This window comes from Onychomys torridus, chromosome 2 (assembly GCF_903995425.1).
Source record: "Onychomys torridus chromosome 2, mOncTor1.1, whole genome shotgun sequence".
NCBI classification, from domain to species: Eukaryota; Metazoa; Chordata; class Mammalia; order Rodentia; family Cricetidae; genus Onychomys; species Onychomys torridus.
The window spans coordinates 158,667,193-158,738,021 of record NC_050444.1 but is presented as its reverse complement, the minus strand read 5'-3'; the positions used below and the strand labels follow the sequence as shown (position 1 = coordinate 158,738,021).

General features: G+C 50.1%; 1 protein-coding gene across 4 annotated transcripts; it reads right to left on the bottom strand.

Annotated features, from left to right (window-relative positions):
- Positions 1 to 27,463: 27,463 nt before the first annotated feature.
- Positions 27,464 to 62,631, bottom strand: Dhrs3 (dehydrogenase/reductase 3). 4 transcript variants are annotated; one of them, XM_036179612.1, is made up of 7 exons: positions 62,191 to 62,631; positions 61,533 to 61,797; positions 35,262 to 35,405; positions 34,559 to 34,678; positions 33,988 to 34,226; positions 30,784 to 30,909; positions 27,464 to 27,976 (listed from the first exon to the last, which is right to left on the bottom strand). In XM_036179612.1, the coding sequence occupies exons 2-7, from the start codon at positions 61,725 to 61,727 to the stop codon at positions 27,892 to 27,894; spliced, it is 909 nt and encodes a 302-aa protein (XP_036035505.1). In that variant the 5' UTR covers positions 61,728 to 61,797; positions 62,191 to 62,631; the 3' UTR covers positions 27,464 to 27,891. The 4 variants fall into 4 exon arrangements, with proteins under 4 accessions (XP_036035505.1, XP_036035506.1, XP_036035504.1 ...); XM_036179613.1 differs by having other exon boundaries at positions 62,359 to 62,631; XM_036179611.1 differs by lacking the exon at positions 62,191 to 62,631 and adding an exon at positions 61,888 to 62,172.
- Positions 62,632 to 70,829: the final 8,198 nt, after the last annotated feature.

Genomic DNA, 70,829 nt, shown 5'->3' with positions numbered 1-70,829 from the left:
TATGTTTTATTTTTCTTGGATCATTGTAGGATTTCCATTGCATGTGGAGTATTTTACTTTACCAGTGCCCTACTGGTGATCACTCAGATTCTTTCCAGCCTTCTTCTTATTGCAAACAAAGCTGCAATGAATCACCTTGTACAGGTCTGATTTTGTAACATGCCCAGAGTCCTAAAAGGGGATTTGCTCTCTACCTGTTTGCAGTTTTCATAAATGCTGATAAATCGCTTTCCATCAAGTTTAACAAGTATAAGGCCACCAGAAAGAAGGGCAGTGTGTTTCCTCACACCTTTACCAAGGTCATATGTTAATCTTCCTTTAATCTGTGCTAACTGGGGAGAAATGAGAATCTAAGTGGTTTGCTATGGCTCCAATGTGGTTTGTTTCCCAAGTGTTTGTGTGTTGGAGGCTTGGTCTTCAAGGTGATGCTAGTGAGTGGTGGGACCTTTAAGAAGTAGGGCCTACTGAGAGGTTGTTGGGTTGAGGTATGGCCCCAGAAGGGATTAACGTATTCTAGTTGCCACCACTGACTTAGGCATTGCAAGTGCAAGTTGTAGCTGTGGCTAGGTGTGGTGCTACATACCTGCAATCCCAGCACTAGGAGAGTTGAGGCAGGAGGATCACAGATTTGAAGGCAGCCTGGGTGTTACATGACTTTTTGTGGGGAGACAGGAACAAATGTCTGTTTACCCCAGATAGAACACACCAAAGAAACAGTTCCACCCAAGTCCAGCTTAGTGCACAAGTGAGTTTTCTGGAATGATTTACAGTTGCATGCATGAGAGTTACTTACAGAAGATGACTCAAGCAGCTGCATCACCAAAAGCCCACCCCAGTGTGAATGACAACCCTTAAAGGCTGCATCACTGGACAGCTTGAGGGTAGCTCACCTAGCTGAAGATTCTCCTCACCAGAGCAATTGTTATTGCTTACATAACCTTGGGTAGGGAGTGTTGTGAGTCTTGTAAGTTTCAGGAGATTCATAGAGCTTGTGAGTTGTATTTACTTTCTGAACCTTAATGAGTCTCCCCTCCAATGAGAGACTGTTTCAATTAGGTGGAAATAACCACACAACATTCCACTTCTTCCTCTCTCACATTTTTATTATCCTTTCTGCCATGCTCTTTGAGCCTCATAGAGGCTTGATTCTTTCCCAGTGGGTCACTATGCCACAGCAGCAGTCACGCAGTCTCTTGACCACTGTGGTTTGAATGAGAGATGTCCTCCATAGGCTCATGTATATGAATACTCGGTCCCGCTTGGCAGCACTATTTGGGGAGGTGAAGGAACCTTGAGGTGGTGGAGCCTTGATGGAGGAAGTATGTCATTGGGGTTGGTGTTTGAGAGTTTATAGCCTCACTCTGCTTCCTCTGCTTCCTGTGTGTAGATGAGATGTGATCTCAGCTTCCTGCTCCAGCCCCCAGCCTCCATGCTGCCCTAGCCATCACAGACAGACATTATGGACTCTCCCTCTGAAACCACAAGCCAGAATAAACTATTTCCTTTGTCGGTTGCTTTTGGTCATGGTATATTATCACAGCAAACAGAAAAGTGATGAATACAGGCAGTTTTAAGTCTCTGCAGCACACCTCTCATTGTAAAAAGACATTCAACCCTGGGCTACTCGGTGAGATGCTATCTCAGATAAAATGGCATAAGGTAAAACAAAATACAAATGCAAGTTGTTCCATGAGGCACAGCCTGAGCCCTGAATCACCCTGCGGCTTCCTGTCTGATGTGGTTCTTCCCTTTCACCTGTTCCTGCCATGATCTTATCCTCTACTCATCAAAGGCCAAAACAATTGGCCACTAATTTTGGACTATTGGCTTCCAAAACATGAGCTCAATAAGCCATCTTTCTGTATAGTACTCAGCTTTGGTCAGTTTCCCTGGGCCTGGTATGTAGCTTAGGTCTAGGTGTCTTTCTCGGCAACAAGTCACCTTAGGTTTGGAATCAAAGTCTCTTGCCGAACCTGGAGCTTGTCTAGACCATCTGGCTGCAAGCCCCAGGGGTCTCCTGTCTCCACTTGCAGCACTGGAATTGTAGTAGCTCTGCCATGCCCGGCTGTTTGACAGAGTACTGAGAATTAGAACGCAGGCCTCCAGGCTTGTCTGCTGAATTTTAAGAATGTCTACTCTGTCTCTGACTTTTAGCAGTTTGCCTGTAATGGCTTAGGTGTGGTTTCTTGTACTCAGCCTACTTGGGATGTGGGTTGGTACCTTCCATCCATTTGGGAAAAGGACCAGTATCTCTTTCAATGTTTCCTTTGTCCTATTTTCTTTCCTCTATAACTCCAAATGAAGTATCCTCGAAGGCAGTAAGATGACCCACAGAGGCACTTGCCACTGAGAGGACCGAGTGGCCAAACCAGGGCCCTAACAGGCTCCCCTGACAGCCCTGATGCAGGCCAGGACTTAGTTTCAGTTCACTAAAACTGGCCAGAGCTGAGCAAGCAATTCTCAAGAAAACCACAGCTTAGGGGCAACCAATCAGCAGGTGCCCCTCCCCAGCCTTCTGCTGACTCAGCAGGTGCCCCAAAGCTCCTTGTGCTGGCTCAGCGGATGTCCCCCAGACTTCTGTTTGCTAAAGATAGCTTTCCCCACCCTCTCTTCAACAAGCCCCTAGACACTCACCCCCCACCACCACCAATGGGTCCCTAACCACTAAAGCCTCCCACCAATCAGTCCCCAGACTACTCTTTCCTCCACCAATCAGCACCAGATTAATCCCTCCTCCCTGAATTCTCTTAACTGTGCTTTAAAAGGAGCTTGCAACCTCCCTTCAGGGTCCCTATTTGCCACCCCAACATGCTGGAAATAAATGCTCTTGTTAAATTGCATATGCAACTGTTGGTCTTTTGGGGGGCTTCTCTCAGACCCTAATAGCCACCAAGCCTGAAGACCCACATGGTGAAAGCAGAGAATTGACTCCCACAAATTGTTCTCTGACCTCCACACATGTGTGGGGTATATCCATGACATTTTGGAAATTAGAAAAAATATTCTTATTTAACATTTTATTTACTATTTCGTGGGTTTTTAAATGTTGTTATTTATTTTGTTCTTGTTCAGACACTGTTTTGCTGTGTAGCTTTGGCTGGTCTTGAACTCAGAGACATCTACAAGTGCTGGGACTAAAGGCATGTGTCAGCACACTTGGGTTTTTTTTGTTTGTTTGTTTGTTTTGGGTTTTTTTTTTTTTTTTTTTTTTTTTTTTTTTTTTGGTTTTTTAGACAGGGTTTATTTGTGTAGCTTTGTGCCTGTCCTGGAACTCGCTCTAGAGACCAGGCTGGCCTCGAACTCACAGAGATCCGCTGGGATTAAAGGCATGAGCGACCACTGCCTGGCTCCCCACTGCCCCCAGGGGATTTTTTAATAGGATACTTTTATTCTATTAAATTCTTTGATAACTATCTAACTATGTAAATGATGCATTTGATGCTGTATACTCCAACTCCTCCGTTTCACTCCACTGGGACCCCTAACATGCCCCCTCTTCCTTTTATACCCTGGTTTCCCTCTTCTTAACTTACTGGAGTCCGTTGACACTGCCTGTTAGAATGTTGCCTGATTGTATGGATTTGGTCTTGTGTAGGTGACCACAGCTCCAGTGAGGCCATGAGTGCAAGGACCATGGCATGTCCTGAAGACAGCATTCCGCAACACTCCTCCGCACCCTCCAGTTCCGACATTCTTTCATCCCCCTTTGTCATGGTACTCCCTAATAATACAGATATTAGGGCTGAACACTCACTAGACATTTGTGCTCAGCACTTTGACCAGTTCTGAGTCTCTGCATTAACTGCTGCCCACTGCAGAGAGAAGCTTCTCTGGCCAAGGCTGAAGGCAACACTAACCTATGAGCATGGGCATAACTATGTAATGGGCAGTTTGACAACGTGTCCATTTAGCAAAACAACAGTAGTGGCTTCTCCCGCCCCTTCCAGAGCCTGTGACCTCCTAAGCCATGGGCTTTTGACCAGATCGACAGTACAGAGACATGAATTCCATCCTGTGGAACAGGCCTCAGTTGAATCTAAAGACTCATTGAAAAGAAAAGTATTGATTCAGGACCCCCAAAGCCAAGTTCTCAGCACAAAGGAGATTTATTTGCCCCAGAGAGAGGGCAGAGAGTAAGAGACAAACACAGGAGGTAGAGGACTAGGGAGAAGGGGAAGGGAGCAGGGAAGGGGTACAGAGGGACAGAGGACTGCCTCTGGGTGGAGAGGAGAGAGACATGGCACATAGGAAACTGGTGGTTTATAAAGGCAAGATGGGAAACCTCATGTTGGGATGAGGTGTTTAATTTTAAATGGGCATGGTAATTAGGAGCCGAAGGGAGCTTTTGATGGCTGGATTTTGGTAGTACAGCCAGGAGGAAGTGGCCAAATAAGGAATAGACCTTGGGGCTAGCTTCAAGAATGTCATCTAATGGTTTTTAGCGAGATAAAGGGAATTGGGAAGAAGGGCAAGGCCTGCCAGAGACACGTGCTCCAGTGGTCTAATGTTCCCTTACCCATAACCTTCATGCCATTATTGCATATGTGGGCACATCACCTCTTGTAGGTCGGTACTGTAGTATGAAGGATTGGCTGCTGGGGACACCATTGATGTCTTTTCTCTCCCAGCAGCCTCAAGAGTTAGCCAGCAGGGAAACACTTTTAAAGTCAATTCCATTTGATTTCTCTATGACCTGCAAAGAATGCGGTGCTTCAGCAGTAGGGTTCTACCATCTAGTTGTGGACAACCAGGAACAGTGATAGTAGCCTGTGTTGTTGTGGGTGTTCTGGGGCCTCTCTGAGCAACAACTGCTCGGGAGATATCCATCCTATACCTGGTATTGATATTTTCATTTAAGAACCTGTGTCTTTTGGGGCTCATTGTTCCTCTGTGCAGGAACTCTATAGTGAAACTCCAACTATTTTTAAATTACATTTTAATTCGTTTACAAAGAATGGATTTCTATAGAGGTTTTTCATATATCCTTAGTTTTGATTAACCTATCCTGACCCTCTCCTCTCCCTCGCACACCTGCTTAAACCATTAACTCCTAGTATTCCATCCCACAGCCCTGCTGTCTTCATAGCATATGTGTTCTACTATCTTCTCTCCCCTCTCCCCCTCCCTCTCATGGGCCCTTTCTTGCCTTCTGGACTCACAGTCACTCCAAATTAACACGAAAATCTGAAAGGTCAAGCTAGGATCTACATATAAGGAAGAACATGCCACGCTTGCCTTTCTGGCCCCGGGCTGCTTCACCTAGTATGGTAGTTTCCAGTTCAATCTATTTCCCTACAGTTTTTGTTTTTCTTTATAGAGGACTGAAAGTCCACATGTTTGTTTCCGTTATCCACTCATTGGTTGGCAGACATCTCGGTTAACTCAGTTTCCTAGCTATGGAGAGTAGAGCAGTAATGAACACAGATGAGTAAGTCTCTCCCTAGAAGACTGAAGTCTTTTGGATACCTGCCCTGGGTCATGGCTGGGTCCTCTGGAGAAACCTCCAGGCTGGTTTCCACAATGGCTACATCAGTGTGGTTGTCTTTTGTCTTCTTGATGGCAGGCATTCTGTCTGGGGTGAGGTGGAATCTCAAAGTAGTTTTAATTTGATTTCTCTGATGGGCAATGATGTTGAACACGTTTTAAAATGACATCTATATTTTTTTTGTTCAATTCCATGGCCTAGTTTAACTGTTTTCCCCCTTGATATTTATTTTCTTGTGTTCTTTGTATGTTTTAGAGACTAATGCTTCGTCAGATTCATAGTTGGCAAATATTTTCTCCCATTCTGCAGTGTTTCCTCATTGACTGATGGATTGTGTGTGTGTGTGTGTGTGTGTGTGTGTGTGTGTGTGTGTGTTCAGCTTACTTTCTTCATGTTTACACAGTTCAGGGCCCAAACCCAGGGAATTAATTGTGCCACCCACAGTAGGCTGGGTCTTCTGATATCAATTAATGTAATCAAGCCAATTCCCCACAGTCCAACCAGTTCTAGACAGTCCTTCACTGAGACTTCTCCCAGGTGACTCTAGGTTGACACTTAGAGCTAGCCATCTTGAGAAGCAAACATTCTTTTCTCTCCCGATGCCCTCTGACCTTCGCCACCATCTCCCATTGGCTGAGACTAACAAGAATCGAGGCCTGGGTGCCCACTGATACCATGTGTGGAGGCCAGTCACATCCATAGCTGGGATAAATCATGGAGCTCAGCTGTGGCCATAGCAGAGAGCAGGCTGGAAGAGAAGGCAAAGGGGCCACGCCCCAAACCTATTGTTCCCCAGCACAGTCCATTCTCCATAGAGCAGCCTGGGAGGCCTGTGTGCTGCCATGGCTTTCAGACAGTTTGCTTCCGACAATGCTTGAAACATCACACACTCCCAAGCAATGGCAGTAATTATCATTATTGCTTAGTATTTAAAAGGAATTAAAACTCTTGCCATTTTTTTCTCATGTGTATGTGTGGCTTGCATGCGTGGGGGGGGGGGCTGGGTGTGGGTGTTCATGTCGGGGGTGCATGTGTGTGCACCTACAGGGGGAGGTCTGAGGTTGACACTGGGAATCTTCCTAGGTTGCTTTATACCATATTCTTTGAGGCAGGGTCTCTCTATCAAACCCAGAGCTTGCAGATATGGCTACTCTCCCTAAACAGCTCCCCAGGATCCCCCTGTGCCTTTCTTCTGAGGCTGGAATTACAGGCAGACCCTCCATGCCCACCTGGCATTTAAGTGGGTTCTGAGGATCTGAACTTTGGTCATCTTGTTTGTACGGCAGGCGCCTTAGCTGCTGAGTCATTACCCTAGCCCACCATCTCCTCCTTTCCTTCCTTCCTTCCTTCCTTCCTTCCTTCCTTCCTTCCTTCCTTCCTTTTTTGCTTTTTCCCCCCTTCAATACATAGCTTATTATGGGCTTTAGCTGGAGAACAGGTGGACTGTGAGGGATAGATACAGAAGTAATACAGCACCCCCACCTCCAGCCTCCATCCCAGAAGCTTCTGCCTGTGTGACCTCTAGGCATCAAGCTGTGCCAACCCCTCCTGCTTACCCCCCCCCACACACACACACACATACACAAGGTTTTGCAGTGTTCAGGGACACTGCATCTGGGCTGCCACTAAACTCTCTGTGGGCCAGAATAGAGGTAATGCTGTCTTCATTAGGTTCAGTGCCTTCCACTTCTATGTTTTGGAAGCTGAAGATACTGGCTCTTGTCAGGTTACCCTGAGGACAGGACTCAAGACTGAGAGAGGAGAGAGGACAGACAGGACAATGTGGAGAGGAGAGATAGGCTCAGCCTCTCCAGGATCCAGCCTTCCCAGTGTGGCCACAAAAGCACCAAGTATGTGCTTGAGCCCCGTGGCCACTCCACCCCCTTGTGGCTCCCTACCCACAAGGCCATGGCCTCTCCAGCAGCTAGCAAAAGGGGCAGGAGGTGCCTTGAGATTCAGAAGCATTAATCAGATGGTCTATGTTGCCAGTATGGCTATCAAGTAGCAGCAGATATCCAGTCGTGAGCCTCAGACCAAGCCCGGGCAGGGTGTTGCCTGCTTTGAAGGACTGGCGCCCACCCCCACCCCCATGCAGAACAGACCAGCCTCCGCTCTGCAATGTTGCAACCAGATGCATGATGCTGGCCTGCCTGGCCTGGTGGAACGCACTGCTGGCTCTCTCTCAGGGAGCCCGGATCCTGCCCCCTGGGAAGAGGCTGAGCTCACCAGCTTTCTCCATTCCTCTTTTTGATTGGCACTTTAATGAGGGCAGAAGGGGCTGACCCCCTGCCAAGGGGCCAGTTCATGCCCCGTTTATCTCACAGCCCGAGTCAGACTAAAACAACACTGCAGGCCTAGCCGCCAGGAGCCTGGGGGCCTGCTGCCCCCACCCTGGGTGATGGATTGAGTGACCGCAGTGAGCTGGCAGCTGAAGTGTGTGGTGGCTGCACCTCCTGTCAGTGTGCAACAAAGGAGCCTGGCCCCACCGGCCCGCTGGCCAAACTGCTCCCCTCCTTGGGGCAACTCCAGGGTCTTGGCCTTCCTCCCTGCCTCCTGAACACCAGCGCCAAGCTTCTAGAGACAGGTCTGGGGACTGGAGCCTGATACACTCTGGAGCCCTCCTGGGCTCCTGGGGGCAATGCCTGGACCGGGGGTGGGGGGGTGGGGAGGGGGGGGGGGGGGGAGAGGGACCCTCCTGAGGTTGCAAGCTTGGCTGACCATTAAATACTTCTTCGTTCTGGATTCCAAGCTTCGGGGTCTAAGACAGAGCATTTTTTTCAGCCAGTGCCCCCTCTCATATGCATCTGACCAGCTCTGAGCACTCATGGGGGAGTCCAGCCAGGCCTTCCATTTGCTGTGCAGCTGTGAGTGAGTTTGTCAACCTTGCTGAACCTTTGTGTCTTTCCCCCGCCAAAAGGCTTGTATTTGATATCTCTCTCATTGGGTTCTCATGAGAATGGAAATGATGACCGCCAGCAAATCCTGTACTGTCAGAACACAGGCTCCTAAAGCCAGGCCTCAGTTTACCTGATTGGCAATAACCATCTCCCCAGCACCCACAGCTCTGTTGTCTTTATTTTTTTATTAGATTTATTTATCGTGGGGGGGGATGCGTGCTCACATGTACACACACACACACACACACACACACACACACACACACACACACTATGGCATGCACATGGTGCTCAGAGGACAGCTTGCAGAAGGTAGTTCTTTCCTTCTACTATATGGGTTCCAGGGGATCAAACTTGGGTCAGGCTTGGCAGCCGATACTGTCACCTACTGAGCCACCTGGCTGGCCCCTTTGACTTTCTCAGGAGGTATCAGGGGCAAACTCGACATCTCAATTAGAGTTGTGATGTGCCCTCCATGGGTGCTTCATCCTACAGCTTAGGGGTGATGCTATCTTTACAAGTGGAGAAACCGAGGCTCAGAGATGTCCATCTGCCCAGTGTAGTGCAGAATAGAGGCAGAGGGATTTTCAACCACATGTGACTCTGAAGTCCACGAAGCTATTCCCAAGGCCCTGAGTGAGCAGCTGGAGTTTCCCTCTGGGGCATGGGGGACAGCTGCAGGTGCCCGCAGAGGCAAGGAGCCAGAGCATGGTTTCTAGCATTTTCTGGGCCATCTGGGGTAGTCAAGATGCTGATATTCCTCATGGCTCTGTTGGTGTCATCAAGTAAGCTTGAACTTAGCTATCCCCCAGACCTCACAGGAGGCAGGGGCCACAGGGGAAAACAAACCCCTTTTCAGCTTGGAGACATACAGCCTGGCATGTCCTTTGCCTCAGGGTTCCCTAGGGCCCTATGCTGAGAACAGTTTGGTCACGGGAGTCCCAGCTCTTTGGTGCCTTGGAGCCTCATCTATACACCCAGGCCTCCCTGGAGTGGGAAGGAACCAATCTCCACTTGGAGGAGACATCACCTCCCTGTGAACTCCTAAAGGGCAGGAGGCCAAGTCCCAGCCGAGGTCAGATGAAGTAGCATGGCCATGATGGGACTCCACGGGGTCATTCTGGTCCTTGGCACAGGCCTTCCAGCTCCAGTGATTTCAACAGTGATGCCCTCCCCACTGGCCAAAAGAAGACTTACCGGACAAAAGCAGAGCAGATGGGCCGGGGGTGGCGGGGGGGGGGGGGGGGGGAGGGACACACAGGCTGGGTGGCTTAAGTTTTAAACTCTGAGCCAACAGAGAAGGAAAGCAGTCTTTGGACCTTTCGTTAAGCTCCAGAGGCGGTAACAAGCTGTTCAGACTGAGCTGTCTCTACCTGCCTGAGGTCCCAGCAGCCAGCCAGGCAGAGATGTCTGACATTTGCCGATGCACACCTGACAAACTCCACCAGGGACTGTCCCGGGACCAATGTGTCTTATTCACCATTGTAGTCCCAAAATCTCATAGGTTTTTCGTGTGTGTGTGTGTGTGTGTGTGTGTGTGTGTGTGTGTGTGTGTAATAGGACATCTCTGGGGTGTGGAGGTATGGAACAAACTTTAAAAGACAAGCTTTCCAGTATTGTATACAGATGTTACACAAGAGCATTCAAGAGAAGAATGGCTACAATTTATGAGGAACTATGGGGAAGAGGAGGGAGAAGATTCCAAGAGCCAGAAAGGATCATGACCAACTAGGAAATAGTGTTTTTCAGATACAGGAGGACGAATGTGCATAGGAGCTTGTGATGGCATGTGCAAGGCTGCACAGGTCCAAGCTAGACAAGGTCCAGCACCCAGAGAGGGATGTGCACAGGAGCTCCATCAATAACCAAGAAGTTATCTCCAACTTACAACCTCTGACAAAGGGAAAAATCAACTTTCTCCAATGGAGTCTCACTGGTTATACAAACTACACTTATGGGTAGGTCCTATGCCCAGCAATAGACAGCCAACAGAAAAGAAAGTCAAGAATATTTTTGTAGATTTTTTAAAATTGCATATTGTTTTCTTTAGGCATTTTTTTTGTCTTATTGGTCTTTTGTTTGGATAGTATGGTTTTCAATTTTGTGTTTTTATAGGTTTCATTTTTGTATACGTGTATGTGTGTTTCTTGTGGGTTTTGTTTCTTCTCTATGTTTGTTTGCCTGTTTTTTTTTCTAAAGAAAGAGATAAAGAGAGGGCATGAAGTTGGGTGGGTGGGGAGGTGGAGTATTTGGGAGGAGCTGGGAGAGGGAAACCTGTGATCAGAATATATTGTGTGAAAAAAAAATCAATATATACGTGTGTGTGTGAATTTTCTGTCCAGTATGGCATTATTATATTGCCAGCTGCAAAACAAAATCCATTCATGATGGACTGACTGGGCATGTGGCTCAGTTGGTAGATCACTTGCCTTGCAAGAGGACCTGAGTTTAAGCCCTATGTTTAAGGTCCATGTAAAAAGCCAGTGGTGGTACATGCACTCAGGAGGCAGAGGCATGCAGATCTCTGCATTCTGAGTTCGAGGCCAGCCTGGTCTACAGAGTAAGTTCCAGGACAGCCAGGGCTGCACAGAGAAAACTTGTCTTGAAACACCCTCCCCTCAAAAAAGCCAGGCTAGGGGATACACAGTTCTAATCCCAGCACTGGGTCTTGGGTTTACTAGACAGCTACTCAAGCTGAATCGATGAGCTCCAGGCCAGTGAGAGATTCTGCCCCAAAGGCAGTGAACAGCATTCCTGAGGATAACACCAGAAGACTGCCTCTGGCCTACACACACACACACACACTCACATATGTGTGTATTAAAATAAATTAAAAAAAAAGAAAAGACTTATAGGGCCAGCAAGACGGCTCACTAGGTAAGGGCACTTGCTGTGCAAGCCTGATGACCTGAGTTTAATCTCCAGAACCCTCCAGATACACACTTGTGCCCATACATCACCCCCCCACACACGCACAGCAGCAGCATGATAATAATCAACAGAAAATATAAAAAGAAGACTGTAGCCATGCCCATCCAGATTTGCCTGCTCTCAGCAGGGTGAGGGTGGAATGCAGACAGGGAAATGGCACAAGTTCTCTGAGAATTAATAAGTACCTCATATCTGCTTTCATTTTCCCCTTCTTTCCGGTCACAAAATCATCTTTTTAATAATACTGGACAAATATTTTAAAACAATGAGCCCATGGATAGATCATCTACTCTGGGAAGCCCCTGGCCCAGCAATTATGGGAAACACAGGAAGCAGAAAGGTCACAGTCTATGGGGAAAATCCCACTGTTTGATGATGGGTCCAGCTTCAGAGAACACGACCCATTAAAAAAAATCTGTGTGTGCATATGTGTGTTCATGTATGTGAGCACAGCGTGTGTGGGTCAGGGGAGAAGCTCGGGCGTTGGTGCTTGACTTCCACCATGTTTGAGACAGATGTCATCTCCAGTTTCTTTTCTGTTGTGTGTGACAGGCTAGCTGGCCCCTGAGCTTCAAAAGGTCACCTGTCACTGCTCCCATCTCATCCTACGAGCACTGGGATTACAGATGCTGGCTGCTGCATCCAGGGTTGGGATGGGTCCTGGGGATTTGAACTTAGGTTGCCCGGAAAATGCTTTACCCAATGAGCCACCTCCCCAGCCCACAGGGCCCGTTTTTTTAAAGTAGCACTCCAAAGGGTCACACAAGTTCAATATAGACTACTTCTTCCTCTTTTCCTCCCTTCCTTTGTTCACCTGACATCTGAACAGAGGAGGTTCTGAGACATATCTCTAATGGGATGAGCCAGGAAGACCCTCTTGGAAGCTATGAGAGGTTAATCAGAATTCAAATAATTCCATTTTGTTGTTGTTCTCAAGACAGGTTCTCAGGCAGTTGAGGATGACCTTGAACTTCTGATCCTCCTGCCTCCACTTCCTGAGTGCTGGGATGACAGGCACACACCACACCACCCAGTTTATGCAGTGCTGGGGATTGAACCCAGGGCTTCAGGCATGCTGGTAAGTACTCTTCCTACTGAGCTACATGCTTAGCCTTTGACACTCATTTGTTAAAGCTAGTGAGTATTCTGTTGGGGTGGAGTTCAGGGGTAGGCCACACCCACCTGCCTAGTGTATGAAAAGCCTTGGGCTGATCAACAGCTCCATGATTATCGTCAGAAATGCGGAGCTCAGCTCATGTGAGGAATTTAATGGTACTTTATAAATCCCAAGAAGAAATCCAGAAACCAGTGCTCTCTGTCCAAAAGCCACTTGCAACCCCAGTTCCCTGGCAATGACCTCTCAGCAGGCCCTGTCCCCAGGCCTACAAGATTCTGAACCCCAAGGAACAGAGAGATAAGAGGCATAGCCTGTGCTATACTGCCTGACTCAGGAACACAACTGGAGTGGCCATGCTCTTTAACATTATTTCACCCCTGACTAGAGAGGTGGGAGAGATGGCTCTGGGTCCCACAGAGGCACAGGTGGCCTCTTAGAGTCTTTCATCAAAGACATAAGGACATCAGCTGGGAGGAGGAGAGAGGGATGAGGGATGTGGGATGGACAGGACCTCCCTCCCTATGAAGATCTCAGGCCTGCCAGCACCAAGGAGCATCCCTAGGGATGGAGGAAAGTTCCAGGCCATGGCTGAGGCCATAGATTTCAGGCTTTCATGAACTCCAGGTGTGCTGGCTGCATTTGAACGTCTGTCACCGTGAAGATGGAGCCAGACACTTCTTTCTTCCCAGCCTCAAACTGGTCTTCAGCCCTCCTCTTCCACCTATTCTGGGGACCGGGACTTCCCAGGCAGCTGTATGCTGCCTTTCTTCCCTGGGCTGAGTGCCCATTCCACAGAAGACTGAACTGAGCTCAGGGTTGGGAGTGTCGTCACAAGATCCAGTGGCAGAGCTGGGTGATTCATCCTGACACTCACCCACTCAAGGTCTTCCCTGTGGTTGGAAGATGAGATAGAGTCCTATCAGAGAGATGTGAGGTGGATAGCAGGACATTATACTGAGAAGCCCAAGGGTAAAGCCAAGTCCATGACTCTGGCCTCAGGCCCTGCCCCTTACCCCCGGATAAGCAGACCTGGCCAGCTCTTCACTTAGCCCAGGCCACTCTCTTCACAAAGCCTTGTCATTTTAACTGTCATCACCCAGCCACGGTCCCCTTAACCTGACTCTGACGAACCAATCCATCATGGCCTTTGAACTCTGTGGCATGTGTCCTGCTGTGGACTACATCCACTGCCATTCACTCAACTCTGCCCCATGCTTCTTCTTCCCTCAGTGAGTGTGCAGTCCACATCTGACTGGTTCTTGCTCTCTGGGCAAGATACTCACTATGCCACAGGGCAGAATGAATGAATAGTAGGCTATTTCTGGTGCCTGGGTGTGCATACCCTTCGCCACAGCCCAGCTCACTTTGAGTCTTGGATTCATGTGTATCCTTCAAGTACTATTGTGAATCTAGGCTGGGCAGCCACCAGTGATGAGACAGTGTGTGTATGTGTGTTGGGGGGACAGTAGAGACCTGGTGGCTGGGCCTAAGGCCTCCTTTGGCTCTTTTGCAGACCTTTTGTTACTGTGACCAAAACCCCTGAAGTGACTTCAGAAAGGAAGAGTTTATTTCAGCTCACAGTTCCAGGGCACAGTCTGTCAAGGTAGGGAAGGCACGGTGCCAGGCATGTGAGGCGGCTGGTCACATCGCATCGGAAGTTAGGAAGCAGAGAGTGATGTATGCTGGTGTTCAGCTTGCTTTCTCTTTTTTATTCCGTCCTGGGATTATCACATTCAGGGTGGGTCTTCCTCACTCAGTGAAACCTTTCTAGACACATCCTCAGAGACACACCCAAAGGTGTGTTTCCATGGTGATTCTAAATCTAGTCAAATTGACAATGCAGGTTAATTAGCATGCCTCCCTCCTTCCTTCCCAGGAAGACCCTATAATGCCAGGGTTGCCCTGACACATATGTCCTCCTTTGGCAGAGGCCTGAGAGGCCATTTCTACCCAAAGGACTTGGTGCAGGGAGACTTACCATCTGAGGACAAGACTATCTGAGTCAGGATCCCAGATCTAGGAGGATTGTATTTTGCCTTAGGGCGGGCCCTGCCGTTGCTCAGGAAGAAAGTGGGTGGCCTCAGGGAGTGTGCAGCTGGAAGTAGAGAAGGGCTGGGTTTTGAGCTTGGAAGATGCCACATGTCAAATGAGACAGCCCACCTGTCTCATTTGACCCTACCCTGGCGAGAGCAGAAGCCAAGGCCATCCTGCCCACCATGAACTTGGGGTAGGGAAGGAAGCCTTCTGATTAGTGAAATGAGGCAGCTGCTCCCTCCTGGGGCCTTCATTCTCAGGCTCTCACCTGGGCCTGTGGGGGTGGGGACTCGGGAAAGAGGCAGGTGACAATCCCCCCAGGAGAGTTGACAGCCCCGAGGTGGGAGCCGCCACCGCCACCTGAGAGTGGGTGAGGAGCAGGTTAGCTGGGTGAAAAGTTCGCTGTGAGGGGAGCTGTCTGTTTCCTTTTCTTAATTTATCCACTATTTGGCTAACCTCACTCTGAACCCAGGCCCGAGACCCCTCGACTCTCTCCCCCGCCTCCCCACTGGGCTCCTGGGCCACCACTAACCCTCAGCCTGCCTGTGGCCAGGCAGGGACATGCTGGCCTTGAAGCAGCCTGGGGCCAACAGGCTGCCTGGGGGAGAGGCCTGCTGCCTGGCCAGCAGTTATTTATGACTGAGGTCTTCTCCCTATCCTTAGTAACCAAGTCCAGTTGCCATGAGGTCTGGGGCCCCAAAGGCCAGACATCCACCAAGCCATACAAGATGTCCCACCCGTGGCCTTCACTAAATACACAATAGCACCCGAGACAGTGACCTTTCATTCAGGGCCATCTGTCATCCTGGCCTCGGGCTGCAGCTGGACACATGGACCTGGTGTCAGACAGAAGACCAGCCTCCTTCCCAAGCCCTGGGAAAGCTTCTGTGACGTCCATCTCTCCTTGTTGCTCAGAGTAAACTCATCTTTATCCTAGTACCTCTTGTTCTCTCTTCCTCTCCACCCCCCTTGTTTTTATTATATTCTATTTTTTTTACAGTGTGTTGTTAGTATGTGCATTCCACAGCACATGTGTGGAGGTCAGAGGACAACTTGTGGGAATTGATTTTCTTTCCATCATGTGGGATCTGGGGATTGAACTCAGGTAGCCAGGTTTGATAGTAAGCGCTTCACCCTAGATCATCCTGCTGGCCCAGCCCTTGTTCTCTTACACACATGAAAGGAGGAACGTGCAGTCCTGGCAGTAGTGACCCTTCTTCATCCAGACTGTGACAAGGAGACAGACTGGGGAGCTGAGACAGAACCTCAGGTCTCTTCATTATTGGCAGAACAACCCAGATCACTCTGCCCCTGCAGCCTGTGAGGTCAGCCCCGGTACTCACTTTCCATGACAGATAATCTTGGTTGCCAGCTTGACACACCCAGGAAGAGAAAACTTACGTTGAAGACTTGCCTCCATTAGCTCGGCCTCTGGCCATGTCTGTGCAGCATTTTCTTGACTGCTAATTGGTGTGAGAGGGTCCAGACCACTGTGGGCAGTGCCATCCCCTGGGCAGCTGGGCCTGGGCTGTATAAGGAAGGTAAACAAGAGCCAGGGAGTGGTGTTCCTCTTTGGTCACTGCTTCCCTTCCCGCTTGAGCTCCTGCCTTGATTCCCTCAGTGATGGACTGTGACCTGGAAATGTAAGCTTTTGGTCATGGTGTTTCTCATAGTAACAAGCAAACTAGGACAGCTTCCCGCCTCATTTCATACTCCCATTGTGATCTGTCTGGCAGCTCTGACAGTCACATTCCCAGCAAGCAGGAGAATAAAGATACATAAAGAACAAATTGTCCCCTCCTCATTACCTTTGGGCCTCAGAGGCCTTTCCTGGATGCTCTGCTTGGACTTGTGGGTGCACAGGTGCATGTGGTCAGAGCATAGCTTGTTATGATAGTAATTAGGACCTCACAGGCATAGGGTACATGCCCCCTTGGTAGCCAAAAAGTGGTACAAAGAATGCATTGTCTGTGTATGTGTAATGGTATATGTGTTTGTATGACTATATGTGTATGCATGTGTGTGGAAGCCAGAAGTCAACATTGGGTGTTGTCTTAGGGTTTCTATTGCTATGAAGAGATACCATAACCATGGCAACTCTTATAAGGAAGACATTTCATTGGGACTGGCTTACAGCTCAAAGTTTCAGTCCATTCTCATCATGGCAGGAAGCATGGTGGCACACAGGCAGACATGGTGCTGGAGAGGTAGCTGAGAGTTCTACATCTGGATTGGTAGGCAGTGGGAAAAGCTAGAGACACTGGGTGGGCTTCTGGAAACCTCAAAGCCCACCCCCAGTGACACACTTACTTCAACAAGGCCACACCCACTCCAACAAGGCCACACCTCCTAATCACACACCCCCTGTGGGCCTATGGGGGCCGTTTTCATTCAGACCACCACAGGTGTCATCCTAGGTCATTCTCTACCTTAGTTTTTGAGACGGTCTCTCACCTAACCTGGAGTTTATTGAGTTGGCCAGGCTGGCCGGCCAGGGAACCCCAGTGAACCTCACTGCTGCTGGCTGGGGTCCTCACGCTTGTACGGCAAGCCCTTTACCACCTGGGTCACCTCCTCCATCTCCCAAAATGGTTTTTGAGACAAGGCTGGCTTTGAACTCACAATGCTTCTGTGGCAATTAAAGGCATGTACCCCCACACCTAGCCAGTCTTTATTTTTTTAAATAGCTACATGCTATTCCAAATCTGGGTGAATTGGGATTTCTTCTTGTTTACTTCGCAGTGAGGTAGGAGATACAGCAAGTCCTAAGCACAGGACTCAGTCCACGTCACAAGGGTGATTGCCATTCAGATCATCATGGTAAATATCCCCAGTCCTTAAAGACTTTACCTTCCCTTCCTGCCTTTAGTCATACCAGTCCCAAAGATGATTAATCACTAGACTATGTTTCAAACTTCCTACAAATTGAATCATGCCAAGAGAAGTCTTTGATCTGTGGTTTCTCATTTCTTTTCAGCACTGTGTAATATTCCACCACAGGAATGTTAACTAGAGCCTGTCTATGCTACAACAGATGGAAATGTGCATAGATTTCAGTGCCTCCCCAAACACAACGCAGCAATAACTACCTTTCTGCAAACCTCACTGTGTGCCAGAACTTTTGTGTCTAGAGACTCCATATGTCCATTTGGTGACAAGAATAAAGGTTTCTTTTGTACGCTTGCCCTAGAGATTTGTTTTTTCCAGTCTGGAAGATCATTCAGCAGAATTGATGGAGCTTCGTTGCCTGGGCTGACTCAGAAGGGCCTATCCTACGGGCAATGGGGAGCCATTGAGGGTTCTATGCAGAGTCATGTGTTCAAATTTGTATTCTGGAAAGAATTTCTGAGATGCATGGTGGAGGTGCCCAGGTGAGTCAGAGGACTCAGCTGTGGGGAGGGCTGGATGATGTGGAGAAGAGCTGAGGGGACTGAGTGAGAGACACAGCTCTGGGGACAAGTTCTCACCTCAGCAGGGTCTTTAGTCACAGCAGGGTGGTCCCATCTCAGTAGCCATCAAAGGGAAGGCAGCTTCATAGGGCTCAGCTCTACAGGGACAAACACTACTTCCTTTTCCTGTGTGTGTGTGTGTGTGTGTGTGTGTGTGTGTGTGTGTGTGTGTGTGTGTGCCTGCCTTATGGCCACTCCCTGAATCCTGAGCTCTCTGTCAGACAGGGTTTCCAGGCCCACAAGGACAGGTAGGAAAGGGACTTTGTGGGAAGGGGTGCATGCAGCACACAGAGGCACCTGGGAATTGCTCCATTCTTCCTCTGAGGGGCTCTATTCTCCACAAGAGCCATGAACCAGACAGCCCTGATCATCTTACCCACCCTTGGCTTCTGCTTCCCTCTAGCTACCCGGCTGTGGGGTCCTTTTCCTCCCTCAGCCTTATTCTCAGCCTGGCTCTTGTGCAGACAAGCCGGGCCACATCCATGGTGCTGGTGTACAGTAGCCTGATGTAATCCCCTCTGGTTTTAGCCCAGTCCTGCCCCAGGTCACTCCCTCTACTAAAGTTTCCTCACAGTCAGGTTTGGAATCTAGAAGACCTTCTCCAGGGAACAGTCCCTATCTCTCTCTAAGACATGGCAGATGACCCCATATCCCTCTCAGGGTCCACTGTGTCCTCTCAGTTGGTCTCCACCTCTCCAGCTGTTCTGACCTTTCCCTTCTTCCATGAATCTTCTCTGCCTCAGCACCTCTGTCTCTCTGCCTGCCTGTTGCCCCTACCCTCATATTTTGGAGGTCTTCTCCATCCCACATCCTAACAGAGGGTCATTTTCAAGGCTGGCCTCTGCTCCAGGACCAAAAATCTCAGAAAAGATGAACAAGCCCAAGTCACCTATACCAAATGAGGAAGATAAATCAGGGCTCTTCCCAGCATTTCCTGATTCCTTCTACTCAGGGCCTGTGGTGGCCCATGGCTCTCAGAAGACACTGCAGGCCCCACAGAGCCTCTTGCCCTGCTAGGCTGGGGCACTCGCTACCAAATAAGGGCAAAACACTTCAGAGCCTGCATAGTCTCTACTGTTAGGGCAGTAGGGAAAGCTGTTCCCAGTGCCACCGGTGGCCTTGAAGCCACATGGCAGTTTGGGGTGGGCAGTGAGGGAGTCCCTCTCTTCCTCAGGGCAGTGATGATGGGCTGACAGGCAGGCTGGGGCTGCTGCCAAGCACCACACTGCCAACTGCCCACCAGGATGCTAACTGACTGCCCGTCTTTAGGAGCCTGCCAACTGCCTGTCACTCGGCTGGCCAACTGCCAGTCACACCAAGACCTGGGAACTCCAGACTGCATGTCAGGACCTCAGCCAACTGTCACTCCCAAGGCCCAGGGGCAAGTCAGGGGTCCCACCACTGGTCATCCTGATGACAGCTAATGATTAGGCTACCTAGCTTCCTCTCACCCTTCCCCTGGCAAGGAACTCACCATCTCCAACTCTCAGTCTGTGGGCTCCAGGACTGATTTGCTTCTTGGTTGCAAGGGACAGAACACAGGGCTCAGGCTTTGTCTACTGGAGTGTCCTCTGACTGCTATCATTGGCTTAAATGTGGACAAGGGACTCAAACCAAGCTCGATGCAACCCATGAGCATTAAGCCTGGGTAACTAACATCTTGCTTTTCCTAAGGTCCTTGAACCTGGGAGAGAGTATGAGGCTGGAGCTGAAGCCGCCTTCTTGCCCTCAGGAGAGTAAGAGCTGAGAGGAGGCCAGTCCAAACACACGGAAATGAAGAAGACAGAGAGGCTGGTGTGTGTAGCTTCCTGGAGTCCGCCATTCCTGAAACAAGTTACCATTGGGCTTTCTCCTGTGAACCAATAAACCTTGCCTTTTGCCAAGCATGAATGGCTGTGAATGGTGCCAGCAATCAGGGATTTTTTCCGCTGGCCGTAGAGGGGGCACTATCTGCGGGCCAGGGCCCAGCTCTTGAATCTCTGTCTGAAAGGGTTAGGCAAGCCTCACTGGCTGTGGCAGCTGATGTGGGGGCACAAGCCAGATGCTGCCTTGCTTTGGCTCAGAGGCTGAGAATTGGAATTTGTGCCTTGGTGGCACCTGGCAGTGTTGGGACTCGGGGTGATAGCAGCTGCGGTGTCTGCCAAGTTCTCCAGTCTGGTTTTGAACTCCTCACATTCCTTGCTAAGTGTGTGATTCTGTGTCTGTCCCACCAGACACACAGTGACTCATTGCTGTTATTGCAAGGTAAATAAGATACACGTTTATTAATGGATGTTTACTAGTGCAGAGAATGATAGTTCATTATTTGTATTTCTCTTTTGATTTTCCCCTCAGTAACTGTGGTGGACAGGACCACTGGCTCCATCCTTCAGATGGGGAAACTAAGTTGTAGGAAGGTGAATTCAGGTTAACGTGAAACTCAAGGTCCCACTCAACCAAGAGTCTCTGCCAGAGAAGAATGGCTTCAAACTCCAGACTCGCCCCTGCCCTGGCTTCCTCCCAGGCTCTCAGCTGAGCTGGAGGGACAGCCAAGCCGGGTTCTCTTCATTCAGCATCCCACCCAGAGCAGACAGCAGGCTAGTAAGGTCTAACATAGTCAAGAAGGGTGAGCTGGGCTAGACCCTCGCCTGCTCACCCCCAGCAAAAAGCCACTTGGACGCCAGCGTGGCACTTGGGATTCACAACCTCATCTCACGCTTACTCCAGGGTGGAGCGAGCGGCTCACAAGCCCAGAGCCAGGTCCTCCCACCTCTCCCACTCTGGGGTTTTGCCCAGACCCGAGTCACCTTCCCAGGCAGGATCCAATTACATCCCAGCAGCAGCCTGGGATTGAGCACAGCGTGTGTCTTCTTCAACTTCTTCTCTCCTTTGTCTTGTGAGCCTTGAAAAATGAAAGGAATGAGAAGGATTTGGGGGGGTTGCTAGAAAATTCTACAGACACTGGGTAAACTCACCAGGAAAGAGACATGGAGACTCGGGAGTAGAGACCTTTTGGAGGATTAGGGATCCCAGCCTGGAACCCCATGCTCCTGGATCTGCTAGCCTCCTGGGAGGCAGGCCACTAAAGCTTCTTGGATCTCAGTTTCCACAGCTGTATGCAGCAATTGAGGCGGACTCCCTGTTCTTTTTAAATTTTGAGACAGGGAGTCTCGGTATAGCTCTGGCTGTCCTGGAACTCACTATATATAGGTCAGGCTGGCCCCAAATTTACAGAGATCTGCCTGCTTCTGCCTCCTGAGTGCTGGGATGAAGGGTGTGTGCCACCATCCCCAGCAGGTGCGGGTTTTTGGAACCTCAAAGGCTACTCTCACTGTCAACCCCTCCCCCATCTCCAGCAAGGACACCCCTCTTAAGCCTTCTCTAACTGTTCCTCTAACTGGGGACCAGGCATCCAAACACGTGATCCTATGAGGCCTTTCTCATTCAAGCCTCCACACTCCTACAGCCCTGAGTTGTTGCAAAGGAGAAACAAGTGACCTGAAGATCAAATGCTCCCAACAGGGTGACTCAGCTCCTCAGAAGACATTCTATAAAGTCCAGTGGCTGTTCTTTATTGTCACAACTGGGAGAGTCAGCTAGTGGGTGAAGACAGGGTGCTGTCAGGTGCCCTACAGAGCCCAGGTGACCCTGTCCAGTGACCCTGTCCACAATGTCAGGAATACCGGGATGAAGTCTTGAACATTTAGCAACACACTGTGGCTTTTCTTGTTCAGGGACTCCACCTGGATGCAGAAGGGACAGTGATTAGGAGAATAGGGTATACTAGGAAGAAGGTTAGGCTTCCATATTGGCAACCATCAACGAAGAGCCAGTTTGTGCCAGATGCTCTGTCCTCACAGTGTCTGGTCTTGAGGAAGCAAGTACAGCAAGCAGATAATGTCCTTAAATGTCCACAGCTGTGGTGGACAGATAAGCTGTGGTCTAGTCATATAATGGAAGAGTATTTGGCCATCAAATACTCCCATTTGTTCTGCATGTACATATGTGTATTCAGAAGCGGAAAGAGGATGTCTTGTCTTGCTCCTAATTTTGGGTGAATGCTCTAAGTTCTTCTCCACTTAGTATAACATAGAGGTTTGTTGTATACAGACTTTATACTGGAAGATTCTCAAGCTATCTCTAGTCTCTTTTGACTTTTATTGTGAAGGGATATTGAATTTTATCAGACCTTTTCAGCATCTATTAAGAAGGCCATGCGATTTTTCATCTTGATTCTGTCTACATACGGTTTTCTTTTTGAAAAAAAAAATATTTTTTAAAGTTATATAAATATGTGTATGTATGTTTTGTAGGTTTGTGTATGTGAGTCCAGGTATCCACGGAGACCTGTTCTGAAAACTATATTACACGTTATTAGGTCACACAGCTTAACGAGTCTGACTCTTATCTCAATAAAGCTAAATGGTGTGCACTGACTATTCTGGCAGAAGCTCCATCTGAGCCCCTGGCGTCCATATACTCAGAGTCTGGGATGATTAGGTGGAAGTCCCACCTCTCTCTCTTTCCAGCCCTAGCCCCATTCCAGAAAGCCTGCCATCTGTGGAGATGCCCGGACCACAACCACCGGCTATTTAAGACCTCCCATAGATCTTTCGCGTGTGCTCTCCTGTTCTGTCTCCTGCCTTCCTGAGGGCCACCAGGAGTGCTCTGCTCTGCATCGCCCTGTTTATTAATTCGGTTTATTATTCCATTGCCGGCAGAGGAACCCAGCAACCAAGATTCAAAACTTATCACTGACCAGACAGCCTCCTGGGTCAGGACAAGCCACCAGTGCCAGTGTGACGGCTCTTCTTGGATGTCAACTTGACTCCATCTGGAATTAACTACAACCCAAGTGGCTGGGCACACCTGTGAGGGATTTTTCTTAATTAAATCATTTGAAGTGGAAAGACTCACTTTTAATCTGGATCTTTTGGGGGTAAGATCCACCTTTCATCTGTTGGCAGCTTATATAAGGGACATGGAAGAAGGAAGCCCTCTCCCTCCCTCTCTCCCTCCCCCTTCCTCCCTCTCTCCCTCCCTCCCCTCTCTGCCTGCTTGCCCTCATCCTTGCTGGCAAGTCCATTCCTTGATTGACATTAGAGCCTACTTCTTCAGGATTCTGGTGTATACTGAAAACCAGCTGAGGCATCCAGCCTCATGGACAACCATTGTTGGACTAGCTGGGACACAGACTGTAACTCATTCTAATAAATCACACACACACACACACACACACACACACACACACACACACACACACACACGCACTGTGGGTCTTTTGAGTATCAGTTTATCACACCATAGTCAGAGCCAGCCATGCCTCAAAGGATGTCTCCACCACAGGCCAGGCCAAGGCAAGTGACACCTTTCATCCTGCTGGGGACTCCATAACTGCCCTCCCCTGAGGCCCCTCTTCAGCCCTGTACCATTACCCATGATGGGGTCTTCTGAGCCTCAGCTTATCAGACCACAGTCAGAGCCAGCCGTGATGTGAAGGATGTCACCACCACAGGCCAGGCCAAGGCAGTGAGTGATCCAGGTATCCTGAGGGGCCGTCTGGTCACAAATGTCATGTCACTGCTTTAACTTTTCTGTGCCTTCTTAAGCTCAGTCCACACTGGATAGTTACTCAGCCCCAGGAGACAGAAGGAAGGGCAGGAGAGATGCTATGACAGAGGAGATGGCTGAGCCCAGACTGGACCCCAAGGGTATGGATCTCTTCCTGTAATACTGAATGGTAATGCTACCAAGAGAGAACCTAGACTCACCAGGGAGGAAGGCCCTGAGCATGCCTGTGGGAAACTGTCTGATGTGGAAAGAGCCATCTTAACTGTGGGCAGTAGCACTCCCTAGGCAGGAGATCCTGGCCTGTTTGAGATTGAGAGTGATCCCAGCCCCAGCATGCTTGAATTCACAGCTCTGACTGCAGACATAAGGTGACCAGCTGCTTCAAGCTCTGGCTTCCTCAACCTCCCCAGCATGATGGCTGTCCCTTGAGCTGTGAACCCAAGCAAACCCTTCCTTCTGTAAGCTGCTTCTGTCAGAGTATTTTATTAGAGCAACAGGACAAGGCTGGGAGAGTTGGGGTGGGCTTCTGAGCCCCGGCTCTGCTTGGAGGGGTGGGGCTGAAGGCCTCAGGGACTGAGAGAACTGCAGAGCTGGGGCTTTGAACAGATGAGGCCTAGTGGCCCTTGAGAATGTGAAGAACTAACTTAGCTACACTCTGTACAGCCCTCCCGTGTAGACACAGGCGGAGTCAGGTATGTCCGTTGTAAAAACGTTTTACTCTGTTCCATTTATTGTGTGTGTGCATGGGGTACATGTGGAGGTCAGAGAATAATCTGAAGGAACTGGTCCTCTCCTTCTACTATGTGAATCTCAGGGATCTAACTCAGGTCATCAGGCTTCGTAGTAAGTGTCCTTCTCTCTGGCCCCTAACCAATGTTTTTTGATTGTGGTTTTGATACAGGGTTTCCTGTGTCCCAGGCTGGCTTCAAGCTCTTTATGTAGCTGAGGATAGCCTTGAACTTTTGATTCTCTTGTTTCCATCTCTTAAGTGATAGAAACAAAAGCATGTACCAAGCCGGTTTTTTGCGGTACTGGGGCTCAAGCCCAGGGCTAGACAAGCCTCCAGCACCTGAACCGCACTCCAAGACCCGAGGAATGTTTGGGAACTTAGTAAGATGTGTCTGGGAGCAGTTCCAGCCTTTCTTCTGCGTCAGCAGATATTTGTCGCCTTTGGCTTTGCCTGAAGTAAGGGGTGTGTGTAGAGAAGACCTCTGGGCTCTTAAGTGTGTCCCAAACCCTGAGAATCAGAAAGATGCTCTTTAGGGGAGTGGTCCCACATGGGCCATGGTCTCCTCTCTCCTTTCCCAGCCCCCCCAGCTGTTCTTTTGAGGACCTCAGCTCCTGTGCCTTGTGGCCTGGGTTCTTTTTGTCTTCCATAGGATAGGAACATCTCAAAGGTGAAGGCTGTCTCTCTTGGGATGGGCCTCTAAGGTAGGACGGATAGGGCCTAGTTGTGGCTCCTGGAGTCAGCTCTGGAGCTTTCTGTTACCTAGTCCCTTTAGACATCAGCTTGTTTCTGGAAGAGTCAGTTTCTCAAGTATTCAGTCCCTGGGAACTACTGGTGCCCACAGGATTGAATTCCTGACCACTGGTCCAGCCAGCCAGCCTGCTCCCCTGGACCAGGGCCAGTCAGGGCTGAGGTCTGAGGCCTCCCCGGACTTGGCACCTACCCCTGATCTGCTTCTCTCTGGGGCTGGGGAGGAACCTTCAGCCTGGCAACTGGGTCATTTCCCAGGACCTAAAGCTTCTTTGCAAGGTTGGCACAGCCTGTTATGCCCCTTGGGGGGCTGGCGCTTGTCACGCTCCTTCACTTGGACAAGCAAAGGGACAGAATTAGCTCTCCACTCTCACTCTCGAAGCTCTCCAGGCAGTCAAACCATTCCAGTGAGGGACCAGAGAAGTTTCCTGGGAATATGCCCAAGGCCTTTTCCCTGGTTCCTCTGGGAAGCAATCCAAAAAAGAAAAAAGCGGGGTGCTGGTTGTGTATGTGTTGTGGGAGGATCAGGCTCTATCCACCAAGAGAAACCATTTGCATTCTGGGAAACCCAGAGATCACCCTGTAACCAAGGCAGTGATCATGCTTGGTGGGTCTTGGGAAGGGTTGACTGGGCATTGCTGATCCCAGCATTCTATCATATTCCCCTGGGATCCTCACTGCATTTCTAGTTTAAAGGACAATGGAGACCCCAATGATCAAAGCCTTTTCCAAAGGTTGGCCTGCAGGCAGGCCATGAGCACAGAAACACACCACCTGCTCAGAGATGGTCTGGAAAACTGAGTCTCAGCAGGCAAGACCCCACCTCGCCCCACTCACTTCTCTGTTCCCCAAGATGGACCCACCCCCAGCCTCTCTCCTGGAAGAGCCAGCCACAGGCACCTGCCTTGGGAGATTATGCAGACACCACAGGGGGCTGAAGCAGGTAGTAACATCCCACACATTGGAGACACCTGTCCTCAGGGACCAAAAGATGATGGATGAGCCGACCTTGACTCCTTGTTGCTTGCTACTGTCTGGTGTCATGAAAAACCAGGAGTCAGAGCTGTGCTCAAATTCTGATCCAGACCAAGCCCACATGCTGCTCTGAATGCATCTTCTCATCTGTGGAACAAGCTTCTAAATGCTCCCTTTGGAAGGGTGCTCGGGAAGAGAGCCAGGCATCTGCCTCCACAGGGATTGCTCAGCACCAACATGGGCTCCTGGGCTACTACATCCTTGAGTTGGCCTTTCTCCATCCCTGGCTTCAGTTCTAACTTTTCCTTGTGAAGTCTTCCACGGCTTGGCAGACCATGTGATCATTGTATTCAGCTTCCCAGGATCTTTGGCCAGCATGATCACATGACCGGATCTGGCCAGTAAAATGGGAACGGAAGTGGCACACTATTTCCAGGAAGAATTGAAGAGGGCATGATGATGGTGGACCAACTTATATTTACTCCCCGGGACACTTCCATCTTGGGTAGTGGCTGCCCAGAGGGAAGATGTTTTCATGAATACGTTGAGGTAGCAGGGCAGACACCTTCCCTGTTGGAAGCCATGGTGATCTGGGGGTCATATCTGGCTGACACTCAGCGCCAAGTGGTTAGACTGTTCAAAGTGGTCACTCTGAGCTGTGTTTGGTTTGGTTTGGGTTTTGTCTTCAGTAGCTGCAGGTAGAGCTGGTGACTGACACAGTGCCAACATCGTGTCTTAGGCTGGCAACGCCCTAAGCATGCTAAGTCGGTACTCCACGAGCACCAGACACCTCGTGCTTCCCTTGCAGACCAGTCCATTTTCACTGGAGTCCTTCTCCTTGTTGTGAGTGCAAGTTGGGTCCAGCCTGAGGTGCTCAGGACTGTGTGACCTTGGTGATGCTTTCAAGGAAGATCCCCACTATGTCAGAGGCTTGGGCCCTTCTCCTTCTATCTGGGGAACCCCTGCCTGCTCCCTGCTGCTCACCTGCAAAAGCTGTACAGATGGATGCTTTTCCTAGCAGGTCACATGGCTCCTTGCTCCACACTGACCAGTGTCGTTGACTGAATTTTCTCAGCATGAGAGTCACATTAGAGAACCATGGGTACCTCTACCCTTGCCTGAGACCATGCCAGCTCTTTCCATTCTCTGGGCTTTCCTATCCCCACAATTAGATGTGCTGTGGGGTCTGTAGCACCCCACAGTGCTGGCCTAAGTGACGAATGGTATGGTCTGCTGGTATCATCTTGACTTCTTCATGTGGGGTGGACAGCAGGTACTCAGTAAAGGCTGACTTTAAGTTGGTGGCCCAGTGGGGTCAAGGAAGGACAGACAGTGTTCTAGCTGTGGTGAGTTCTTACGTGGACTAGCTCTCAGGGATCCTACCAGGGAAGCCATGTGTCTGGAGGGGCCTCCCCGACCCTCTCTCCTTGGGCTGGGCTGCAATCCCTCTCCTGCTTTCTGTAGATCCTGAGATGACCTTTTTTTCTCTTTGTGGTTGGGGTAGACTCCTTCCCAGCAACCCCTCCCAAGGACATGAACAAAGGAAGCTGCCCAAGCCACCTCTTTATTTGCGTTACTGCTGGTTAGCCAGTTTGCAGGAGCTGAGGGTGAAGGGGTTTCAGAGGGGAAGGCAGAGTGTCTGTGGGCAGACTCTCCTGGAAATCCTAGATGCACACTGCTCAGGTGGGTCAGACTGGAGAAGCAATTGAACAAGAAACCCTACAGAATGAGAAATGTACACAATTGTCAGGTGGCTGCTGAATGGCGTCTTGGCTCCCCATGGGGGTCAGAGTTAAACACATCAGTCCTGCACAAAGGTCCTGGAGTTGACCTGGGAGCTGCAGATTCTTCCCTGGGGACAGGAACGGTCCTGCTCACCCAGCCGACATGCCAATGCACAGGCACATCAGTGTGTGCCCGGGTATTGTGGCTCCCCTCAGGCTCCGTGGCTCCTCAGGTGTGTCTTCCTCCTGCCTCTATGTCCTCCCCTTAAAGGTGTTCATACAGGTGTAAGTCCCTGAGAACCTGTGGATCTCCTCCAGGGCAGCCTGTGGGAGTATGCTGAGGACGGAAGGGCACATGGTTAGTCAGGTGGGCAGCAGTGGTGGGGTTTGTGGGGACAATGCCAAACAGGGTAGTAGACAATGGTTTTAGGAGCTCTCCTGTCTCCCCTGCAACCCTCACACTGGCTCCCCTTCCACAAACAGCACCTGAACTCCAAGAATTAGCACTTTCATTAGGTAAAGGGCCAGGCATAGAAGCGGACTTCGCTCTCCGCATCTGGTGTGCCTTCAATGTGTTCCAGCCCTTCCAAGATGCAAGCTGGAACTTGACTGTCTTTGTGGTGAGACAGAGGTGGCTGGGGCATGAGGGGATACACCCAGTCATGGATTAGTGGACAGTCTGAGTGATTCTACTATTGAAGCAAGCTCCCTGGGCATACTTGCTCTGTCCTGTATGGGGGGAACTCTCCATCCTGTCACGAGGCAGCAGGAAGGCTCTTGCCAGATGCTATGCCATGCTCTTAGGAGTCTCAGCCTCCAGAACCCCAAGATATATGCATGTCTGTGGGTTTTTATTTTATTTTTAATTTTTTTTAGTCTTGTTTTATTTTTAATTATGTGGATGTATGGATGCCAGTTTGTGCACTTGAGTGCAGTTGCTTACTGAGACCAGAAGAGGGTATTAGATCCCCTGAAACCATAGTTAACAGGAGGTTGTAAGCTGCCTGATGTGGGTGCTGGGAACTCAACTCTGGTCTTCTGCAAGAACAGCAAGTGTTTTTAAACTGCTGGCCATCTCTCTGGCCCTCTTTTAAAGAAATCAATCTTTGTCTGTCTGTCCGTCTGTCTCTGTGTGTGTGTATGTTCACCTGCTGCAGTGCACACATGAAGGTCAGATATAGGTGTTGGGGATCACATTCAGACTCTCATGCTTGTACAGAAAGCACTTTACCATCTGAGCCATCCCCCCAGCAGGGTGCCTGCTCTTTTAAAGGATCCCTTAGGCAGTCAGAGAGCATCGTGGATCAAAGGTTAGGGTATGCTTGGGTTTGTGAATGCTCCAAATGCCCTCTCTCGTGCTCTCCACTCTCCACCCTCTGCTTGCACAGAGGTTATCAGAATGGAAGACAAAGGGCCGGTTGCCATTGTTCCCTGAGTCACACAAGGGTGTGGCTTTCCTGGGAGTCAATGTTTGATGATAACCACAGGGTGAGCATGGAACAAGGGGCTGTACTTCCTGACAAGCAGGAGCCACAATCATGGCTGCAGGGACACAGCTCTCCCTATATGGAGAGACCACTGAACCACATGTACTAACTAGCTCCTTCAGCATGGGACCCAGATGTAACGAGTCTAGACAGTTCTAGGTGAATTCAGTACTGGGAAAGTTCTAGAGGAAAAAATATCTCCATTATGAAAAGCCCACCTCCTAAGGTGATCTTCCCTGGTAAACCCCACCTCACTAGAGCTATGCACTTCTCCAGATTCTGGACCTTTGGCATGAAAATTCCTGTTGTCATTAGACTGAGCTACCTGGGAGCTGGGCTATGCATGGCTGTCTGCAGAGCAGTGGCTCTTAAAAATGTGGTCCAGGCACTCTTGGGGGTGCCCGAGATCTCTCTAGGATATTTATAATAACACTGCAGTATAGCCTGATTTTCTCCTTCTTCCTTTCTGTCTTTCCTTCCTGTTTTCTGTCTTCCCTTCCTGTTTTCTTTCTTTCTATTCCTTCCTTCCTTCCTTCCTTCCTTCCTTCCTTCCTTCCTTCCTTCCTTCCTTCCTTCCTTCTCTCTCTCTCTCTCTCTCTCTCTCTCTCTCTCTCTCTCTCAGCAGGGTTTTAAAAAAACTATCACCCGGGTTAGCCTCAAACTGACTATGTAGCTGGGGCTAACCTCACACTTCTGATCCTCCTGCCTCTACCTCCCACACACAGGGATTACCGGCAGGAGCCACCACACCTGGTTCATGCATCACTGAGGACCGATCCCAGGGCTTCATACATGCCAGGCAGGCTCTCCACTGACCGAGCCACATCCCAGGCCCATCATTTGTCTTTTCTCCTTTATTTCTCTGCACATGCAGTGGAGTTTCCTTGAGGTTTGTTACAGGGGACTATCCCAACTGACTGAAATAAGAAGCAAATGTAGGAATCTATTTGTTTCAGATTAAACCAGACGATGGAGAGATTTGCAAGAACAAAAGCCACTGCTTCCCCTGGCTACCTGTCTGTGTTGTTTTGGAAAGTAGAATTGCTTGTTACAAAATACGTATTTAGGAGTTGAGGCTAGATTGGGGTACCTAGAGAGAGGCTGTCTAAAAAAACTGAAAAAGGCAAGCAAGCAAACAAACAAAACAGTTATGATAATTTAATAGTTGTTACTGCTTTTAATAAATGAAAAAAATGTAAATAGAAACTAATGTGTAAATCTAACTCCCCCCCCCCCCCAGTTTTAATTTCTAATGAAGTGACAGATAGAACCTACATGAGCAAGTGCTGTTTGGATCCCTTAAAAATTCTGAAACCAGGCACAGTAGTGCATGCTTATAATCCCAGTACTAGAGAGACAGGAGAATTACAAGTTCAAGGCCAGCTTAGGCTTCATAGTATGTTCCAGATAAGCCTGAGCTACGGTGGGCTCTGCCTCAAAAATAAATAAAAAAATAAAAATAAACCTCACAGAGATCCTTAGACCAACAAGGCTGCCTTACTGGTCAGTACAGTCAACCTCCTGCCCTCAGCAGAAATGACTAATCAATTTCACATTCACTTTCTCCTGCCTGTTGCTTTTTCCCTACTAGGGCCCACTGGAGTAAAGGAAAAAGTTGCACCTGAACTTGGTGAAGAACTTTCTCCCCATCCCATACCTTTTCAAAATAATGAGGATATTCATGGTCCACGGGAGCAAGAGAAGGGCCTGGTTTTGTTGAATGGCTTCCACCGTCCTCCGGGCTACTGTCTCTGGCTTCAACGGCGGGAAGAGGTTGGGAAACCTGAAGGCAGGAAAATACTGGTTTCTCAAGGAGAAGTTGGCTTTGCTGCCGGCCACCTTGGTGAGTGGCTAACGTTTCTGAGGGCATCACTTTGGCTCTTCTGTGTGAGGGACTTGAGGCGGTGGGATTCTCTCCCAGTCCATCCTGCCCCACTATGTGAGTGGAGTCTGCCCACTAGCAGGGGTATCTCTGACAAATCAAGGAATTAAGAGTCCACTCTGCCGGGCTCATTCTCCAAAATCTGCCAGGGCTCCTGGCACTCACATTGGACTTCCTCCACACTCTACAGCATGGGCCAGCCCTCAGTCTTTCTTACTGTACCATCTTTCCTCATCAGCCATTCCCACAGCCAGGTCACTCCTCCTAGGTCTTCCCCTGAGAAATTATTCAGCCTCCCACAGTACAGAGTGGCCTCAAATCTTACCTCCTGTCTAGCTGCCTAACAACAACCACATCTAGAATGACCTTGCTTGTTAGGTTGTTCTTTGCCAATGGCCTGTCTCCTCCATCAGGTTATGAGTTCTCTGAGGGAGGAGGCCCAATGAATCTCACTCCCTGTTGTATCCTCAGCATTTAGTAGGACCTGGTACACAGTAGGTGCTCAATAAATACTTGTCATTTTGCCCCGCTCCTCTACTGGGTCTTTCTGCCTGGGGAGATCCTCAGCCTGCTGGTTCACTAGCCTGTCAGTCAAACACAAAGTGGTTTTCCATGGGACTTTCAGATGAACAAGCCATCAAATACTCACACAACAGGGGCTTCCCATGCCCATTCAGAGGCATCTAACCCCAGACCTGTGTACCCATTGTGTTCCCTAAGTATCGAGCCCATGCACAAATATTCTCTCCAATTTACGGATAAGGAAAGTGGGGGCAGACGGGGGAGCTCCAAGCACTGCTTCAATGACTCTGTTCCTGGCTCTTCCTGACTTCCTCAGTCTGAAGGCACAGGGCATGAGCTGCTGGCCCCCAAAGGGCTATGATTCACTGTGGTACCAGTAAGATTAGTGGTCATCAGTCATCATGCCACCTCCCCCCGCCCACCCGTACCTCCTCAGTTATGTGACAAGTGCAGCTTTGGTTTGTCTATGCACGAGTGTCTCTGTGTGTGCAGGTACATGTGATGTACATGTGTAGAGGGCAGAGGTCAACTTTCGGTATCATTCCTCAGGAGTCATCCACTTTGGTTTTTGTTAAGATTGGGTATCCCATTGGCCTGGAGCTCACCAATTTGGCTAGCCTGATGGGCCAACAAGCCCCCGGGGTTTGCCTGTCTGCCTCTGCAGTGCTGGGATGATGAGAGCATGCTACCTTTGCCTGGATTTTTATAAATGTGGGTTCTGGAGACCAAACTTTGCTGACTTAGTGCTCACCCACAAAGCAGGCATAGCCAGTAAATTCTCACACAGGCTTTCCCCAACATGTGAAGCAGGAGGTGCTATCAGCAACCACTTTTAAATATATAAACAGGGAAACTGAGGCACAGAAAAGTCAAGTCAGCTGATGGAGTCAACACAGAACTGGGATGTGATCCCAGGACATCGGTATAGTTATGAGTACAACCCCCTTGAAACTGAGAATGTATGATAATTTGTTAGCAAGCCAGGTGAAAATATAGACTCTAAAAAGACTGTCTTCTACGAAAACTAGTAAAACTCATCTAAGACCATGTTTACTCTTGGTAAAAATAACAACTGGGAGTTAGGACCCCGAGCGCTCCGGGACTGAGGCAAGAGATCACCATGAATTGAAGGCCATCCTGGCTACAGATGAGATCCTGTCTCAAAAAATAAAATAATAGGGAAAGCATCTCTTTCATGAGTAACTTGTGTGTCCTGGGGTTTGTGCTGGGTATGCTACCATCATTATTAGTTCTCATTTTAGCAGCAATCTACCAGGTAGATACCACTCTTGCCATTTTACGGAGGAGCAAAGCACAGCTCTGAGAGGCAACAAATCTTCCCTTAAACTGGGTGTGTGCTGTGTAGTGATATGATGTTCTCTATCAATGACACGAAGCCCAGCATCACGTGGCACATCATAGCTAGAGCATGATGCCACCCCAGGTCCTGACATTCAAGCATGAACACTAAGCCTGAGGTCTGCAAGAGGCTTGAGTAGTAGGCTTTGGGGTTTCTTCACATGGGGCTATAATTTGTATTTATTAATTAAAAAATTATTGGGGTGTGTATGTGTGATATGTGGTGTGCAAACTGTGTGTGTGTGTGTGGGGGGTGCACATGTGTCACAGAATGCATGTGGTGGTCAGAGGGCACCTTGCTGGAGTCAGTTTTCTCCTTCTACCATGTGGGGCCCAGGGATCCAACTCAGATTGTCAGGCTTGGTAGCAAGCACCTTTACCCACTGAGCCTCCTCACCAGTCCTGGCTCTATAAAAGGCTCACACCTTCAGCATACAGCTCAATTAACTTTCCCTTGTTCCACCACCACCACCACTACCACCACGTTTCCTCGGGTTCCCTTCCAGGCTCTATACCATTGATCCTGCCTCTAGCACCATAGTTTTGCCTGGTTCAGAATGCCATGTACATGGGAGGGACCGTGCAGAATGTGCTAGTGTGGTTTCTTTCACTTAGCGTTTTGGATATGAGCTTCATTAAGCAGGTCACATATCACTCATTTCCTGTTTTGTTGTTGGGTAGTACTCCACTGTGCACATTCAGTACTGGTGTTTTGTGTAAGCTCCTATAGTAAGAAGCAGGATTTTAAATGTGGGCAGCCGGTCATGGACTGAATAAAATGGAGGGAATGAGCTGAGCACCAGCCTTCGTGTCTCTCTCTGCTTCTGGACTGTGGATGTGATGTGACCAGCTGCCTCATGCTCCTGCCACTGTGACTTCCTACCAGGACAGGCTGTACCCTCTTATTGTGAGCCTCAAAAAAGCCTTTCCTTCTTTAGAGCTGGAAAAGTAACGGATACCAGTGCAGTAGTATCCTGTTGCCTTGTGAGTGGAAAACAGGCTCTGAGAGGGAGGCAAGGCCACGGAATTCTGGGGCTCTTCCTGTGAAGACCGCTGGCTGGGTTGGCTCGGGAGAGGTGGCTGGTCTCACCCACTGACCTGACTCGCATGCCCTGGAACATCTCGGTGCTAGTGTGAAAGGGCAGCACGGTGGTGGCGTTGACACCAGGACAGTCCAGCAGCCCCAAGGTCAGGCTCTCCATGAAGGCAAAGGCCGATGCTTTTGACGTGCAGTAGTCGATGGCACCAGGGATGGCGGACAGCGCAAGCACGGAGTTGAGGCATACGATATGGCCGTTCTGCAGCTCCAGCATACGTGGCAAGAAGGCCTTGGTGGTCTAAGGGTGGGTAACAGAAGTCAGTGTGAAGCAGCACAGCTACTGCCAAGCCCAGCACCCCTGCACTGGGGAGAACCGCCCGCTCAAGATGCACAGCTACCTAGTGACTGAGTCTTCAGTATGGAGGGGCTGAGGTCTCCCTGCTGCAGAGCACTGTGCTAGCCAGTCAGCAGTTCCTGTGTCTCCCTGTCAGTCATTCCTTTTAACTAGCCACTTTGTCACTGAACATCCCGGCTAGCATGAGCCCCAGTCCCATTGAACCTCTCTTTCCTCCCATCCCACCCAGCTTCCTGTCACGCTTTTGGCTGGCTCTGGACCAGGAAAGCCCTTACCCAGAATTGGCCCAGGGTGTTGACGTGCTGGGACTTGAGGAGGGCATCATCATCACTGTCCATCAAACTCTTTCCATGGACCACAGCGGCATTGTTCACCAGGATGGTGATGTCACCCACCTGTGGGCAAGAGGGGGCTGTGGAGCCGTGAGGGCAGCCAGTCCCTGTGGGCTGTACCTGTAGGGGCACAGACCAGGCTCCGCAACCACCAGCCACATGGCCTTTCTGAGCATCAGTCTTGTTTATAAATGGCGCTGGTGCCATACCAGCTGTGTCTGAGGATTAGAAATAATTTATGGTACATACTATACCCGGAATGAGCATATTTATAATAAATAAAGTTATGGTCACATAAAAATGGTTAATGTTACCATGAGTGGGCTATGTAATAGGGTGAATTATTTTTCTCTCTTGGAGCTCATTGATTTACCCAGCCCAAATGTTTTGCATTAAGGAAAAAATTTTCCCAGAAGGCAATGGGACATTTGTCTTAGAGAGAAACTCATAGGGTCTAAATGTCCAAGGGACCATAGAGGTCTACTCTTTTTGTGTTATCAATTCCAGTCCCTGCCCAAGTAATTTGGACAAGCTTCATGGAGAGTCCCCAAAGGTGTCCTGCACAGAGTCAGTCTGGCATAGCAACATTCCCTCCCAGGACACATGAATTCAGTATGTTGGGGCCAGACATACCCAGACTACTCACCTTTTCTCGGACCGCTTTGGCCATCTGGTATACCTCTTCCCGGTTGCCCACATCACAGATGAAGTAGTGGCACTCTGTGCCCATCTGCCGAATCTCTTCTGTTGTCTCTTTCAGGCATTTCTCAGTCCTGCCCCAGAGAACAATCTGGAAGGGAAGAAAACCAGCACTGAACAGGTGACAGGCTGCATTGATAGAATGATTGATGCCAGGAGTTCAGGTTTTTGTTTGTTTGTTTTGTTTTTGTTTTTTGGTGGTTTTTTTTTTTTGTGTGTGTGGGTTTTTTGAGACAGGGTTTCTCTGTGTAGCTTTGTGACTTTCCTGGAACACACTCTGTAACCCAGGCTGGCCTTGAACTCACAGAGATCCGCCTGGCTTTGCCTCCCAAGTGCTGGGGGAATTCAGGATTTTAATAGTCTTTAAAATGCTGGCTTCCTTGATTCCATCCCAAAATAAAGTACCCAAAGCAAATTAACTGAGTTTTAAATAAAAATATTAATTAATTATTAGTGTGTGTGGTGTGTGTGTGTGTGTGTGTGTGTGTGTGTGTGTGTGTGGGTGTACCACAGGGCATGCCTGTGCATGCATGGGTGGAGGTTAGAGGACAACTTTTAAGAGCTGACTGCTCCTTCTGCTGTGGGTGGGGATCAAACTTAGGTTGTTAGGGCTGTATTTACCTGCTAAGCCACCTTGCTTGCTGTCTTAGTTAGGGTTTGTATTGCTGTAATGAAACATTGTGACCAAAAACAATTTAAAGGGTTTATTCATCTTACACTTTCAGGTAACTAACAGTCCATCACTGAGGGAAGTCAGGATGGGAACTTACTCAGGGCTGGAACCTGGAGGCAGGAGCTGATACAGAGGCCATGGAGGGGTGCTGCTTACTGGCTTGCTCTCAAGGCTTGTTCGTCCAGCTTTCTTATGGGACTCAGAACCACCAGCCCAGGGGTGGCATAACCCACGATGGGCTGGGCCCTCCCCTAGCAATCACTAGTTAAGAAAGTACCCTATAGGTTTGCCTACAGACCAATCTTATGAAGGCATTTTCTCAGTTGGGGTTCCTGCCTCTCTGATGACTCTAAACTGTGTCAAGCTGACATAAAATTAGCCAGCACAGTGGCCAACAATGAGGTTTTTTTAAAAAATTTTACTTTTAGTGTGTGTGTGTGTGTGTGTGTGTGTGTGTGTGTGTGTGTGTTCACGTGCACGCTTATGGGTGCAGGATCCAGCAGAAGTCAGAAGATGGTATCAGATCCCCTGGAGCTAGAGTTACAGATTGCCCAATATGAGTGCTCGGAACAGAATTCAGGTCCCCTGGAAGATCAGTAGGTGCTCTTAACCACTGAGCCATCTCTGGGCCCCAACAAGATTTTAAAAGGGACATCACCTACTCTTAAGCGAGGCAGCTGTTTCTGAGCACATTTATGACCAGTCAGCTGGTATGTTAAGTTCAAGCCTTTCTGATATAATCTTCCCAGCAGGACTCTTCCTGCCAGCTTAGTTCTAGCCTTTTCCTTGATTCTTAGAAGCAACAGAAAAGCTGTATGTACACTATTCTAGAATGTTTTCTGTTAGGAACCAGCTGCCCTTCTCACCAATTATGTTTAGAGCTGGGATTATTCCCACCAGCCACTAGGAAGGATGGGGTCACACTTTCCTTCTACAAGGCCTTAGAGGGTTTCCAGCTCATGGTGGTCACATTGGGAAGGAAGGAACGCAGGAGGGACAGGCTGGAGACAGTGAAACTCCTGCTGAGAAGCAAGGGCTTCCTAACCCAGCAGGTAATAAGTATAGGAGTGACCCAGTGACCTTGACAGGACCTGTAAGTGGGTGCTTAGAGGGGTTTGGCAGATCTATGACTGGACCAGAGGATGCTGGGAATTAAAGCCTGGCTAGTCCTTAGCCTTGACCTGAAGGACGACAATACATCTCCCCACCCAAAAGAGTCCCAGTTTGGGTGCTTGGAGAGCTAGCTACCCTGAGATGTAGCTTTATGGTACAGAGGTAGAATCACCGCATTCAGGTAAATCAGCACAAAAGAAGCGAGGCTCCATCCAGCAAGGGTCTGGGTTTCTTTCCTTTTTAAAGATTTTCTTTTCCTCTTCTTCTTCTTCTTCTTCTTCTTTTAATTTTGTATATGTGTGTGTGTCTGATGTAGGTATATGAGGCTCCATGTAGGTGCTAGGAACTGAACCTGGGTCCTTTGCAAGAGCAGCAAATGCTCTTAACCCCTGAGCCATCTCTCTAGCCACAGACCTGTGTTTCTTTTCTCTTTAAAATCATCATCGAGGGGCTTGATGTCACTATGAACCACTCCTGTGGTTTTCTTAGCACAAACGGGTGTGCACAGGGTTGTATCAAAGGGGCCTGGGTGCTCCATGCTCTTGCTGGTTTTTGGATGTCGAGGGATGATCAGGGTCTAAAGCTTGCTTGCCATGGTCTGCTCAGAATATTTGCAATCAAGAACTAGGGAGACCAGCCCTGTCAGCTGGGCTGGAAGATGACCCTGGAGACGGGGAGAGCAGTGGTCAGGAAGGTGGGATGAAGGCTGTGTGCGCTGTCTCCTGTGAGTAGGCAAAGACCACAATCAGACCACAGTCCTCTTGTGGTCACCCCTTGTGTACTGGCAGAGCAGTTCTACTTCTCTCCTGGTACCATGGCTAAGTGTTTCTATAAACCTGGAGTCCCCAGGACCCAAGTCTGTTCTATTTATTTTAATATCTCAGTGCCTTCCAAAGCATATGTTGTCTGTTGGATAAATGAATACATGGTAAAGGCCAAAACTGGGACAGCGTGGGTATTAAATTACCTCTCAAGATTGAAAGATTACCCATCCTCTGCAGCTGAGCTAATTGCAGCCCCAGAACCTTTCATAGATGAGTCTCTGTGGACTAGGAGTCAGTGGGACCTGGGGTTTCCTAGAGCACTCAACCCAGGAAGGCCGAGCTGAGGGGGGGCCTGCTCGGGCTGGAGTGTGCAGACAAGGAGCTAGCCATGGTTCTGGGCAAGGGTGCGTTGCAGGAGGTAGGCGCGTCTCTCTGGGCAAATCTCTGTGTCTGCTATTTGTGTGTCTGTGTCTGTCAGTGCCAGTGCCTCCAAGCCCATCTGAGAGTGTGCCTGCGTGTCTATAAGAGTAGGTTTGCATCTGTGTGTCTTGAATGCATGTGTATCCATGAGTTCACATCTGAGGGTGTCTGTGTGCCTGTGAGCATGCTCTGTGAGCATGTGTCTATGAGCCAGCATCTGTGAATAGTCTCCATGAGTCTTGCATTTGAACGGACGTAGGTGTGCTTCTGTGAATGTGTGTAATCCTAAGCACTTGTGTCCCCAGATCCTCTGGTGGATGGATGCACATAGGTCTTTGGATAGGACACCCTATGTCCATCTGTCCTTATGAGTCAGCCTGCATCTCTGTGGTGACAGTGGCTCCAATGTGGTATGGGAGAGGGCTTGAAGGCACAGGGTACAGCTGCTCTGGTGACATGATCCTCCTGGAGTCCTGCCTGGCTTTCGGGGAGTATCCCTGAAAGGTGCAATACATGCAGAAAAGTTGCCCAAGAGGCTCTGCCACAGTCTCCTGAGTGACCACAAGTATTGACCGGTCCTGCCCAGGACCAGGTGGAGATGAAGGTGGCAGGGAGAGGCGAGGTTGGAGGGAGAGTAAACAGGACCCCAGGGAATGGACAGCCCTGGAAACTGTCCAGCTTCCTCTTATTTCCCTGGTTGACCAGCTAGCACAGTCAGGCTAACCTAAGCTTATGAAGCCAGGATTGGTATCGCCACACCTCTTGGCCTCCAATCTTCTGTGAGGTGAGACAGTGGGCCTCTGTCCCCTTCCCCTCTCAGGTGAGCAGGAGAAGGATGGGGAGGGCCTTGGCCCCAGGTATGAACTGTCAGCCAGGCCTGCCCTGATTTGCCTTACTGCTGGTCTCAGCAGCTGAAGCTCCTCATCCTCTGCTTTAGGGACTTACATCCCCCACTTTCTGTACTTGGGAACTGAGGCTCAGTTAATTAAGTCAGATGTCCAGTGCCACACCTGATGGGAGATGGAGGTGGGATCTGAACCCAGGGTCTACTCTCTGCAGGTGCAGCCCTGAGGCATGGCAGCATAGGTTAAGCTTTGAAGACCCAACTCCAAATCCACCCAGTGCCAGTGTCCATTCCTGCCCCAAAGCTCTCCTTGGTTCTCATCTAGTTTGGTGTCTCTACCAGAACCTCATCCACCTACCTGCCAGGGCTAGAGAACCTGCTATGGGAAAGGGCTGAGCCTAGTGCTGGGACCTAAGAGATCAGAAGAGACACAGTTCCTACCTCAGGAGCCCATCCCAGGAAGGAAGGCTGAGGGATTAAGGAAGCATCAGTCTCAACCAAGGGGAAGAGGACAAAGAAGAAACCTGATACCTGGGGGATGCAGAAGTTAGCCATACTGTGACTCTTCATAGAGAAGAAAACTAGCTCAGAGAGGCTAAGCGCCTTGTCCGAGGCCACACACACTGAGCGACAGAGCTGGTGTTTGCACATCAGTATTGTCTGGCTCCAAGCACAGGCAGCCAGTGACAACTGCTATTCTCTCTCCTCAGTTCAATCCCTAGTACTATGGAAAACAAGATAAAACTGTGCCTGTCTCCTTCCAAGGTCCTGAGGGGACTCAACCCAGAACTGGTGCCCATTAAGTGTCTTACAGGCTCGCTCTGCTGGAATTTCCCTGGGAAGGAAGAGCAGACAAATCACACATCACCCTCGACATACTGTAGTCACTCAAAGAATTGATGTGTTATGGCCAGGAAAGAAGTTCAGGATTCAGGGTGCAAACAAAAGGGGGGCAGCAAGGGATAACCCAGAAAAACCTACCTCTGACACCTCAACAGGTCAAGGAAGCAAGCAGCTTCAGAGGGACCCCAGAGGGAAGGACTGGGTCTGGCTGCTACTCGCTTCTGGATGTCTGGTTATGGGGAGAGTCTCTAATGAACAAAGGTAACTTTTGATCTTAGGAACCAGGAGCTGGTGAGACAGCTCAGCTGGTAAAGGTGCTGGTCACCAAGTCTGATGATCTGAGTTGGATATCTGGGACTCGCATGGTGGAAGGAGACCACTGACTACTCCACGTTGTCCTCTGACTTCCTAACACGTGCTGTGTCACCCTCTCCCTCCCCCATGTAAAAATCAACAACCATAATAGCCACCGCCCTAAAGCTAGGTGTAATGGTACACACCTATAGTCCCAGTATCAGGGGCTGAGGCAGGAGGGTGGCCAGTTCAAGGCCAACCTGAGCTACACAGTAGGACCCTGTCTCAAAGCAAGGCAAGCAACAAGAACAGAAGCCAAACAAAAGGCCTAACACACACTTCCCCAATGTAACTCTGCCCAGCCTCAGCCCCATCAAGGCCTCTCCAGGGCCTTCTTTGCTCACAACAAAGTGGCTAGTTGTTGCCTTTCTCTCCATTATTTTTCTTTAAAATAGTAAGGTTCTGGCAAACTCCTCGTCATCCTACAGAGCAGAGCCTGAATGTCACCTCAGGTCCAAAGCCTCTCTGGCTGTTCCTTCCACTCTTTCTACAACACTGGCCAACGGCTAATATTAACAGGGCCAGGCCCTGTGCCAAGTACTCAGCTATGCCCTCTTTCATCCTCACACCTTGTGGGTGGGTATGCTACTCCTCACGATCGATGAGTCTCGGACAGATAAAGTGACTTGCTCAGGGTCACACCTCTCCTATCTTCACAGTTATATGACTCAGAACCCCTGCTCCTCCCTGCTAAGGCTAGCCCTTGTTTTGTGTTTCCACTGGCAGACAGAGAAACATGTGGACCATTTGGAAGTCCTTTGCTTCGGCTCAGAGTCCCTTAGGGACTCTTACTCATCTCGTGAATCCAGTTCCGGCCAGGTTCATCTGACCCAGTCACATGGCACTGGTCCATCTAGAAAAGTCTGCCAATCTTAGGACACTGGTATCCCTTCCCACTCAGCCTTGCTTCTCTATCTTGGGAGATATGCTAGAGTCTGAGTGTGTGTGGTAGGAGTGTTGGTCTGAGTTCCAACTCCTTGGGCAGGTCTTTGATGAGGGAATTCAGAGAGTTCAGGACCTATGGGCCCGGCGGCTTAGAGTCAGACTGGTAATGTTGGCCTTGCAGACAGAAGGAAAATGTCTATCAGAGACTCCAAGCATGGTGGGCAGAGCAGCAGACTGGGTGAGGGATGTTTGGAAGGGGTGTGGTTTGCCTCCACTCCCGCACAGCAGACAGGGGATAGGAGGGTGCTTATTAAGAACCAAGCTAATGGCTGGGTGAGGGTGAGCATGGGAGTTTCAGTCTATCATACAGTCAGAGCTAGGGCGGTCCTGAAGAGAAGGAGACAGGTGCAAATCTGGGGGAATGCATGTGGTATCTGAAACATGTCCTTTCTATTCATTTATTTTTGTGGTATCAGGGATTGAACTCTAGACATGCTTGGTTCTACCAGTGAGCTACAATCCTCTAAGCTCCACCTCTTTTTAAAAACATTTTATTTTGAGACAGGGTCAAATGTTGGCCAGGCTGGCCTTGAGCTGGCTCTGTAGCCCAGGCAGGCCTTGAACATGTATGTGACTCTTCTACCTCAGCCTTCCAGGTAGCTTGGGAACAGAGCACGCTCTCAGAACTAAAGATGTCAGGTATGGTGGTCCATATCTGTAATATGAGCCATGGGAGGCTGAGGCAGAAGGATCATGAGTTCATGGGCTGCTTGTCTCAAATACACCTTTTATATTCCTGTGTATTTTCTTTTTAGATTGGGTCTCATATAGCTAAGGTTGTCCTTGAACTTCTAGGTGGCTGAGGATAACCTTGAACTTCTGATCTTCCTGGCTCTACCTCCCAAATTCTGAGATTACAGGTGTGTATCACCACATCTGGCTGACTACTTTTTTTTTTTTTTTTTTTTTTCATGTTGCCCATCCAGGCCTCATAGCCAATACAGAGCTGAGGATGACCTTGAACTTGTCATCCTCCTGTTTCTACTACCCTTGTGCTAGGATTACAGGCATGCATCAGCATGCTGGTTTTATGCAGTGCTGGGGAATCAAACTCAGGGCTTCATGCATGCTAGGCAAGCACTCAATCAACTGAGCAACATCCCTAGCTCAACCCTAAGGCATTTCTAAAGAGGGAAAACCCATCACTTGCATACAGTGAAACCTGGCCCTGGAGCCAGTCTAGGTTAAGTCCCTCCGATGTGTCATTGTCAACTTAGGGACCCTAGGGACCTCCATGAGTTGAAGTTTGAGTGCCTGCTTGGAAGGGGAGTAGGAGCACTAGGGAAGCTGATTTTGGACCAGCTGGGATTACTATCAACAACACAGTAGCCACAGAGCCCTGTTTTTAGAGATTCGCCAGGCCTACAAAACTGGAGGCGTTGAGGATGGTGGTGTCCCAAAGCCCCCACCTGGGGCACTCTCTTTTGCTTCCCCCAGACACAGCCTTGCCTGGGTCAGAACTTCAGTGGCTTCTGTCTCACCTTTCCCCTGACTTGAAAGATGTCCTTCAGCTATAGGCACAGGCCAGGCGGGCAGAGAGGAGACAGGCAGGGTCCAGACTGCCTGTCTGCAGGGTTAGCTGCAGGAGCTTGGTGGGCAGATTTTCCTAGGAGGCTAGATTTTTAAGCTGGACTCTGGGAGTTCCAGGGAGGAGCCTCTGGGCACAATAAGAGGGAGAAGGCAGCCCGGGGCGTGGTGGTGCACACCTGTAATCCCAGCACTTGGGAGGCAGAGGCAGGCAGATCTCTGTGATTTTGAGGCCAACCTGGGCTACCAAGTGAGTTCCAGGACAACTGGGGCTACACAGAGACCCTGTCTCAGAAAAACAAAAGCAAAAACAAATAAGAAAAGAGGGAGAAGGCCAGGCGGCGGTGGCATAGGCCTTTATTCCCAACACTCGGAAGGCAGAGCCTGGCAGATCTCTGTGAGTTCAAGGCCAGCCTGGTCTACAGAGCGAGACCCAGGACAGGCACCAAAACAACACAGAGAGACCTTGTCTCAAAAAAACAAAAAACAAAAAACAAAAAAAAAGAGGGAGAAGACTTGGAAGACATGTCTGGGGCTGTCTCTCTGCTTGCCCCAGGTATCCTCAGTGGTATCACTTTAATTCAGCTTCTAGAACTGTTGTCTCTACAAAGTCTGGTTCAAACAGTAACAGGCTTGAAGCTCCAGCCTCCATCTGGCTGTTAGGAGGCCCTTTTCCTAGCAACAAGCCCCAGGGGGTTCCCCCATTTCTCCTCTATTACCAGCGCTGTCCTGTCGCCTTGTTTACAGACAAGAGGTCCCCCTTCTTTCCAAATGACCAAATCAAAGTGATGCTCATGTAACAGCTGAGCTCCCACCCACCTCCCCGCAAGTCATTCCCCAAGGCGACATGCCCCAGTCCACAGAACCTGCAGCTCTGCATTCAGCAAGACTACCCGGTCAGCAAACCCCCCACATCATATTGTCTCTCTCTCCCCAGGACGAGGATTACAGACTTGTGGTGCAGGGCCCAGCTTTTTACATGGGTGCCAGGGATCTGGACTCAGATCCTTATGGGAATACAGTTAGAACTCTGCTGACAGAGCCATCTCCTAGGTGGTAGGATCTTTTATGAGAAGGGGTATTTGTTTCTATTGCTATGTTAGTGACAGTAATATTAGTATTTACTTGACAATACTAATGGTCTCAGGTTCATTAGAAGAATCCCATGGCCAACCTTAGGTCACCTACAAATCCCTGACTGCAACCTGGAGCTGGGCAGTGACTTCCTCCAGGCCAGGTGCCACTAACCCGGAGACCAGAAGCCCTAACACGTGTCCTATAGTGCTGACAACCCTAGGGAAGGGTCCACAGACATTGCCACATGAGGGAACTGAGGCACAGAGGAGAAGGAGCACACAGTTTACCCATGTGCTACCTGATTCTCAAACCTGTGCCTTGACCACTGACTGCCTTTGGGAACAAAGGGATCCTGTGTGCCTGTTCACTGCACAGCTATCACTAAGCAACACGTCCGGGTATTACAGCACCCACGTGCCTGTCTGGATGGCCTCCCAGGGAAGGAGAGGCAGCACAGACCTATATTTGTGTGACTCCTGCTGGCCAGATGGTCACTGTGTGGGCAAGAGTGACAAGCCTCACCTGCTGTGAAATGGCCAGGCCCTGCAGGCTGGACCAAAAGGGCCAGCAGGTCATGTGCTCCTATTGGTGGGAGCATAGAAAGAACAGGTAGGAGGAAGGACGGCACCTGCCAGGGCCATCTGCGCCCTCACATGAGTGGGAGGGCGGCCACTGTCACTGCTACTTGGGCTGTTGTTTTGTGCATGTCCCTATCTTAGGGGCCTTAGATTAAATCCTCACAACAGCCCAGGAGCTGGATAGCTGGGAGGATATGTGACCTCATGGAGTCATGTCCAAGTCCTGACAGCCAATGCTGGCAACTGTGGCCTTATTTGCAGATACAGCCCAGCCAAAGCCCCCAAGGAGAGACTATTATGGATTAGTGTGGGTCCTAAGTCCTTATTAGAGATGAAAGGGATGAACAGAGGAATTTGTTGGGGAGTGGGGCCCAGAACTATGACGGAATAAATCTGTATATTTTTGCCTGTTTTATTTATTTTTCCCTTGAGACAAGGTCTCACTCTGTAGCTCAGGCTGGCCTTAAACTTGACAATCCACCTGCCTCAGCGTGTGCCACCACACCAGGCTAAGATCTGTAGTTATAAGATATTTAGCTTGTGGTCAATTCCTATGACTGTCATAGGTGGGTCCTGTTATCCCCAATCAACACATATGCCCCAGACATTGCGTGGCATTGAGGCCAGAACGTCACGGAGCCTGTGGGCTCAGTCACCAGACTACTCCATCACACTGCTGTTTGTAGGTGTCTCCTCTCTCCTCCCCAAAGAAGCCTCATGGTCCCATACAGGTTCTTTTCTCTAACTCTCCACCCAGTTCATCAGTGTTCCTGTCATCCATGCTCTGAATCCAGCCACTCTGGGCCAAGCTTCCCTCGCCTCTCAAGCAGACTGTGGCCATGGTCCCAAATGATCCTCTCCGGGTTTGCCGCTGCTTCAAGTCAGATGTAACACAAAAGCCAGAGATCCTTCTAGAACCTAAGCAGGCCTTTGTCACTGCATTCCATAGCTCATTCAGTAAAATTCAGCAATGGCCATATTTGCTATTTGCCAACTGTCTCAGGACATATTAGCTTCTACTTGAGCAATCATGCAGAACCCTCCTGCCTACCTTAATGTGGCTTTGCTGTGCTCTGTCCTTCAAGGGCATTCTATATCCTCATGACTGCTCCGGTGTATAGCCAAGAGGCCTTCAGGGAGTCAGTACCAATTGACTGACACTTGCTCCACCCCCATCCCTTCCGTATTCCCCATCTCTCGTCTTCTCTTCTAGACAGATGCTCCTATCTCTCCACAATGGATCTCTCTTGAGACCCTGAAACTGCTACCTGCTAAGAGGCAGTGTTCAGCTTTGCTCAAAACCAAGTGAGACCTGACTGGGGTCTCCCTACCCCGGTCCCCAATCCCTGGTGTGATTCTTATATTGGTTCTGAGTCAGCTGTTCTCTCCAGCTAGAAGAACAAGGGCCCTTGCTTCTTTCCATAAATATCAGTTACCACCACAGGCAGCAAAGGGTAAGTCAGCCAGGCTACAGTTCCTGGCTGAAGTCCTAGGACCTCTGTCCTGCTTCCCCTGGCTGGACCTTAAGGAACAGAAGGCCAGTGTGTCTTAAACTGCTTGCCAGGTAAGAAGAAGACCAGACTTTGGATCCCTAGAGCCTCATGGCGGCCCCTCTGTTATCCCAGCATAGGAGGCAGAGACTGAAATCTTGGGAGTAAATTGGCTAGCAAGACTAGTCCAAAGAGCAAACCCAGGGTTCAGTGAGAGACCCTGCTTCAACATATAAGCTAGAGAGAGGTCCAGGAAGACGTTCAACTTCAACCTAGGGAGATAGGTACATACAGGCGCATGCTCACACACTCGAACACACCAACACGCATGCAAGCATACTACACACACCTACAACCCCCTCAAAACAAAACAAAAGCTCCAGATGACCATGCAAATTAGGGGTGGTTGAAAATGTCTCAAGAGAAACACAAAACTTCCCAGGATGGAGATAGAATGAAGTGGTACTGAAGGGGGCAGGCTGCTGGAATAAGGGAACATTTCAGTAGAGACCTGAGGGATGTGAAGGAGGGAGCCTGGAGGAAAGAGGCAAACAGAGTAGCTAATGCATGCACAGGCCCCAAGTGGGAAGGGGCTCAATATGAGGCTGGCATGGTGATGACCAGTGTGTCAGAGACGATGCCAGCCACAATGGGCATTGGACTCGATTTTGAGTGTGATAGCGTGGGGTCTGGTGGTGGTCATACTATGTCAGCCTCTGTTCTGGATGTTGGGATGAGTTTTGAGTCCTGGAAGGGGATTTAGGAGTCAGGTAGGGTGGGACTAGTTAGGAGGTGTGGTACACTCGGGTGATGGGGTGCTTGGGAAGGGAGACAGAGAAGAGGAATCTAGGAGGCTTGCAGGGTTGGCTGCAGGCTGTCAGAGGAGGGGCACCAGGCTTGCAAAGGGCTGAGGAGAAGGTACAAAAAGAAAGCTGCTGTCTGGAGCCCAGGCCTCTTGCACCAGGGAAAGTGGGTTTTGCTAAGTCTGGGGGTCCGGGATGACAAAGAGCTTGACCAAGTGAGTCCTCAGGCTCCTTCAGTTTCTGAAAGCACAGCACTGGTGAAGCAGAGGGGAGGGAGTGCCAGGCCAGCTACCCATCGAGGTTGTAAACACAGTTTCAAATAACAGAGTGGCCCCTGTCCCTGGTGCCTGACAATGACATACTGCTACCCTGGCTCTGTGTGCTCCATGTAGATGGAACAAGGCTGGCCAGCAGGTTCACATGACCGAGGCAGTGGCCAGGCACAGCATGCAGACCACTGGTCTGGCAGGAGGCTCCAGGAAGCCTTTCTGCAAGTAGGGGTGGGGCGAGGTGGTGGTGAAGGAGGGGCAGATGCAGGGGGGCTGGACTGAAGTGGGTAGGGACTGGTTGGTAGGGGAGGGATTAGGGTCCCAGGCTGGATGGGGAGAGGAGATGCAATGGGTTAGTAGAGGCCTGGGGTTGGAGCCCAAAGTGCAGACAGAGGTGAGGTGGGGGGTTCTGGCTGAAGGGGCAGGGGTGAGGAGTAGGGGGCTGGTGTAGGGATCCTGGGAGCATATGGGAACAGAGTATGGGGTGAAGAGGGGGTTGGGGTTAGGATCCTGAGTGCAAGTAGGGGTGGGGTGGTAAAGGATTAAGGGGGTTGGGATGGGGTCCTGAGTGGAGACAGTAAAGAGGTAAGAGGTAAGAAGGGGACTAGTGTGGGGTCTCAAGTACATACATGAAGGGGGGACAGGGAAAGGGGGTGTCAGGCTCAGATGGCAAGGGGTTAGAGGTAGAAAAGGGGTACAGCCCTTTGACCACTCAGACCTCAGGTTCTTCCTCCATGACCAGATTGGCAGTTGGCAGTAAACAAATGCACTGATGCCGTGGGTGCTGCTGACTGGCAGCAGAACCCACAGCTACATATGGGCTGCAAGGTGCCAAGCAGCCTCAGGCCACAGGGCCTGTTAGAGACATGCGGGCTTCCTCCAGCCACATGTTCGTCCTCGCTCTTCAGCGAGGGCAGCCCAGCTGCACACACTGACAGGATGCTGCAAAAGCCACCAGACATTGCAACACATAGCCAGTCTGCTGGCCGCTGGGTGAACTATGCGCTACCCACCCACCTCAGCCACAGGCACCCGCCCAGCTGGAGGGCTTGCCTCCTGTGGAGCATCCCCAGGACTGGCAGCTTCCACCATCTGCAGTCAACCTCCCGTGGGTAGGGACTGCAGGGGAATCCCAGACTTGCACCTTCCTCAAGGGACCTCCAGACTCAGGGGGCAGGGCCTTAGGTCTGCTCTGGTCTTCGTCCAGTGGGTTGGGAGTGTCTACTATGGCTCTCAGTGTCTGCAGTGGCTCTGGACTTTACAAAAGTTCATGCAGACATATGTAATATTCTCCAGGTATAATGATATGCCAAATGGGATGGCGCCTGCTGTCTTCAGCCAGTCTGCTTAATGCAGAGGTCTCCCTGGCTGCAGTTCCTTGGCCATGCTGCCCTTTGGGTGGGAAGCTGTTTGGTCAGGGCCCCCAGGAATCTACTCAGGAGTGGATTTGCTATGTGGATGAGTCACTTGGGGTCTCTAGGCTCCACCGTTTCCAGCTGGCTTTCTTATACTGGGGAAGGTCAAAAGTGCAAGAAAATGCTTTCTGGAACAGGAAGGCTGCTGAGCAGCCAGAGATGCTGGGTCTGCCTGGGGACAGCCTGGAGCCACAGAAAGCCCAGGGAATTTGCTGTCCCTGATGGTCCTCAAACTTGGCTTCTAGTTTACAAGGAGAATCTGGGGCTTTGGTCCCTTAGAGGTAAGCAGTTCTCTGGGTCTCCGAACTCACACCTATCCTGCCTTATGAAGGGCAGAGTGCCTTGAAGTGACCCCAGATCCCTGGGGGTGGAGAGTGGGAGGCAGGGCAGAGGCTGACACTGGAGTGTGTTCTGTGGCTCTCTACCTTATTTTCTGAGACCAAGTCTTGTCACTGAACATGGATGTCACAGTTCTGGCTAGGCTGGATGGCCATCAGGATCCTGGGATCCACCTGTCTCCTCTCCCCAGTACTGGGGTTACAGGAGCCCACAACATCGAGGGCTTTTACACGGGTGTCTGAACTCAGGGTCCATATGTTTGCATAGGAAGCACTTTGGCCACCAAGCCACCCCTCTGTCCTATGACCGCAGATAACAATCACCCCTGGGATATGGCGAGAGGCACAGTCTTCTCTTTTGATTGACTTGGTCTTTACCTCCCTTCCCTTCCACTGTCTATCTTTATTATTTTTACAACACCTGGTCACTCTGTGAAATGACAACAGTTAAGATGTGCTGCCCCCTCCCATGCCCCCTGCATTTTGGGTAATGGGGTGCCTGGTAAGCATGTGAGTGATGACTGGCACCATTTTTGTCAAGCAATGACAAAGCTGCTGATTGCCCCTAGGACCAGCCACAAAATGAGAAGAATTTAATCATGGCGACCCTAGAGAGGGAAACCAGGTGGAGGACTGAGTGCGATTGGCTGGTCACACCCAGGAAGCCAGCTTGGCTCTCACAGTAGACACACATCCACAACACTCAACGCTATTGCTGAGCCTCGAGCCTTCTGCCCATCCCGGGTAGCAGGAAACACAGATCTGCCATTCAAAATCTAAGATGCAGGCTGGGGGGATGGCCCAGAGAACAAGAGTACACAAACACATAAAATAGTCTTTTAGATTTATTTTTAATTTTTGTGTATGAGTATTTGCCTGTGTGTGTGTGTGTGTGTGTGTGTGTGTGTGTGTGTGTGTGTGTGTAGCATGCACATGTCTGGTGCCAGAAGAATCTGGAAGAGGGCATCAGGTCCCCTGGAACTGACATTATAGACAGTTGTGAGCCATTGTGTGCGTACTAGGGACTGAACCTGGGTCCTCTGCAAGAGCAGCAAGCAATCTTAACCACTGAGCCTGTCATCTTAATTTCTCAAATAAATTATTATTATTGTGTGTATGTGTATATAGTGTGTGTGTGGGTGGGGTGGGAGGCATGTGTACCACAGCATGCGTGGAAGTCAGAGGACAGCTTTGTAGAACTGGTTCTCTCCTAGCTTTATGTGGGTTCTAGGGATTGAACTCAGATCATCAAGTTTATGCAACAATTGTCTTTATCTGTTGAATATCTTGCTGGCTCTGACCCATTTTTGAGATGGGCACCAAGACCCTAGAAGCATGCCTATTGAGAGTGCAGCCAGAAAGTGGCTGGGTTGCCCTGGCCCTGGCAGCTGGCACAGCAGAGGTGAGAAGTCCAGCGGCAGTTTAGAAAGATGAACTCCCCTATGGCCACTCCTCCTTCTCTCCTCAGTGTGGTGTAATTCAGAGGTCACGAAACATGCCCAGTAACACATCAGGGCTGGTGGTTCCCAGGGAGACTTAGCTCGTTAAACACTTTATTGACGAACTTCCAAAGGCAAGCCTTAAAGAGGCTGTGGGAAGGTTGTTTGCTAGGAACTCATTTCCTCTCTGAGAGGACACAGGACACATGCCATGGAGCTGACCTTCCAGTTGTCTGCTGGTGGGCTGTCAGTGTGGGGAGGTAGACGAGGGGAATGTAACACAGGAAGTGGTGCATCACAGCAGGAAGTGGCCGGGTCAGCGCATCCTGCAGGGAGCAGGATGGTGGGAGCTTAGCTGTGGTGTGTCAGGAAGGGGAGGGCTTTTCTTGGGGACCAGACTTGCACAAGAAATCTTCTGCAGAAGGCACCCCAACCCTCCACTTCCAAAGAATGCTAGTGGGAAGATCAGACTCCCTTCACAGTCCTTTAACCTGTTGTCATGCATTTATTTCTGTAGGAAACCTGCTTTGGCCCCCTGATGCTCTCCCAATCAAGTCCAAACTCCAGCTCAGTGGTTCAGCCCTTGCCTTCTCCTCACCTTCCCCTGATACTTCTGTTCTGGCCAGCCCATCCTCTATCTGTTCTTTTTCAGACATGCTTTCTGAAGCTGCTACATCTACCTCATCCTTATATCTCACTTGGACCCTGCTCAGGACATGCTCAGGACTCATGAAGTGAAGTATTTTATTAACAGCAGGATCAAAGATGGTGGCCACAACCCATCAGAGCTCCCATCCCACTAGGCTGATGCTGTCACACTAAGGTATCATGCAGGCAGGAGAGGAAGACACTTGGCCCTTTCCATGCTTGGGCAAATGCCCACCAGTGTCCTCAAAGAGTCCTGGGTGTCTTTTCCTCCCGTTTACCCCTATGGAGAATCTTCAGGGAGACAAGCATGTTAACATAATTAACACCCGCTTCTCCAGTGAGTCTGCAGTCACTGTCCTGTTGCCTGCTGGGACTGTGAAATCTTCTAGCCCCAGAGACTCTGCGTGTGGCTTCTTGAACAGGTGTAGAGTGAGAGACAAGGAGGCCTGGTAGGCAGCCCAGGCATTAGGCAGCTCTCTCAAAGTCTTTGTGAGGCTGGGGCAAGCATGGCCATTTTATAGATGAGAGTACCAAGGCCTTGCACAGGGAGAGGGGAGCGACTCAGGAAACCAGGCCCCAACGGGTCACCTCAGAACAGGCTACTTTCCATGGGAAAGGGGGCCTAGGGGAACTGAATGTGCTGACCCTTTGGTTTTCAGATGGACTGTCCTGGATTATTCAAGCTAGCACATATAATCATAGGGTGCCTTAGAACCAGGCAAGGAGGGCTGGAGAGATGGTATCATGGTTAAGACCTCAAAATGCTCTAGCAAAAGACCTTAGTTCAGTTCTTAGCACCCACATGGTGGCTCCCAATCCCCTGTAACTCTAGCTCCAGGGGATCTGATGCCCTCTTCTGGCCTCCACGTGCACTGCACTCACATGCACATACTATTCTCTTCATATACACATAATTAAAGTGAAAATAAGATTTAAAAGCAGGCAAAGGAAGGGTTGGGGCTGAGAGGTGACAGAGTGCCTGGTCAGCATGAATGAAGTGTGGGAGTCTGGGTTCTGATCCCTGCTAAATGAATGGGGGAGATCAAAGATCCTGACGTGGCTACAAGTAGGGGTGAAAGACAGAGTTACGTTCAAGGATTCTGGAATGGAGGAAGAGCCTGAACAAGGGGTCAGAACCAAGGACTGCAGCAGCCTAGGGGAGCTGGGAAGAAGAAGGAAGCAGCTTCCAGAAAGAACATAGCTCTGACACTTGTATTCAGTCCAGCTGAGACCTAGGCTGGGCTTTTGGCTTCTGGAACCCTTTCTGAGACAGTGGGCACTCATGTGCAGGCACTGAGTTTGTGAACACAGGGGTGTGACCATGGGAGCTCAAGTAGAGAGCACTGATCATGGGCCCCCAACAAAACCAACAGCACAGCAACCCATGGCAACCTATCAGCATCCGTTCAAAGGAAATAAACTGTGTCTGCCTTAGAGACTATGGCCTGTAGCCTGCCTCACTCCTCAACATCATGGCCAACTCATTCTGATCCCTCACCTTGTGCTCTGAACTTTATACAGGTTATCTTACTTAATTCCATTTGGCAGAGAAGGCAAGTTAGCGTCAGAGCGGTTTAGCAACTTGCCCAGGGCAACACAGTAAGAAAACAGAAGAGCCAACTTTCGAACTTTGCTGTTCCTGACTCCTGAGCTCAAAATCTGGATTGCTCCATTACACTTGTTCCTTGAGAAGCACACCCACGATGCAAGACAATAGTTGTGCCAGCCAAGGAGGTGTAAACCCCAGGAGAGCACAGTTTCCAGCCCACGCAGAACCTGCGCCTTGCCCTCCCTAAGGTCCCTGCCCATCGGTGTGTGTTCATAGGGAAGTGGGTGTCACAGACCAGGGCAGACTGCTAGGTCTTGGCTCGCTGAGGCTGTGGAAGGTGGGGCCCAGGGTGGACCGGGCCCCACGTGGGTGGTGTCTGGCAGCACCACCTGCCCACATGAAGGTGAAGCTGCCCTCTGTGGTCACACTGGCTCCACCCCCACAGTGGCCTGCAGTGTGGCTGTGACAAGCAACTGGCTACAGGCCCTGGGTGATAGGCCGCAGGAGCTGCAAGGGAACAGGGATTGGGGAGCCTGCCCGTGCCAACTCAGAACTGCCTGCTCAAGTGCCTGAGGCTGCAGGAGGAAGAACAGACCTCTCACACAAACAAGAAAGGCCCAGACATTGACCGAGCAAAGGCCTTCCTCTACTTTCCTATCACAGTGGCTTTAAATCTTCTACAAAGTTTGCACAGGAGAGCTATTGATGACCACTGGATCACTTTGGTGGCTGTTTACTTTGTCCCTTTGAACTACGAACTCTGGAGAATGGAGAGGTTTCCTCTCAACAATGAGGAGTCCCTTCTATACTTTTTACACATAGATATCAGCAAATGACCTGATAAAGTCCTACTGGGCTAGACCTGGAGGACAGGCTGACATGGATGTTTAGGGTGACTAAACGGCAGTGTGTGTAGCCTCATGGCAAAGAAGTCTGCCTAAAGGTAGGGTGGCTCATGAGGTGATCGAGCCAGGCCTTGCTGGGTGAGCATGGGTCTGATGCTCACAGACCTCTAGTGCAGTCAGGACACCTCCAGACTCCACCAGGGTTGCTGGCACTGCTATTGCCTGACCAGGGTAGACCGTGACGGCTGTTAAGAGACACACACACTCTGCACCTTCCCGGGAGGCTGTCAGCAGGGTTTCTTCCACGCAACGATGAACTGAGAGCCACAGAGGCTCTATCAGGGTCAGGCACACTGGGGTCTTTTAGGAACTGTGATTTTGTGTCTATGTGTGTGTCTGGGTATGAGCATCTGAGCAGCTGCACGTGGAGGTTAGAGTTTAATGTTGGTTATCTTCTTCAGCCAATCTCCACTTCATTTGTTTTGAGACAGGGTCCCTCACTGGCCTGGAGCTCGCCAGGTAGGCTGGGTTGGCTGGCAGCAAGCCCCGGAGATTTCGGGTCTCCTTAATTCATAGTCTTCGCCTCTCAGTGCTGGGAGCATGGGTGTGTTCTGCGGCATTCAGTGTTTTACATAGGTACTGGGGCTTATGAACTCAGGTTCTCATGCTTGTGTGGCAAGCAATTTACCAATGCAGCCATCTCCCTGGCCCACAGCTGGCTGACTTTAAGTTGCCTGTTCTTAGAGTCTTGGTTGCCAGGAGAGGATGACAAAGGTACCCTGCTGGAAGGGGTTAGAGTTAACAATAACTGTCAGTTTGAGAACCACCCAGTAGACAACTATCTGGGTATGCTACAAGGGATTATCTAGGTTAGGCTAACTGGGGTAGGAAGAGCCACCCTAAATGTAGGTTGGGTCTAAGATAATAGACAGGACTGAAGAAACAGGAGACATTGAGTTGAGCATCAGAATTCACCTCTCTGCTTCCTGACCGCAGAAATGTGATCAGCTATGCACACTCCCGCCACCATGCCTTCCTGCCACAATGGACTGTATAACCCATCAACCGAGAGCCAGGACAAACTCTTTCTCCCTTAAGCTGCTTTTGTGAGGTGTTCCGTCACAGCCATGAGAAAGGTGACTAACACAGGTGACGACGGGTAGAGTGGCCTTGCCATGTATGAAGCGACTAGTCAAGTCCTGGGCACGCAGTAGGTGCTCAGTAAACACTGGTTTTCAATAGCAAGGATATGTCCACTCAGACAACAGTCACTTATGAAGTGCCACCGAGTACCAGTCACTGTACCAGAACCCAAGGACACCTGGTCAGCAAGGAAAGCCAGGGCCCGCCAGGCCCCTTTCTTCCTAGAGGATTTTGATGTATAGACCTGTCAAGCAGCAGCCACAGTATAGTGAGTTGTCATGGTAACCCGTGACTCTGGGCTCACCACAGTCCAGCCTTGAGAGTGAGTGACTAGTGAAGAGGAAGTTGGGTCAGGGCTCTCTAGCCTTCAACTAGAGTCTGCACTGAACCAGTCCCTGCCCAGGAAGAAACTGGCTATTGTCATCATTCATGGCAACAGCATGGTTTGTGGTCTAAGTGGGCCAGGATCAAGGTCAAAGGCTAACATTGGCCCATAGCTTCTGTGGCCTGGGCAGAATCCTGCCTGTCCTGGAGGAGTCACAGGCCACAGTCCAGGCCCAGGCCCAGGCAGGTTGTGTCCCTTGTGGTTGGTATCACCTGTGTTCCAGTATGAACAAAGTGCTAGGCTGGAACTGTAAGGTGTCCCCTTCCTGGCTTCCACAGTTCCATGGATGAGCACTCACTCTTTGGAAAAGCTGTCACAAGCAGCTAGAGGTTTATATGAGTTTTTGACTGAATCTTTATACTTTCATTTTTCAGATGAGGGACCCAATGCCCAGAGAGATATAGTCACTTGCCTAGGGTCACACAGCAAGTTCCTTGGAGGTCCCTCACTAAGAGTGCTATTGTCGGGAACTGGTTACACGGAGCACTGCTGGGTGCTGTGACTGATGAGCTACTACCAACACTCAGGAGACTTGGCAGGTGACCCTGCCTGCCTGTGGGTCAGGCCTTGGCTTTGGGGCTGGCATGGCCAATCATGCTCTCCTGGGCTGGGTGCCTCTCATATGGTGTGTTTTCCTCTGAACATAATATGATTCCATCTTGGAGTGGGAAATATCTTGGCCCAGTAGCCATAGCAACTAAAGTAGACCAATACAGTGGCAGCCAGGTCTATGGTAATAGTAAGGGAGCCATTGACATTCCCCAGTAGGTGGAGTAGGGGAGGGTAACAGAATCCTCACCTGGGATTCCTTTCTGTCCCACCCACCTCTTCCCACAGGGGCAAGTGATCCTGGGATATGCTAGTATATAGAATACCCAATAATACAAGACCTCCAGGTGTGCCAGGATAGTCTTCTGACCAAAGTCATGCCAAGGCTGTAAAGCTCCTTCAGAAAAACAACTCTACAGAGAACAGAAAACCACCACTGTTTTCCTCAGTGATTTCCTCAAGGTCAAAGTACTTCTAGAAAACAACTATTCATTCTGATGTTTACACTAGATACAATGAAGAACAACTATTCATTCTAATGTTGACTCTAGATACAATGATTCTACTAGATTCCCACAAGACACCATCTAGGATGAGGTGGGACTTTATTGCCTTCTCCTTTGCAGTCGCCTCCTTTCCAGAAGTCTCCTGAGATTTCCCCTCTCTGCAGAGTGACCTCCCCACCCTGTAGGTTCAAAGGTCATTTCTTAGCATGAGACTTTAGCTCGGTGACCTCAGATTTGGCAGGAGGGAGTGAGGACTCATTCTGTGACCTAAAGAGAGACATTTATGGCCCTCCCCCCTTTTTGTGACCAGGGCTGACTTATATATATCCCTGGTCCTTTACTTTAAAGGTCAACCCCATTTCAGTACCCCAAAGATGGGCTTGTTAGCACTTGTCTGTTTAACTGGCATATTGGGAAAGGATGGACCTTTCTAGGGCTGCCGGGACCCAGACTTTGGGCCTAAAAACCTAGTAGCAACCCTTTAACAGTGGGCCCTGCATCTTTGAGGTACTATACCAGATGGCCATTCCTTTTTGGGGGGTTAGTTGATAATTTCAGGTAGCCAAAGACAGCCTTAAACCTGCTATGGGCTCTGGAGAGATGACTCAGCAGTTAAGAGCACTTGGTGCTCTTGCAGAGGACTGGGGTTCTGTTCCCAGCACCCACACCGGGAAGTTCAAACACTTTCAGCTTCGGGAGATCTGCTGCTCTTCTGGTCCCCATGGGTCCCTGCACTTATATACACGCAGGCATATCTACATACATATAAAATAAGGAAGTCTTAAAAAAGCCAACAAAACAAAACAAAAAAGAACTCTGGTATGTAGCAGAGGCTAGCCTTGAGCTCCTGATCTGACTGCCTTAGCTCTCAAGTGCTGGAATAATAAACTTGGGTGGACAAGACCAGCTTAAAATTAACCTTGATGGCTGCCGGCCTGACCCTTTGGCAAGCATCCCACCATTGTATTTAATACACCCCAACATGGTTCTTTGAATAAGTGGGTTTATCCACATCCTGCCTACATCCTGTTGACTCCTGCTCAGCAGACTCCCCCTCCAGAGCCCTCTGTACACCAGGCCCCAGGATTTAACAGCTCTTGCCTGACCTCTCTGTGACCCTGCGGGAGACAGTTGGGTGGGGCTGAGATTATTTGGCCCAGAAAGAGAAACTCTGGTTGTAAAACTGGGAACCAGGGGTTCAAAGCTGGCTTCTAGTAAAGTTGGGACTCTGGTCCCAACTGTGTCTTCATTTTGTACACAAGCTACATGTAACATCTGCCTCTGAGCACCGTCAAGGCCACTCGAATACAAAAAGGCCTTGTGGTCCTGTATGTTACCATGCCATAGATGTGTTGCCACAGCCACATGTAATGCTTCCCTCTCCTACAGTGTTGCAGCCCTGTTTGGGATGACTGTTGTGTATAATGATGGTCATGCTTATGACCATGACCGTGTGTGTGTGTGACTTCAGTCATTCATGTCACCAGTCACACAGATGATCACAGCCAGGCTGACAGTTCCAAGTGCCACCAGGAGCCAGGAGCCAAAGCAGACGTCAGCATGCACTTTCAGAGACTCACAGTACATTAAGATTAAAGTTGAGAGTGAAGGTTGTGAATGCATCTGGTTATACTTCCCTACAGTATCCTGAGAAACCTGGACAATGGAAAGTTATAACTAACTGCCAAGGTCCTAGTGAGGGCATGCTGGGAGGGCTGTCTTTTCCTGCATTAAGTGTTGACAGAAACCCCTCTCCCCTTTTGAGATTTATGTATATGGGTGTTTTATCTGTATGTATGTGTACCACATGCAGCAGTACCCTCAGATGCCGGAGGAGGGCATCAGATCCCCTGAAACTGGAGTTACAGGACTGTTGTGAGTTGCCACGTGGATGCTGGGAATCAAACCCAGGTCCTCTGGAAGAGCAATCAGTGCTCTTAACTGCTGAGACATCTCTCTAGCCTGAAAATCCCCAGTTGTAAGGTAGAACCCATCAACTATGTAGGACTCTGATGGTGGCAACATGGCTTTAGGATGACTTATAGGAACTGTGACAACCAGACCCCTTTCCTAGGTAGGACACCTTCTCCTAAGTACAGCAGAGCCTGCTTTCTCAAAGTGTATGGTCAGCAGCAAGCTGGGGGGCTGTTGAAGGAGTTTGGAAGTGGGTGTGCAGCGTCCTGTAAATGGGGGCACAGTGTACCTTCCCAACCTTTCTTCACTCAGTGAGATCTGATGACTTGCAACAAAGGCTGGGACAGTCAGTGACAATTAAGCTACCTGGTGTTTGGTTAAGTCACAACAAAGGCCACTGGAAGCGACCACACACTAATTCATACCTTTGCTGTAATATCTAGCTGCGACACCAAGTCTTTAGGAATCTTTGGTGTATTTCCACCTAGCCTCCACCCCTGCTACCAGCCAGGAACTGTGCCACCACTTGCCAGATGCCATAGGCAAGCTTTGAACTGCGTCTCTAGCTTAGCCACAAGGAGTGGAAAGGATGGTACAGAAAGGAAGGGGCACAGGAGCAGAACGGGACTTAGAGGTGGACCTGAGGACCAGGTCCTGGCCAGCTGCTTCAAGCCCACATGTCCTGTAAATGCACGAATAGTAAGGCAGATGCAACTCCAAGCTGATTCCTAGACTGGCTTCCTGAAATGGGACCTTGGGTCCTCAGGAGGGATACTGGACCCTGTGGTCCTGCTTTTGTAAGTCTTCAGTCATGGTCTGGACGTTTGCCTCTAACTGGACCAAAGTATTTGGGGTGCCCAAATACTTCCAAACAACCCCCTCATAAATTTTTCTCCTGCTTCCACAAATAGTGCATGTTAAGACCCCAACAAACTTGCAGACTTGAGGATGAGCCTGAGTTTTGACTGTGGGGAGCTATTCCAGGGGCCCAGAAAATTAAAAAAAGGTTTGCTCAGGGGATGAACCAACAAGGGACTTCCCCCCAGAATCCCCAAGGGTTACTGCTTCTGTCTCTGCTCATCTTGGTGTCTTGTAGGGAGGGAGAGCTGTTTCCTGATAAAGAACTTCTGAATTCTTGATATCTGTGTTCCTTTAAGACAAACTGTTAGGGGCTGGGGAGATGCTCAGTGCTCAAGGGCATTTGGCGCTCTTGCACAGGACCAGAGTTTAGTTCTGGGCACCCACATCAAGCTGCTCTCCATCTCTATGGGATCAGAGTTCTCTGACTTCTACAGGAACCTGCAAGTGTGTACATGTACAGGTGTATGTGTGTGCGTGCGGGCGCGCGCACACACAAATACACAAACAAAATAAATCTTTTTTAAAAAGGAAACCCTTTATTTGGGTCAGTTTTGTAGGCTGAGGCTCCCCATGGTCTACAAATATTGCAAATCCTACTTAAGTCAAGGTCATTATGGGAAACTGGGTTGTCCCGCCCCCTCCTGGACATGCTCTCTGTTTGCAGAAGGCTCCGAGTCTCATTTCTTTCCAACTGGGCGAATCGCTCCTAGATCCAGGCTCTTACTGTCAGCCTTTACTTCCACCTGCACTGCTGGTGGTGACTACCTCAGTGCACACAGCGGGCCTACACTAGCTTCCTCCCATACTCCTGGACCACCCCTAGTACCCAGTTCATACCTGTCCCCAACCAACTCAACTTCGAACTCCCAACCCCCACAGCACTCAGCCCTTTGCTGCCAAGCCCACTGGGCCTTAAATACTCCTGGCTCTGGGGACTGTCCCAAGGTCCATGCACTGGTCCCAGATGTACTCATGCAAGAGGGCAGGAGTCCACATTCCCTTGGGGGACAGTTGGAGAAGGCTTGCTGATAGTTCTAATTCTAGGGAGCCCTGGGGGTAGGGGGTTATCCTGCCAGTCAAGTGAATGGCACTGGGAGTTTCCCAGGCCCCCCTGGATTTTGTTTTGGGTGACCCTGCCACCAATTAAAGGCCTATTTCTCATCAGCCTGGGCTTGTTTCCTGGAAAAGCTTGTCCTTTCCAAGACAGGTGGGGTTGTGCCTTCCAGGGTATGAACCTGTCGGATCCACTCTGCACTGTTAGCCTTCCCCCCCCCCCCCCCCCCACCAGCGCCTTCCCCTGCCTTCACTTTAGGATTGTTTACAGTCGGTCAAGTTTTTCCAGATTGTCAAAGCCTTCCTCCTAAGCCTGCCCCAGTCAAGCACAAGAACATTGAAAGGCCAGCAGGACCAGGGCCAGCTGGAAGTCAGATGAGACTGGGGCATACCCAGCCAGCTAGGGTCAAGCATAAGCAACTGTCCATAACCAAGTATCCCTTCCGGAAAGGGTCCCCTCCCCGGGGGAAACCCCGCCCCCAAGAGAAACTGCTGAGAACAACTTTTACTTCCCCTTAATTCAGTGAGTCCAAGGGTTAAAAACGCCCCCTTCTAAAGGCAAGGTTAAACAGCTGTCCAAACCACCCAAGGAGATGCAGGAGCCCTGGACAGCTGGACGACCCCCGCCCCAGCTGTGCTAGGACAACCTGGCCAGTGAAGAGTTAATGGGCAATCAGCTTTGGCTGACAGTTCAGACTCCAAAGTTCAGTCCCAGCCACCGAAGGAATTGTAAATCTCAGGGCAGTATTTAACAAAACAGAAGTAACCTGGAATTACGTGAAGGTTTGGCTTTCCACAGAGCATATTTACTCTAATCCCCAAGGTATGCAGCTCCGTGTCAGATCAGCTGGCTTGCCTGGTCCTCCTACCCCCCTCCTTAGCAACAGTTTAAATTTCAAACTAATTCCCCAGTTTGCTCTTCGTCTTCGCGGGCCGGCTGGAGACAGCACGGCCTGCCAGTCTCAAATCCCTCTCCATTGCTCTTGCCACCACTGGGTGGGTCAGCCTGGTCTGCGGTTGCAAGTTGGGTGACAGCTGGCTCTCCCTCCAATACTCTTCTGCATGTCTCCTAAACCTGGAGCAAGGGGAGCTGCAGCCACCCACAAGGCGAGAGGCAATGGACAGTGGGGGCATAGTGCCACCTCCTAATCCATTGGGGAAGGATCCCCTCTGTGAAGGAGGGGAGAGGATCAAGGTTGAAGGTGAGGACAAGGGCTCCTTATCTGCGGCTGGTTACCGCCCCCCCCCCCCCCCCCGCACTCTTCTTTCCGGATTTTAAACACTTGGGTCTCCTAGTCTTTCTGCCAGGCTAGACCATCCAAGTTAACTCCCCGTTTTTCAAACCCCAACGAAGTACCCCCTCTCACGTCCCTGCAGAGATGCACCCGCCCAGGTTTGGACTAGGCAGCTAGTTGCCAAGCAAAATACCAAGTGCAACCTAGCAGTCAGGGCTTCTAGCTCTACCCAGGGGCGCTCACACCCCGTGCTCAGCGGGGTGGCGGCGAAGTGGGGGAGGGTGGGGGCACAACACCTTAGAGATGAAGTCATGAGGCGGAATGGGTGGCTGTTCTAAGTCTAGGGGTGAAAATAGCCAGCCAGATACCAATTCCAGGGGAGCCGATCAGCTCAGGACTTGCCAAAAAGACTCTGGTGCCTGGGAAATTTACAAAGGTTGAAACTGGCTAGCTTAGCAGTTCCAGGTGATGCAAGGGATGGGTGGCCCGAGACTCTCAACTTGTGGGCGCTGGTTTCCGCAGCCCCAGCAGGTGGGAGCCCCCCTCCCGCGGCCCCGCACGCGCGCCAGCCTGAGTCCCCTCACCCTCGGCGCCCACTTCCAGGTGTCGCAGTGCCACCCCACCCCCACGCCGCGTACCTTTCTGGCGCCACGCTCTGCGAACTCCCGAGCGAGGTGGCGCCCGATGCCTCTCCCACCGCCGGTGATGAGGACTGACTCCCGGGACAGGTCCCGAAGCTTGGGGGGCAACACCAGTCCCACGGCTGCTTTGGTCACCAGATAGATCATTTGCAGAGGGAACACAACCAGCGCGCCCAGCCATTTCCACACCATCCTCTGCGCGGCGGAGCCGGGCACGGGGTGGAGGGGAGGAGGTAGGAAGCGGTGGACGAAACTCTCCGGACTAAGCAAAACAGGAATTAAAAAAAAAAAGAAAGAAAACACCCCAAATAATAATAAATAAGCCAAATAAAGAAAAAGAGAGGTGTCCCACCTGGCCACTCTTCTTGAACTGATCCCTTTCCAGATGCAAAGCACTGGGCGAGGAAAAGGCGGCGGCGGGGCGGGGGGTAGGGGGGATATAAACTCTGCTCCGGAGGGGGAAAAAGCGTCTCAGAAGATGGGACGGTGAGAGAGGTGGTGGAGAGGCCAGGGGTGGGAAGTTCTAGAACTTCCTTGCCCCAACAGCCGTCTCGGCTGGGCAATTTACAGGTAATGTTTACAGACCTACAGAGGAGTTTAGTCAAGGCAAGGGAAGGGGGGGGGGGGGAAGAAAAAAAAAAAAAAAAGCACCAACCACAAGAGCGCACACTGCCACAGTCCGCGGTTTCAAAGTGCAAGATTAAAAAACAAACAAACAAAAAGCTCTTTCCCAATTGTAGCGCCCCCCAACTTTCCTCCAGGAAAAGGAAAAATCAAAACAAAACAAAAAACAAACAAACAAAAAACACCACAGACACAAAACCTGGGGAGTGATTGCAGCTCCCAATTTCAGTCCGCCAAAGTCTCCCGACTCATTGCTATTCTTGGGCTCAGGAAATTGCTTAAACGCGATCTGATTGCCAGCACTGTGCAGGAGAAGTGGGGGGTCCGGGTGTCAGTTTCTTCCCGTGCACGGCTCGCCCTCGCGCGCGCCCGCTCTCTCCCGCTCCCGCCTCCTTCTCTTGCAGCCTGGGCTGGGAGTTGCCGCTCGATCTGGCTTCCTCTCTCTCTCTCTCTCTCTCTCTCTCTCTCTCTCTCTCTCTCTCTCTCTCTCTCCCTCTCTCTCTCCTTCTTTCCTCTTTAGCATTTATTGCCTTCTTTTTGTCCTTTCCAACTTGGACGGGGCCAGCTTGTGGAGCACGCGTGGATAGGACGCCCTAGTCTGCACCGCCGTATTCCTTCGTTCGCGGGGCAGCTGCGGCGTGGACCCACTGAAAGGGCGCCCCCTCCTTTTTTTTTTCTTCTTTCTTAATACCCCATTAAGTCTGATTGACAGTTAAAGTTGTTGGGAGGCTTCACTACCATGCCTCTGAGTGGCTGCGGCGACTTCCCCTCCCCCTGTGCCGTGGCGGGGCACGCGCCTAGGCGCGCACCCGGTCTCGCTGCGACTCGCACTCTCCTGGGACTAGCTTCTCATTTCTGCAAGCCGGGACTTGCCGCCCTAGTCCTCGAGGGCTCCCAGCTGGAATTCAAACACGCTGGAACCGTCTCAGGCAAGCTGGCTTGCTCCATTAGACATTCCTCCCAGCCCGGGCCAGGTGACCACCCTGAGCGCGTGCGGGGCAAGCCTAGGGAGAACTCGCGCATGCCTTGATGCAACTGGGTCGCCAAGGGTTCATTTCAGGTCACTTGGTCACCCCCCGTGCCTCCAGGTAGGACCAGGAAGTCAAAGCTTCATCATTGCCTGGTCCTCTTTTTCCTTCACGTAGTGTACATCCGAAGTTGTACCAAAGAGGAGTGAGTCTCCCACGTTGCGGAGGTGGAGGGACCTCTGGGGAATAGGATTTTGCTTTGAGAGAAAGGGGGGCAGGGTAAAGGAACCTCTGACCCCAGGTGCCAATAAAATCCCCATAAGATTAGCTGGGGGCATATTTATTGCTTATCTGGGCTAGAATTACCTTGACTGACAGCAATTTCCTTAATAAGAAAAGCCTGTAAACAACATGTCTTCAACCTGTACCACTGTTCAGTTCATGCAGTTTCCCCCTATGTGCGCCCCCAACCCCCGCTGCCCTGTTGGGCACTCACCTTGTAACCTCCTACCCACCCCTTACAAGAACGTCTCCCGGTTGGGAGGGTGGGTCCCAGCTATTTAGAGTTGCCTGTTGCGGGAAGTCTAGGAGGTGAGTCATGAAAAGCAGGCCCAGTTAAAAGCGCTGATGAGACTTTGCCGCCCGCCCCCTCTGCACATCCTTGGGCGGGAGAAGGAGAGACAGCCAGGGAGCCTGCCCTATAATCTGGGGCAGCCTTTTCCAGCCCTAGACGTGTTCAGGCTGGGAGTCCTGGGCCTCAGCCCCAAAGACTGATCCAGCAGGCCCTGGGTGCACAGGGAACTAACTGCTTTTAATACTCCCCGCCTGGGTGTGAGCAAGTCCCTTTGAGAAGAGCTGATTTGGGGAGGGGGTGGGGATTACCTCCTCATTTGCCAACCTCTGTGGTTCTGGGGAGAAATTGGGCTTGAGAACTTTCAGTTTTGGGTGGAGCAAAAGGGATGAAGGTAAGGGAACCACTCTCTGCACGGAACCCCTGCGGTCTCTTTTGACATTCCACCCTTAGGCTGACCTTGCCTTGGGGACTTTGTCATCCCATTTCCCAGGTTACCCAGCCAGGAAGTGCAGGAGGGAGGGATTCAGTCCAGACCTAATTTTCTTCCCACCCCACCCCACTCTGGCAAGAAGGCGGGAGAGAGGTGGAGGAAAGCTTTGGCCCAGGACTGCAGTGAAGGGACTCCCTACAGGCTCCATTCTTCTCTTTAAAGGCCTGTCGGAAGGGCTGGCCATTGGCTTAATTAGATCCCATCCCACCATAGTGACCATTTCCTCCCTGTCTTCCAACGATAGCACAGTGGCTGAGAGTCAGACTCTTGGTGCCCAGCAGTTGCTAAGGCCTATGTAGAAGACTCCATCTAAGGAGACCCCAACACACTGCATAGCTTCTGCCCTCATCTATTATCCTTGGAGCCACCTAGTGGCTAACGTGGGACACTACACCTCTGAGCTACCCAGTTTCCAGCACCGTGGTGGGTCTAAAGAGCTATTCTTTTTGCTTAGGCCTTAAAGATGGTAGCCTCTTCTCTCCCAGTTTCATAGCAGAGGTCACTAACACCCAGAGATCCAGTCACATCCTATTCAGTTCAGATGCCCGAACAGCTGAGTGACCAGGCAGACTTATGTCCATGTCCCACAATTGTGTGTTTGGGACAGAGGACAGGTAATAGGTGGAAAGACACTGCGAACCCCAATGGACCATCACACGAGTCCTAGACACACCCTAATTTCGTGACTGGTTTAGGGAGGTGAGTGTCACGTGTCCTTTCAAAGCAGGAGGAAATTAGGCCTAACATATATAAGTAAGTCATGCAAGGCCACACAGGATGCTCCCTGCTGAGTCTGAGATAGTCAGAGGGGGACAGAAACAAACAAACACCCCGCCAGGCAATTCCAAAAGGGACTGTCGATTCAGAAGCCATCCTGAGGCAGGCAATGGTCCACTTTCAGGATGTGGATTTTGTGGTCCTGGGGTTCCTGTGAGCCTCATGCTTCCTCCAGCATCAGCTTTCCAGTGGGGAGCTGGAGCTATCTGAACCCCCTTAACCTCCAGTTCCCAGGAAGATGGGGGGCACTAGGCTGAGGGTGCACAACTAAACAGGCTGTCCTGGCTTCAGTGAGAAGTTTGTGATATGGGATATGTGCCCCCTTTCTTTCTCTCTTGGTAACCCTCCGTCTATGTTCTTGAGGCAGGAGGTACAGACTCCAGAGGCAAGGTTGAAATTTCACATCCCGGCCTTGGGCGGAGGGCCCCACACTTTTTTTCATTTCCCTCCTGACAACGTGAAAGGAGCCTTTGTGGGGCTTGCTGGGAGAGGTGAGCTGCTGCCTGCAGAACTGAGTTTTCCATGACTCAGCCCTGCTGGGGCTGGGCATAGCTAGGGAGGTGCAAGGAACAACCCCCCTGTAGGGCCAGCTGGAGCCTTGTGGCTGAGCTGCCTTCCAACTTTCTGGTTTGTGATTAGAGACAGTGAAGAGAGTTTGCTAGCCTTAGGGAGAGAAATAGGCTGTCTAGGGACTGGGGAGAAGTTTCAGTGGTTAAGAGCACTTGCTGTGTGTGCTAGCTACTTTTTATGCCAATTTGACACAAACAGAGGAGGGAACCTCAATTGACAAATTGTCTCTAGAAGATCAGGCTGCAGGCAGGCCTGTAACACACTTCCTTAATTAGTGACTGATGTGGGAGGGAGGGTACAGCTCATTGTGGGTGGTGCCATCCCTGGGCTGGTGGTCTTGGATGCTGTAAGAAAGCAAGCCATGGAGAGCAAGCCAATAAGTAGCACCCCTCCAGGGCCTCCTCATCAGCTCCTGCCTCCAGGTTCCTGCCCTGACTTCCTTTGATGATGGTCTGTGATTTAAAAGTGTAAGTGAAATAGGCCATCTCCTCCCCAAGTTGCTTTTGGTTATGATATTCTATCACAGCAAAATAAACCCCAAGACACCACGCAAGCATGAGGATGCTTGGGTCCCCAGTACCCATGTAAAAAGACGGATGTGGCAATGTGCTACTATAATCCCAGGGCTGGGGGTGGAAGTGGGTAGGACAAACTGGTGGGTGGATCCTTGGGGCTTGGCAGCTAGCCAGGCAGCCTAGATGAAAAACAGCAAGCTCTAGGGTAAGTGAGAGACCCCAACTCAAGGGAGTGAGGCAGAGAGCCACAGGAGCAATTTGAAGTCCTTTCCAGGCCAGTGCGTGTGCGTGTGCGTGTGCGTGTGTGTGTGTGTGTGTGTGTGTGTGTGTGTGTGTGTGTGTATGTGTGTGTGTGCGCGTGTGTGTGCGCATGTATGTGTATGTGTATGTATGTGTGTGTGTGCGCGAGTGTGTGCGTGCGCACGCGCGCGTGCATTGGCATGCATACTTCCATTCACATGCACATGCAAGCATGCATGCTCACACATAGTAGACTGCCTGAACTAGTTTTACATGGTCCTGAGGCGGTTACTGGCTTCTTACACTGAACTTGTTCTGTTTTCTATCTAGTCCCAAGCAATGAAGACTGAGAGTTTTTCTTTTATAAAGCTCTCTCTTTGCAAATGGGCCTCCAGAGCTAAGATAGAAAAAGGCATGCCTCAAGCCTTGCTCAGTGCAGGGATGGCACTATGCTACTGGGGGCAGCTGAAGGCCCAGCTCAGGGACCTTGCAATGTTCCCTACTCTCCGGAGGACTGACAGCAGCTGCATCCTAGAAGCCAGGACTGGAACCCACCACTGAGCCTTTCTGCCCCATCACCTGCCCCCAGCTCTTTTGTTTTTTTCCAGTGCTAGCAATGGAAGATGGAAGTCAGGGCAAAGGTTCTTCCACTGACCCCCCCCCCCCCCCCAGCCCTCCAGATCTAGAACAGGATTTCAGATGTTCAACACACACACACACACACACACACACACACACACACACACACGAGAGACTGGATACACACAGGCACACATACCCAGATACCTAGAGCTACCCCCAAACCCTGAAGAGAAGAAGCTCGAGGGTTGAATGAGTGGGGTCTGGAAAAATATCTGTTCTAGTGGAGAAAGGTTGTGTAAGTTTATGGTCAACTTGGTGTGGTGGCACACACCTCTAACTTAGGGGACAGAGGCAGGAGGATCATGAATTTGAGGCCAGCCTGGGCTCCATAGTGAGTTTCAGGCGGAAAAGTTTGAGACTCTGTCTAAAGGTTTGTGTTCTGGAGGGTCTTCCCAACGGGTGGATGCCTGGGGGCACATGAGCTGTGCAAGGCAAGTAGCCTGGGCGGCTTGCCAGGCCAAAGGAAACAGAGGGGGACAGACTTTGGATGAGTGTGGGTCCTTCGGTCTAACAGGAAAGGAGTCTGCAAAGGCCCAGATTATTTCAGCCCCTATAAAACACCTTCCCTTCTAATACAGAACATCTGTCAACAGGGCTCCTTTCTCTTTGGCCAGGCCTGGTTGCTAGGACTAGAAACAGAGAAGCAAGTAGACTGGCTCCTTTGGCCCCCACAGTACCCCTCACTCCCAGGCCCTGAGCACACAAGTGGGTATTTTTTGTGTAGTCACATCTCCTACCCCATACCATGCACAGGCTGAAGCTTTTATTTTGTTGCTCAGATCCTAGGCTGGCAATGGGGAAGGCTTTTGCCACTTCTGGGGGAGCTGACACAGGGGCAGACAGGGGTTCTGGCTGTCAGGGTCACATGAACACACAGGCCAGAGTCAAGGCTGAGGCTGGAGAATTAATTGGCAGGGATAAGGAGGTGGTGGGAGGGGTGGTGGTCAGGTGGCTCAGGGGTATCTATAACTCCACCTCTCTCTCTCTCTCTCTCTCTCTCTCTCTCTCTCTCTCTCTCTCTCTCTTATACACACAGATACCACACACACACACACACACACACACACACACACAGATACCACACACACACCATATACACACACATACCACACACATACACACACACACCACACATACACATACACACACACCACATACACACACCCACCACACACACAGACACACACACACACACACACTGACAGACAGACAGACAGACAGACACACACACACACACACACACACACACACACACACACACTAAGGGAAAGAATAAAATAAGATTGGCAAGATGGCTCCATGGGTAAAGGTGCCTGCTCCAACTAAGCCTGATGACCTGAATTAAATACCTTTGAGGCCCACAGGGTAGAAGGAGAGAATGAACTCCGGTAGGTTGTTCTGGCCCCCATGTGCGTGCAGGCAGCATACATGAAAAATATCAAATACAACACAATTTGAAAAATGATAAGAAATCTTACAACTTCTCAAACTAGCCAAAACATTTTAAAAGCATCTATTGTACCCCAAGTGCCATTCTAATTTTTCAAAGGTCATGTCTCATCTCTTCCTAATGGGTGAGGACACTAAGGCCCACAATAGTTTCACCAAGGCCTCAGGTTTATAAGTGGCAACATAGGGTTAAACCCTCAGGGTCTGCTAGGGATCCTGGGCCTAAGCTCATTGCCCCCTGACGAGAGACCTTCCTGAGGACTTCCTATGTCACCAGCACTTCCTAAGAGTGTTCTTAGGCCACAGACAAAGCTTTGTTCCTGTCTTCTGTGGAGCATACAGAAGGCTCCTGGCTTTGTGCACCCACCCTGGCACTCAGCTGCTTATTTCCTTAGCTGTGTCCGGCCTGCTGGCTGCCAGTGGGTACAGAGCTTAGAGGTGCTGCCACTGGCTGACTCCATTCACTGCAACTAACTCCATGTTGTAAAGCCTGGCTGCTTTGGTGCCTGTGTTATTGTATATCAGCCTAATTAGTTTTTTTTCCTCTCTTTCTCTCTCCCCCCCCCCCCCCCCACAGACACCCAAACAAACAAAAAACCAAAACACAAAAGAAAACAAAACAACAACAAAAAACCAGCAGACAAATATAAGAATGTGTGTGTGTGTGTACATTATTTTAAATTCTGTTATTTCGTTTTGGTGCATGCATGTGTGCATGCCTTCTTATGAGTGTGCATGCTGTGGCATGTGTGGAGGCCAGAGGACAACTTGTCTGAGTAGGTTTTCTCCTTTACCATGTGGGTTCTGGGGACTGAACTTGGATCATGCAGCTAGCCAGCAAGCTCCTCTATCCTCTGAGCCATCTTGCTGGCTAGAGTGCAGGTATTCAAAATAGGAAGCTTTAGGTCTCAGGCTAGGGATAGGTGTGTCTCAATGGTAAAGTGCTTGTCTAACATGTGAGGCTCTAGGTTCCATCCCTGCTTGTACTCCTGTACTCCAGAGGTTGGAAGATGGAGGATTGTAAGTTCAAGACCACCCTGAGCTACAAAGTGAAACCTTGTCTAAAAGTGAATGAGTAAGTAAAATTCCACAAAAATAAGATAAAAAAATTTCTGTCCCCAACTTGGTAACTAACTTTACCTTTTCCTGAGAATTCTCCAACTACAGGGTTCGTTGCTTTGTTTAGTGGCCATGGCAGTTTCCAGCTGAGGGGTGTGTGTGTGTGTGTGTGTGTGTGTGTGTGTGACTGGTTTGTCCCTATTTAACAGGCAAGGCAACTGAGGTCAGGGAAGAGAAGTCACATCTCCATATCATGTGGGTTTGAATGGTGTGGATGAGACATGTCTATAAAAAGCAGGTTTTCTGGAGGCTGAGAACCTGCAGCCTCTATCTTGTGAGGCCATGTTGTCATGAAGGAACTGCTCAAAAGCATGTACATAGCATTGACAACTGAAATTGTCATTAAAATGTAATTGAGGGCTGGGGATATGGCTCAGTGTACCTAGCATGCACCAGTCAATGCCCAGCACTACATAAACCAGACTTGGTGACACTGGGCAGGTGGAGGCAGGAGAATGAGAAGTTCAAGGTCATCCTTGGCTATATAACACATTTGAGGGCAGCCTAGGATGCATGAGACCCTCTTTCTTTCTAGAAGTCAGGATATTTGCAAAGTTTTACATTTGAAATTTAGCCTGTCTGTTTCTTTCTTTTTTTCCCCCACTTTTTAGATTTAATTTATTTTATGTGTGGAAATAGAAGTTATTTTAGTCAGCTTTGTATGGCTATCCTGAAATAAGCAATTAGCTTATAATGAGAAAAGGTTTATTTTGACTCATGGCTTTGGAGTGGTCTGGAGAGGGCGGAACATCACGGCAGAAGGGCATATTTGCTACCTGCATGGGCCAGAAGCATTGAGGACAGATGGGAGAGATCATGGTCTCTCGGTTTGAGGGCATGCCCCGAAGTGAGCTAGGAGCCTTCCTCTAGGCTCCACCTTTTGAAGGTCCCACCTCCCAAAGTGCCTCCGTGGGGTTCAACCCTCTGTCATATCTGCCTGTGGGGACACTCATCAACCCATCACAGAAATCCTTTTCCTGACATCTATAGTGATGAAGCACATAAGGTCACAAGATACAAAATTCAATCAGTGAGGGACCCCACATTTGTAAAGGAAAAATTCTGAAGTACATACTCCTATTTGTTTAGTTGCTACTCAGCTGGGATTTATTGTATGGGAGGCAGTACATTAAACACTTTGTGTTTAATTTCACATAGTGAAATAATTCCCAGAGGTAGGGTCTATAACCTGCCTTACGTCAGTGGGAGGGAGGTTGAGGAACTGACTTAGCTAAGGTTTTGGAGCCAAAGAGGAGCAGATACAGAAGTAGAATTATAGCTGAGGTTTGAGTCAGCACTCCACCCCAATTTGGTCTCTGCTCCCTG

Coding starts and splice junctions, on each gene's coding strand:
- Dhrs3 (XM_036179612.1), bottom strand. CDS start 61,727: ATGGTGTGGAAATGGCTGGGCGCGCTGGTTGTGTTCCCTCTGCAAATG. Junction 35,406..61,532: donor CAGAGCGTGGCGCCAGAAAG/GTACGCGGCGTG, acceptor CTTCCCTTCCAG/ATTGTTCTCTGGGGCAGGAC. Junction 34,679..35,261: donor CCAAAGCGGTCCGAGAAAAG/GTGAGTAGTCTG, acceptor TCTTGCCCACAG/GTGGGTGACATCACCATCCT.